Source organism: Delphinapterus leucas, chromosome 8 (genome assembly GCF_059928025.1).
Source record: "Delphinapterus leucas isolate spDelLeu-1000000601 "Yukka" chromosome 8, BTC_Dleu_Yukka2, whole genome shotgun sequence".
In the NCBI taxonomy this organism is placed as follows: Eukaryota; Metazoa; Chordata; class Mammalia; order Artiodactyla; family Monodontidae; genus Delphinapterus; species Delphinapterus leucas.
Window position 1 is genome coordinate 6,521,075 of NC_143136.1, and position 69,392 is coordinate 6,590,466.

The 69,392-nt window shown below is 43.1% G+C and overlaps 1 protein-coding gene across 1 annotated transcript; it reads right to left on the reverse strand.

Moving 5' to 3' along the window:
• Window positions 1-41,200: 41,200 nt before the first annotated feature.
• On the reverse strand, window positions 41,201-59,329 carry SPP2 (secreted phosphoprotein 2). Its single transcript, XM_089916188.1, has 6 exons — window positions 58,999-59,329; window positions 51,720-51,842; window positions 50,621-50,731; window positions 44,711-44,765; window positions 43,832-43,888; window positions 41,201-41,671 (listed from the first exon to the last, which is right to left on the reverse strand). The coding sequence occupies exons 1-6, from the start codon at window positions 59,293-59,295 to the stop codon at window positions 41,586-41,588; spliced, it is 729 nt and encodes a 242-aa protein (XP_089772314.1). The 5' UTR covers window positions 59,296-59,329; the 3' UTR covers window positions 41,201-41,585.
• Window positions 59,330-69,392: the final 10,063 nt, after the last annotated feature.

The window sequence follows — 69,392 nt, forward strand, 5'->3', positions numbered from 1 at the left end:
CTTAAAACATTTTAATGACTCTCATTGCCTAGAGTAAAATTCAAATTCTTTACCGTGGATTATAAGGTCATTCATAATGGAACAGGGATAAAATAAAATCTACTTGGTAAGTATTTACATTCCTTCTCCTCTGTGAGCCCGCCCACTGCCCTCCACACACACATACACCTTCTAATGAAGGAGGCTACCGTGATCTGGGCTTTAATTCACTGCTCAGGGTGACGAGTGAGCCACAGAACTAGAAGAAACCCAGGATGCCTAGATTGATTTGCTTCAAAATCAAACAGGAGCAAGTTGTTAAAGAATTCAAAGACATGCTCCTGGCACCCAGGGAAGCTGGGTTTGGACCTCCAGCTTTAGGCTGCCCAGGAAGGGCAGCCCATCTCGTTGCAGGGCCTTTGGTCCAGGGGCAATGCTGAAAGAGACAACGTCCCAATGGGAACACATTACCATACATATCAAAAACAAGCCAAAGCTGCTGCCTAGAGAGCTTGCATAATTATTTTAGATGTGAAGGGAAGCACATATGTAGGGCTTAAATGTTTAATAAACTATTTGCTTGAAAAGTGTGTCTATATTCTCAACTCTTCTTTTGGAAATAATAAAAATAGCTAAATATCTCAGGCACTTTCTCTATGATGTGCATTTTACACATCCTCTCTCTTTAATTCTCTTACCTGTATAATGTCCCTTTTACTCGTAGGGAAATTGAGACTTAGAGCGGTTATGTAAAAAGTACACAGCTAGTAAGTGGAAGAGCCCGAACAAACTCCAACCTGCCCGGTGCCAAAATCCAGGCAGGTAATGGGTGTGCTGGAGCACCTGACATCTCTTTTGAAGGAAGGCAGATGCCTTGTGTTGGATTCTCTAGGAGCAAAGCCTGAATCAGGGACTCGGGTGCAGGTGATATATTGAGAGGATGCTCTTTAAGAGACACTTGTAAGGAAGGAAGCAGCAGAGGAGGGAAGGTGAAGGAGCAAAGGAAGAACGTGTCCTCGGGTGAACTCTAGCCATGAGTTAATCCATGGAGTGAGGGGAAGGGTGTCTCTGGAACACAAAATGCTCCTTAAAATTGCGCCAGCTGGAAGCAAGGGAAGCTGGCTCTTATACTCTCTGTATTAGTCAGCCATTGAGGGATGGCTGTCCCAGAAGGTAAAGGGAATCTAGCAGATTCTACTACTCCAAAAATAATTAAGCAAACAAACAGCGGAATTTCTCAAGTCCTCTAAATCTAAGTTGGGGATAAAAATGCCATTCTTCCCTGCCCATCAAAATGAGTCTGTGAGCCCCTTAGGACTTCCTAAAGCATTACACCGGAATCACAAAGAAGTGGCCAGTGGTAGTCAGAATCCTAAGACGGTCCCCAGGATCCCTGTCCCAGCATCAACGCCCTGAGTAATCCCGCCCCTGAGTGCCAGCAGGAAGAAACAGGTAGCTGTGTTGTAAAATGGTGATGGGGAGGGCCATGGAGCAGAGGACTGCAGGAGGCATCTGGAAGCTGTTGAGAGTAGTCCCCTGCTGACAGCCCGGGAAAAGAGAAAACAGAAACCTCTATCCCACGGGCGTAAGATCAGTCCTACTAATAGCAGGAGGGGGCTTGGATGCAGACTCCTCCCCTGTCAAGCCCCCAGACGAGAACACAGCCTAATCAACACCTTGACTGCGACCTTGTGAGGCCCTGGGCAGCAGACTCACCTAGGCCATTTCCAAATTCCTGTCCCATGGAAACTGAGATGATAAATGTGTTGCTTTAAGCTGCTAAATTTGTGATGATTTTATAGGCAGCGATTGAAAATTAACATAGGGCAACATTAAGTAATGGACTAACTTTGTGATCCATGTGATAACTAGCATTTATACGTGTTTAAATATATTCCAGAAATACAAGGACTCTTATTATACCTGTAGGAAAAGGAATTAGAAAACTACTATCAAGTGTGGCACGATATGATCACCAAGCAACATGTAGTTAAATGTTGCAAAGTTCATTTTGGGACTCTTTACAAAGCTCTGCACAGATCACCTCAAGCACATCAGCACACAATATATCATAATTTAGCAAAGCCACAAAGATTTTGATTCTCTAATTTGTTAATAAAATCCCACAGTTCACATCTCAAATAATTGCTCTATATTACTTACAATATAATTTTAATAGCTTTATATTTGTTAACAGTAGAAAGTTTCCCATTTATTTAATTTTATTGTAAAGAAATAACACTTAAACATCAGGGTTAGAATACAAAGTTAAACTAGCTGTATTTTAAATGGCTTCATCCTACTTATTTAAAAAACCCATAAAGATAGTCAAATATAGAGAGAAAAAGCCAGAGATCAATTTCAAGGTGAAGTTTCTGCCACAGTATAGACTATGTAGATAGGCTGGAAATATACACTCCACCTTCTGAACTTAAAAAAAAATAGATTTTCTACAATTTCTCGCTCCTTTTTTTTTTTAACCAGAAAAACAAAACAAAACAAAAACTCTGGAAGCCAAAAAGCCAGATAGGCATCAGTCAGCTCTGCAGACGCTGTCTCCTGGAATAAGTAGGTCCAGAGCCCAGCATTCTCCCATCAAGCTCTCTCCCCATCACCTACTCTCTCCCACTCCAGTTCTAAGACTGGAACTCACAGCAGGCAGCAGGGAAGGCAAGAGAGGGGATGTGCTTCCTGGGATGCTCCAAACTGCAAGTAAGGGTAGCTTCAAGCCAGGACCCCTGTCTGCAGGGGAAGCCAGGCCTTACACCAACCTCACTAGTCAAAGAACTTCAACTCACCACCAATTTAGTTAAGAAGAATAAAATGACTGATGGAGCAGGACAGGAGTCAATGTTAGTCCTGCACTGGCAGGGATCGGAATTTACCTTTACTGAAGCTTATTCTAGACCTGGAGCTGTGCTCATCTGGCTGAGTCAGGGTCTGACTCCACAGCCTGGACATCTAACCATGGGGCTCCAAGAACTGGGAGTGCCTAAAAGGCTTCGCAAATTGGCCATGGGGATAGATATACAGATAGCTAGCTAGATAGATAGATAGATGATAGATAGATAGACAGACTGCCTTTATGTTTATATCTGAGAGCCAGCCTCCCAGAGGACAAGGAGAGGGGCAAATCCTGTTCCAGCCATCCTGTTTGTTGGCAAATGCTTAGCCAGGATGGAAGTCTTCTCATTCCTGAATGAATAAGAGGGAAAAAAAACCAAGAGCCTCAGCCCTCTGTAGCGTCTGCCTCATAAGAGTATGCAAATGATAATGCAAGTAATTAGCATCAGTAATTAGAAAATGTGTTGGAGGTACTGACGACCTCTCCCAGAGACGCAGTTCCCATCCAGAGCAGCAGAAAGATTTGTTCGCAAATTACTTCCCACCAACTCTATTAGAAATTCATTTCTGGGCCATTTATTTATTTATTTATGCTGCACAGGATATGCAAGAATCAATTTATTGCTCTCTGGAGACGACTTTCACTGATGAGGACAAAGACACTTCCCTGTCACTCTTCACACGTTCATTAGCATCCTCTCATTTTCCCCAGTGGCTCTCGGGAGCTGCCTTTCTTGACTCCCTGTTGTGTGATTTGCAAATGTAACCTTTGCATCTAAGATCTCATATCCTCTCCTTAGGAAGGCCTGGGTGTCTTGCCAGGAGACCCGCTGGTACCAGGGCACGTCTTCTCTTGGCATCTTCACCTGTGGCGTCAGGACATCTTGACCCCATCTTTGCAGCCACCATGCCCCTCCATTCCTGGGGGACCCGGAGAACAGCTCTGGGTATTGGGACAGTTTTCTTTTCGATTATCAATGTTCTGCCCCCTCCCCATTAATTCATGCCCTGGAGTCCTAGTTCTGGGGCCTTGCAGAACATGCCTGGGCAACCCCTGGAGTAGAGAAAAGGGAATACAACTTTGATTCAGAAGCCATGTTCTCCCTGAACTCATTTCTTTATCTGTGAAGACACTGTCTAGTCTATATCACAAACATTTTAGAAAATGCTGTCTCCCAATTTTACATAAATACTATCCCTTCTAAAAGAGTTGAATCACATTGCTTTTATTATAATATTTCTTTTGAATATGTAAGCAGAAAGGCCCCAGAGGGGAGGGTCAGTGAGCCTCAGAGCCAGGTGTTGGTGGGGGGAGGCTGAGGCTGACAGCTGGACTTGGTATGTTTAGTGCCTTTCTATCCTCTACAACAAAAACAAATTGACAAAATGATTAAGGGAGTGCCCGGGAAAGCTGGTCACACAGCTTGGTGTGGAGGCTGGAGGAGAGGGGCAGGGACAGCAGCAAGTGACCGGCCGGGTGAAGAGCCTTCCTGAGCTCAGGGACCCCAGCCAAAGACAGGGGGCACGGCAGGTGGTGGACACCCACCCAAGACTCTAAGCTCAGCAGCAGGATCATGGGAGAACCGTGCTGTCTTCCCACCATGGACTCCCACCATGGAGGAATCACTGAGCGAGAAAACACCAGGAAGAGACTGTTAAGCCAGCAGGTGGGTATTCAGAGCGTAGATATTGATGGCATTCCCATAAAGTGGTAATTTTGATGGGTGCAGTTGAAAATCCCATGGCCTCCCTTCTTACCAATTACTCTTACTTTCAAAAAGATATGCCTTCAAGTATGGAAAAGTTAGTTTTGATTCCTATGACCTTGGTTTTATAGAATGATCTAACATATACTATTTTTTGTTTGTTTTTTTTAATGTTTGCTGTGCTTCTTTTTTTCATTTTTATTGGAGTATAGCTGATTTACACTGTTGTGTTAGTTTCGGGTGTACACACTGCTATAGATTTGGTAGATAACCGACAAGGACCTGCTGTGCGGCACCGGGAACTCTACTCGATACTGTGTAATGGCCTACATGGGAAAAGGATCTAAAAAAGAGCGGAGATATGTATATGTGTAACTGATTCACTTTACCATACACCTAACGTATACTATTATTTAAAGAGAGAACTAACATATTGCGTGCCATATCTGTAAACAAAGGATGTTTGCAGCCATCAAGCTATCACATTATAGTCACTGCAGCCACCCCGGATGGTGCACCTGAGGAAACTCAGGATGAGAAAACACAGGATACTGGCCCCAGACAGCTGAGGTGCATATCAAAGGAACGATTTCAGTAAGCCCAGACTCTTGCATCTTCCCATACAGAGAAAAGCACTAAAATCCTTAAGATATCTGGTTTTCTTCTATTAACAGCCATCTTTTGATGTTCCGACTACCTGGCCTTTGTTGCAAAAACTCCTAAATATCCTGGCTTATATCCGCTCTCTGAGATTCCATCTCCCGAACTTGAAGTCCTACGAATGTCCCCGAATAAAACATAACTCTCAACCTTTAGGTTGTGAATTTTTTTCCGTCAACAAAAGTCTCTTAAATTTTATTATTAATTTTCCTTCCCCCTCCTAACCGAATCAAAAAAGGCTGTCTTCACTCCTTTCTACTTCTCACCCAGAGGAACACAGGTCCTTGGCAAATATGTTTTCAATGGATAAATGAGGTATTTAATAAAACTCCAGCATTGCAAATAAAAATATAAAATCCAGTTAGCTCAAATTACCTCTTCATAGACCTTTATATTAATCAGATTTGACTATAAAAGTCTGCATCCTCCAATCAGGAAACTAAAGAAATGAGACTGTGATAGGGCTCAGGGGGGTGCTTTAGATGTTTCATTTCTCCTCCTCTTTTCTGGTTCCAACTTTTCCCAGGCTCTTGCTGTTTATTGTTTGTTTGTTTTTTTAGCACTCTGATACAATCAACCAGATGGTACCAGGAGGAATTCCTTATGATGAAGGATGGACACTATATTTTCTGCCCAATGAGAGTTAGCCCTCCATCACAACACAAGATGAGGTTTCTCAGCTACAGCCTCATTCTTTTTCCCATTTTCAACTGCCTGGTTTTCTTTCTCTCCCTTTCTCCAAAAATTCCCTAACCATTTATACAATTCCAGGATAGCTCTGCAATATTCACATTACTGAACATCACAGGGAGGGGTGGTCTCTGAGGGAGGTCTGCCATCAGAACTGTGAAGTTTGATCTTTCTTTTCTTGACTTGTAAATCATGGAGATGTGCTCACTTGCATAAATCGATAAGAATGTATATCTGATCTTTTATTTCATGATATTGTGTACCTAGTTCATTAGAGAGTACCCATGCCTTCAGCATTTCATATAGATGTTACAGAAACTAATTCATATCTCCATCTTTTTAATATTCAAAACAAGCTTAACATGGGCACTTTTACACTTTGAGAGTTAAGCCAAAAGTTGGGATAAAAGCAGAGGAAGGCTAAAAGTGAGAAACAGTTATTAAACAATTCTTCAACAATGCACGTGGGCATTGTGACAAGTGGTTTGTAAATATTGGTATAAACTTAGATTGTCATGTTTTTCCAAACCCTGAGTGTTACAGACTTTGAAAATACAGTTCAAAGAGAAATGAGACATATTTTTATTGTTCTTGAAAGGAAAAGAAATACTGTATTTATGATGTGAGAGAAGTAATAAAAGTTTCCTTGGAGAGAAAAAAGGAGTTATGCCAAAATTAATTTCTGAAGGATTTTGAAGTCATAAAAGACTTCTCTTTAGATGGGAAGAAATATTGTAGAGGCAAGGAGAAGTGTGACTGAGGATTGTGGTATAACTGTGGTTAGTGGATTAAGAGAACAGGATGAAATCAGTACATATTACCAATGTTTGGATACTTACTACAAAAGTAAATTTTAATTTTTAAGGTAACTGTTACTGAAAAAAGAAATATATATATATATACATAATTATATTTAAACAAAAGGGACCATTAGATAAGGTATAAAAAATTACATGTGTGCAATAATTTTACAAATTCATTGCAAAACACAATGCCAGAAATTCAATATACCTAGAACTCTCAAATCACTTCTCTGTTGCTATCTATCTAAGTGATCTTGGCTGTTTGTAACACGGTCTTCAAAAGTAAGTTACTGTGCTGTCAGCACTATTAGATTTGGGGTTGACCTAGCCAATCATTACAGTGAGGGCAGAGGGCTCATTTTTAATTCTACTGCCTAAAAATAAACTTACACAACTCAAGGAGGAACAGAGGCTAGAAGCTCACTGAATTGACAGATTCCTATGGAGTGGAAATTGTAACCAAATTCATGGATCCTGAAGCATTCACTGCTGGTGTACAAAACTTGGCTGCTGAAACTGAGAAAAGGTGATGGTTTATTAGTTTAACTTCCCCATGAGAATTTTATACTTCAGTTACTGCGAGTAAAAGTTAGAAATGTAAACTAGAACTCCAGGGTTGCTCCTGTGGTTACAATTGTGTCTCTTTCCTTATTTCTATGAAGTAAATTTTTTTAAATTAAAAGTTTATTTAATGAAAATATTTTATACTATCCAGAACAAATACTAGATGTTTCTAGCCAAGATGGATTAACAGAGACACTCCTGCCTTAAACAACCAGAAGATGATCAAAATATATGACATAATGTATTTTAGAAAGTGGATAATTGGAAGCACAGGCTACCTGAGAGGAAAGAAACATAAAAAGCCCTAAGATTTCCCCAGCTTATGGACTAGAAACAGTTTCCAGTCTGCAGGACAGAAAAGGGAACCCAAACAGAGCCCAGTGGTCTCCCTGAGTTGAGGAAAAGGAGACTGAAGTTTGGAAAGGCAAAAGCGGCTAGAATTTTCCTGGTAAAATACTAAAAGGGAAAGAGCTACCAAGAAAGAGTGAGAATTCTGGAGACTGCCAAAGAGCCTTCAAATCTTGGGCTGAGTGTTGACCTGTGAATATGTGAGAGGAAGCTGAGTCCAGGAAAGAATCACAAAGAAGTGAAGGCAGAAGGAGTCCCTGAATTCAGGTAGGGCTGGGAATAGCTTGTGTTCCCACCGTCAGAATGGAAAGACCTTGAGACATGGGGCATTGGGTAAAATCCTCAAAGAGTATTGCTTTAGTAGTGGGGCTACTTGTCTGGGCATTAGCTCTAGACTAAAAGTTGCACTGGATGATCCCTAACAAAACTTAAAAGCAGGCTCGGAAATATCTAACCAATTCCAACTAATTTAACCAAGTGATAGAATAAAGTTCGACACTAGTAATGGAATATGAAAAATCTAGCATTCAAGAACAAAAAATCGACAATGGCCTGTGTTCATCAGAAGCTAATAGACAAACAAGGAAGCACACGAAAAATTAATCAATAGAAACTGAGCCAGAAATGAGAGGGATAATAAAACTAGTGAAAAAAAGGGCTTTCCTGGTGGCGCAGTGGTTGAGAGTCCGCCTGCCGATGCAGGGGACACGGGTTTGTGCCCCGGTCCGGGAAGATCCCCCATGCCGCGGAGCGGCTGGGCTGGTGGGTCACGGCTGCTGAGCCTGCGCGTCCGGAGCCTGTGCTCCACAACGGGCGAGACCACAACAGTGAGAGGCCCGCATACCACAAGAAAAAAAAAAAAAAAAAAACTAGTGAAAAAGGATGATGAAATGGCTATCATAAATAGTCTACATATGTTCAAGAAGGTATAAGAAAACAGAGCATAATGAGGCAAGAACTATAATATATTAAAAGACCCAAATAGAACACCTGGAGATAAAACATAAAATATCTGAAATGAAAAATGCACTAGATGCAATTAACATCAAATAGGTGCTACAGAAAAAAAGACAAATGTTAAATGAAAACAAAATGAAGCAGAAAGAAAAAGGACAAGAAAAAAAAATGCAGACTATCAATTACTATGGGACAAAGTCAGCTGGTCTGAGATACATACATGGAATCCCAAGAGGAAAGGGCAGAGGACAGAAAAATATTTGAAGAAAAAATGGCTAACTCTAAAGTTTTCCAGATTTGATGAAAACGATAAACCCCCAAATCAAAGAAGGTCAAGCAAAATTAACTTGAAGAAAACTGTAACAAGGTACATAATAATAAAATTTCCAAAACCTAGTGACAAAGAAAAAATATATGTTAAAATCTGCCTAAGAGGAAGGATACTTCATGATCAGAGAGAAACAGATAATAACGACAGCAGAATTCCCATCTGAAGTTATGCAAGCCAGACGACAGTGAGGCAATATTTTTTCTAAAACACTGAAAGAAAAAAACTATTAACCCAGAATTCTTCACTCAGTGAAAAGAAAAAAAAACCTATTTTTTAAATAAAGACTTTTTCAGAAAAACAAACGCTAAGTGAATATATTTCTATCAGAACTCCATTGCAAGAAATATTAAAGAAAGTTGTTTGTGCGGAAGGTACCAGATGAAAACTTGGTTTTATCAAAAGGAAGAAAGAGCACTGAAAATGATCATTACTTGAGTAAACATAAAAAACATTTTTCTATCTTTAAAATCTTTTAAAATATAATTACCTGTTTATTAAAAATTAATAAGATACTGTTGGCTTGATAACATATTTAAAAGTAAAATATATGAAAAGGACAACACAAAGTGTAAGAGAGAGAGAACAGAAATATACTGTTGAAAATTCTTACATTATATATAAAGTGATATAATATTATTTGAAAGTAGATTCTGATGCTGTGTAACATGAAATGACATAGTGCTGCAGGTCAATTACACTTCAAAAACAAACAAACAAACTCATAGAAAAAAAGACCAGAGGTGGGGAGGGGAGGGAGAGGGGGAATTTGATAAACCTGGTCACAAGGTACGAACTTCCAGTTACAAGTTAAATAAGCACTAGGGCTGTGACGTACAGCATGACAAACGTAATTAACACTGTTTTACATTATCTATGAAAGTTGATGAGAGAGTAAATCCTAAGAGTTCTCATCACAAAGAAAGAAATATTTTTTCTATTTCTTTAATGTATCTGTATGAGATGATGGATGTTCACTAAACTTATTTTAATAATTGTTTCATGATGTATGTAGGTCAAATCATTATGCTGTACACCTTAAATTTATACAGTGCTGTATGTCACTTACATTTCAATCGAACTGGAATGAATGAATAGAGTCCGTAATCAGCTAACTGTCAGTGAATGAGACTATCCTAGATGCAGAACTGAGGCTTCCTTGATGAAGGAGCAATTCTGCCTGTGGACAGCAGCTTCAGCTGGTGCTTGAGGGCTCCAGTCTCCCCTTCCAGACGGCCACCTCTGCAACTTCAGATTTTCCCACACTCACATAAGCCAGCTCCTTGCAGCAATCCTCTTAATATCTACCTCCTACTAACTCCCAGTCTCTAGTTGAACCCTGACTGATATACCTATCAGTTAAAGGGCAGAAACTTTCCAAGTAGATAAAACAGCAAAACTCAACTTTATGCTGTCGACAAGAAATCCACTTTAGGGCTTCCCTGGTGGCGCAGTGGTTGAGAGTCTGCCTGCTGATGCAGGGGACACGGGTTCGTGCCCCGGTCCAGGAAGATCCCACATGCCGCGGAGCGGCTGGGCCCGTGAGCCATGGCTGCTGAGCCTGCGCATCCGGAGCCTGTGCTCTGCAACGGGAGAGGCCACAACAGTGAGAGGCCCGCTTACTGCAAAAAAAAAAAAAAAAAAAAAAAAAAGAAATCCACTTTAAACATAAAGACACCGATAGGTTAAAAGTAGAAGGATGTAGAAAGGATATATCAAGCAAACACTGATCAAAAGAAAGCTAGAGTGTTTTTATTAATAGCAGACAAAGCAAATTTCAGAGCAAGAAATATTAAAAGGGATAAAGAGGAACATTTCATAGTTATAAAGTTCACCAAGAGAGCACAGCAATTTTAAATGTATGTGCATCTAATAACAGAGCTTCAAAATACAAAAACTGATAGAAAGGAAAAATGAAATTCACAGTTACAGTGTGAGATTTCACTTCTTTTGTACTCAATAAAAGATTTTTAAAAATAGAGCAAAAATCAGTAAGTATGTAGAAAACTTGAATAAGGGATCAAAATAGAAATTAAAATGTTGTTCAGACATAGCCTCAGAAGTCACACACTGTCACTTCTGCTATATTCTACTGGGCACACAGGGCCAGTACCGATTCAATGTGCAGGGTATAAACAGGGTATAAATACCAAGAGATGAGAATCATTTGTGGCCATCTTAGAGGCTGGCTATTACAGAATAATAAGATGTGAAATGTCGTGGGTGAGATCATCATTATCTAAGATTATAAAGTATGATATATACTAATATACTTGATAATACAGTGAAAGGACAATAGCCAGTCTCAGAGGTGATGTTTTATATGAGCATCTTAATCAAAGCAATGCTGTCGTTGCTTTTATATCATAAACAAAGAGATAACTGGAATCAATGCACATTGGTTATAAAAACATTTCTACAACAAGTCAAAATGGATTTTGATACAATGGTGGCACGGCCTGTGACGGCACTGCTAATAGGAGGTGGGGTGGTACAGTTGGGAAGGGATCTTAACAAACTTGCTGCAATCTATATTAAAGACTATATAGGTATAATTACTAGAAATATATGTATTTTTCACGCACATCATTTGAGATTTTTTGTTGAGAAGCCCAACAAGAATCAGTGAGGCAACCCAGAGATTAGCAACAGCCTGAAGCTGATGTCATTGCCAGGTGGAGAAACAAAGGGAAGAGGTGGTGCTACCAAAGCACAGGGATGGGGTCCTGCGTTAGAAGCTGGGTGTGTCTGGTCTGAGTTGGATCCAAGGAGGAGCCATGGCCCCTGCCATTGATGCCACCAAAGGCAGAGAGAGAGGAAAAGAAATCTTTGGCTTTTCCCTTCCTTCACCCTCTAATCTCTCAACAGTGCCTCCCTTTAGCCAATTCTTTCTGTAACAAATTAGCACAAACTTACAACTCACAATGACACAAATTTATGATTGTACAAGTCAGAAGGTCAGAAGTCCAGAATCTGTTTCTCTGGGCTAAAGTCACAGTGTTGGCAGGACTGGTTCCTTCTGGAGGCTTGAGGGGAGACAGTTTCCTTACCTTTTCCAGCTCTAGAACTACGTCTCTTGCATTCCTTGGCTCCTAGCCGTTTCTTCCCCCTTTAAAGCCAGCAGCGTAACATCCTCAAATTTCTCTCTATTTTTTTTTTTAAAGATGTTGGGGGTAGGAGTTTATTAATTAATTTCTTTATTTTTGCTGTGTTGTGTCTTCGTTTCTGTGCGAGGGCTTTCTCTAGTTGTGGCAAGCAGGGGCCACTCTTCATCGTGGTGCGCGGGCCTCTCACTATGGCGGCCTCTCTTGTTGCGGAGCACAGGCTCCAGACGCGCAGGCTCAGTAGTTGTGGCTCACGGGCCCAGTTGCTCCGCGGCATGTGGGATCCGCCCAGACCAGAGCTCGAACCCGTGTCCCCTGCATTAGCAGGCAGATTCTCAACCACTGCGCCACCAGGTAAGCCCCCTCTCTGACTTTTTGTTCCCACTTTCTGCTTCTGTTGTCACATCTCCTCTGACTCTGACCAATTACAGCAGACCCATCTGTATACTTCAGGGTAAACTTCCCATCTCAAGATCTCTTAACTTAATCACATCTTCAAAGTCCCTTTTGCCATGTAAAGAATTACATTCACAGGCCCTGGGAATTAGGACATGGACATATCTTTGGGGGGCCAGTAGTCTGTCTACCACAATAAGGGAGCCTGGGAAGTGTCACCTGCAGGGGTCAGGCCTCCTGGGTTATAGACAAGAAAGGGATTGGGAAAGGAATGGATCTTAGGGCAAACAGGCTCAAAACAGGCACTCATCTTTTTCTCCAAATTTTCACTGTTGAAATCTTACAAAAAAGATTTCATTTCTTTGTCTTAATCTCCCTGTGCACTATTTATGAATTTTTGTCTTAATCTCATCCCCTCCCCAAAACAGAGTAGACATTTGAGACAATGCCGCTGAACTGGACTTGATTCACTGGCAGACAATGATAACTGGTAAGTTTTTCCTCTGGGTTTGAGCGTACAGAAGCTGAGTGGTTTTTTAAATCATATTTTAATCTTTCACTCATTCCTTCCCTTCCAAATTGTACATGTTTGATTTCCTGTTTGGGGTTTGCCAAAGAACAAAAGGTGCAATCTCAAAATACTGTCATTTAAGACATTTAAAATCTTTGTAGTGTTGTTACAATAACAACACTTGGTCTTGTTAGTAAACGTGGATCCCAACTTGTGAGGTGTATGCAGTTCTCCAGTATCTCTCCATACATCACCCTCCTACCTCCCGCCCAGGGATCCACAGTCTAGCATCACACCCCCCACTACCCTCTACCCACCATCTCCCACAAAAGCACTGCCCAGATATGCAACATAGAGGCTGGTCCCTGAGGAAAAGAGACCTTGGCAACTCCAGTGGTTCCTTGACTTAGGTCAGTATCACTGTTTATGCACACATGGAGGACCATGACCCAAAATGGCCCCTGGTGTCCTATTCATTGATCAGACCAAGCACATGATAGGATTCAGCTGGTAAACAAGGAAGGTCAGTTAATGGCTACTCTTCAGAGAGCAGAGGAAATCTTCGATTAGTGACCACCATCTGCATTATTGATTGCCATTAGGCGTAGCCATGAGGGGCCAAAATGTAAAACTTGCTATTAATTGTAGATGTCTAAAAACGAAACAAAACACAAACAAAACAAACAAACAAACAGAACACTAGACTGTAAACTCCATGAGGGCAGGAGCTCTGGTAGAGTCTCGTTCACCACAGAATCTTCAGCGTCTAGGACAGCGCCCAGCACCTACTGGGCACTTCAACACATTAAATGAGTCTACGGCCTAATTTCCCTTAAAAAAAAATTATTTGCTGAGACGTTACTCCATAGTTCTTTGGACTGAGAATCTGGAAACTTTACTCATTACTAAGAGCCATTCTGTCTTTCCCCAAATCGTTTATATGGATAAGTTCAAAATACCAAAGAATTTGAAAGAATAGTAAAATAAACATTCATGTGCTCACTATCTAGGTTCAATAATGGTTAACAATTATTTAATGCATTTGATTTAATATATTTGATTTATTTCTCTCAGTATTACATGTATTTATATATGTATAAGTGTATATCCTATATATTTTTATATATGAGAGTAGGCATGTGTATCAGAGTTCATCAGAGAGGAAGAACCACTAGAAGTCTATATATCGGCATATCTGTATTTGTTTCCATGTATCTGGAAGGCTGCTATCTTTGTGTCTGATGCTGGAGGTTGAAGTCCACGGGCAGGGCAGGAGTCAGAAGGACAGATTGATGTAAAATGGGGGTGATCAAGGCTGGAACCCCACAAGGGTGGACAGATGGCGAGTCTTCAGAGAGCAGTGGAAGTCTGCAAGTCATAAACTCACGTCATTCTTACCACCACCAACCTTAGAAAAAGGAGTCCTGCAGAAGCCAGGGCCCTACCTCAAGAGCTGAACACACACCTGGCCCAGGAGTTGGAGAATCAGGGGGAGGATCTTGGGGAAGGTGGAGTGGTTGCAGGCCCAGCTGCCTTCTCATGCCGACAAAGCGAGAGGTGAGCCGGCTGCTCGGGGAGGACATGCAAGAACAACAGAATGGCTGCCGCATCCTTCTGCCTTCAAAGCCTCCCAAGAATGTCGTCTGTGGCCCACCCTAACAAGAAGCCTACCAGAAAGGGAATTCTGGGAAAGGTAGGTTGACCTAGCCAAGTTGAGACATTACAAAGCCACCGTTTCAAATTGTTTCCAAAATGTTGCCATTTCACCTCTTAAATACTTCAACTTTTACCCCAAATTCCATTCTTAAATGGCAGGAGAGAACAGTCATTTGAGGAACTTATAATGGCAAATGCTCAGCTTCCATGTGTCATATGGAGTGAAGTGTTTGAAACAAGCCCCATGCACCACTGCAGTTTGATTTTACTCTTATTTAATAAAATATCTGATTTTTTAAAAAGAGTTTGTTCAATTAACCTGGCCTGGTCTAACATCCAATTCTATTTTGCTCCATCAAGCACAGAATAAGATTACCTGAACCGTTGTGACAACTGCTAAACTTTTGTTTTCTTCAGGAAAAACAAGTTAACATGAAATTTCTGAGGGAGAGCCTGCTTCCCAGCTAACAGCTTGAGTTTTAAAATGAGCCCATTGACAAATGGCTTTTTCTTTCATTCTCAAGCTGTTACAACAAAATTTCCATCCCCTAAAAAGAAAATATTTCAAATCTCTCTTCTTGAAGATCTGTGTTGGCGGGCTTATGAAATATCCCTGTCTCCTGTTTTGTTTTCATTTCTTGGCACTCCTTGGCTAGGTCGTGCTAGAGTGAAGACTAAAGCTATTAAAAAATTTATGTATTGTCTCTCATTAGAGTCAGAATATCCCTTCAGCTGCGGAAACTTTAGCTGAATTAGGAGAAGCAGATGAAGAATTTGTAGCCAAGCAAAACTCCATAGCAACAAGTAATTAAAGTTGACTGTAACAATGACATTTGCTTGGTTTTTTTTTTTTTTAATTCTTAAGAAAGATACAGCATGAAAGAATGTCTCAGAATTTTGAGGCATATAAGCTGGCAACAAGTAAGAACCATTCATGTTACGTTCAGTCATTCAAAAAATGGGTGCATATTTTAAGCTTCATAAAAACTTTGCTTTGAGAATTGCAACAAAATCAGCTCCCCAGTTAAGCCCGGGTTGAATTCCATACGTACGTTTCTAACCTGCTTGCAACCCTGAGTGGATTCTCCCCCAGTGATTCTCTCTATCTCTGGTGGTTTGGTTTGCAGACTAGTTCACAGAAGCTTGTCTTACCCACATACACCCAAATTACAGGTCTAATCATACTCTTTCAACTACTTGTCACTGCATTGTGTTGAGGAAAGCGAATCCTGAATTCCAAGTTGTGATGCCAAGAACACATCTTCTCCAAACCCAACAGCCAAAACAGGCAACGGTAGTGGGTTTAAATTTTACTTAGTAAAATGTAACTCTAGGTTAGCACTTCCCAAAGCATCCCTTGGGAAGCTTCCCAAATGAGGGGGGAGGGGAAGACTGATCAAATAAATTTAGGAAATTGTAGGGGAGGAAAAACAATTTTCCCTCTACCCATCTGAGTAGAGACCCCTGTCATAAAAGACAGATTAACAAGAGAAAAACAAACTGAAGCTTATTAAAATGTATATCTCATATATATATATATATATATACACACACACACATACATATATGAGGTACACATGTTATATATACATACATGGGAGATTCCCAGGGAAGAATGAGTAACTCCTCAAAGTGGCCTAAACCACCAGCTTAAATGCCATCTGTAGCTAAAGGAAGGTGTGTGTGAGGTAGGGGAGGCCAGTTACAGAGAAGGTCCTAGGAAACCCATGGTAACAAAGGTAAGGTTGTTATGAAGATTCAACTCAACACCTTCTCCACTGATAAAAGTTTCCCGTGAAAGATTTAGAGCCATCGTTCTCTTCCTGGTACAGAGAGGGAGACATCCTTACAAACAGAGATTTCCTTTATATATGGAAATTTCCCTTTCAAAAGGGTAACTTCTATTCCATTTTCAGAACTTCTGCTGTGTCGGCCCTTTCTCCAAATACTCAACTGAAAACAATCCTTATGCCAGAGAGACATATTTTGGGGTGGCATATTTTGCAACCCTTCAAAATGCTGCATACCCTCTCTGTCTTAGAAATTTTCAGGTCGTATTGGTGTATGTTAAAAAGTGATTAAAGGGCTTCCCTGGTGGCGCAGTGGTTGGGAGTCCGCCTGCCGATGCGATGGACACGGGTCCGTGCCCCGGTCCGGGAAGATCCCACATGCCGCGGAGCGGCTGGGCCCGTGAGCCATGGCCGCTGAGTCTGCGCGTCTGGAGACCGTGCTCTGCAGCGGGAGAGGCCACAACAGTGAGAGGCCCGCATACCGCAAAAAAAAAAAAAACAAAAAACTAAAACATTTTGTTCAACACTAAAAGTTCTTTTTTTTTTCTTTCTTCTGATCTTTACAAGAAATGTAAACATCTTCCTGGGCTCCTAAAAGTGTCACGTACCTTATGCCTTCTACACCTAATGAAGAAGGCGGCCCCGATGTGACTTCATTAAAGGAATGTGGAACCACGTGTTAGGTTACCTGTGGTACATCGGTAACTTGTAATGGGGCGTGTAATAGCTTGTCATTGGGTTTGAGTGTACAGGACTCAAAGTCACTGTCAATCTGAATTGCAGATTTATCTATTTGCCCAAAGGAAGAGCAGAGACCCTGGAGCAATAAGAGCTGACATTTTAAATACTAAGGAGTAGGGGCCTTGTTTTGTTCTAGGTAGTAAAGCCATTTAGTGAGGTCTTGCTGTTGTAATTAAAGTGAAACGGTAGAGATCCCTGCCACTCAAAGTGTGGTCTTCATCCAAGGAGTGCCTGGTATCACCACTTGGAAACTTGTCAGAAGTACAGACGGATGGGGTGCAAGACATGCTACCCCCAAATATGGAACCTTGGCATATTGAGTATTTTTAGCTGAAGGAGCTTGAGAAAACAGCAGAAACAGCAAGGTCACTTTGACCTTGATCCTCACCCTCCTCCCCTGGACACAGAACCCTCATGTGAAAGGTGCCTTCCCTATGCCCTGAGCAAAGGAGCATCCTTCTCTCCGAAGAAACACTGAGAAGAATCTGAACAAAAGGGGTTGCTAATTTTCCCCTAGTTTGTACACTTACCTCGCACTTTTCGACTTATATTTATTTCTACACTACTGTTCACTCCTCATCAAACCCAGTACAAAAAGACTCGGGTTTAACTGTTTCTTCAGGTCTTCCTTTTCTTATGAAGGTTGCCATGTTATGTAAAACTTACAGTAAATATATGTGTGTGCTTTCCTACTGCTCATCTGTCTTTTTCAGACCCAGCCAGGAACTCTAAAAGGGTCAACGTTTTCCTCCCCCAAAAAGAATCTCAAGACCAAGCTCAGACCTAAACGAAACAGAATTTATATTTTAATGAGAACCCCGGATGATTTTCACACGCATCAAAGTTTGAGATGCACTATGTGAATGAAAAATATTGCTTGCCATATCAGTAAACAGAGGATGTTGTAGCCATCGAGTCATCACATTATGACCACCCCAACGGTGAGCCCTAAGGGAACTCAGGATAGAGGCAGGATGCCCCCCATCTAGAAAATGGCTGCTGCAGCCACCCCCAAAGTTGCACCTGAGGACACTCAGGACGAGAAAACACAGGATGCTGGCCCCAAATAGCTGAGGTGCGTATCAAAGGAATGATTTCAGTGAGCCCAGGCTCTTGCATCTTTCCATACATAGGAAAGCGCTAATTTCCTTAACTTGAGATGTCTGGTTTTCCTTAATTAACAGCAATCTTTTGATGTTCCGACTAGCTGGTCTTTGTTGCACAAACTGCTGTATATCCTGGTTTCTCCCCTGCCTCTTCGGAGCAGTGGCTTAGAGCATCTGAGAGGCTGTGTCCCAGGCCTAAGTCCTCAGTTTTGTCTGCCAAGTGAAACATAATTCTCAACTTCTAGGTTGTGCGTTTTCTTTCAGTCGACAACTCTATGTATAAACCATTTAATGAGGCATGAGAATTGGTGATTTATTGTTCCAACAGAAAGCAAGGAAAGAGGAGGAGGGATTTTAGAGTGAGGCAGAAAACCTACTTGTTCAAGCCAGAAGTTGTAAAGTTAACTTGGTTTATGGTGGAACTTGGGGTGGTCAAGGTATCGATAGTTTTCAAACAATACCAACACCACCAAAAAGAAACCTAACATAAAAATAGCACAAAAATTGTAAAAGAAAGTTGAGGTACCCCAGTGAGGGGACTTTGACCCAAAGAGGGGTGAGGCAGCATCTCTTCCTAAGGGACTGCAGAGTCTTGGCCTCCAGGCTGGGATTCCAGGAGGAGGCCATGTGCTCTTGGGGGAGGAGTTGGGAGGAGCCAGAGCAAAATAAACCAACACAGAAGCCCCAGCCAGGGAACTGAGGACACAGACGTCAGTGAGGCTGCAGCAGGGGAAATGGGACTCTGAGGATGGAGACAGCGTCCAGGGCTAAGTCACTGCAGGTCCTCCACTGAGGCTCAGATGCTGTCTGAAATACCCTAGAACCAGGATTAGGGCAGACAGAAAATGACGCAGATGTAGAGAATGGACTTGAGGACACAGGGAGGGGAAAGGGTAAGCTGGGACCAAATGAGAGAGAGGCATGGACATATATACACTACCAGATGTACAATAGGTAGTGGGAAGCAGCTGCATAGCACAGGGAGATCAGCGGGGTGCTTTGTGACCACCTAGAGGGGTGGGATAGGGAAGGTGGGAGGGAGACACAAGGGAGAGGAGATATGGGGATATATGTATATGTATAGCTGATTCACTTTGTTATAAAGCGGAAACTAACACACCATTGTAAAGCAATTATACTCCAATAAAGATGTTTAAAAAAAAAAAGAAAGAAAGAAAATGATGGGCGAGTCCAGTGTAGGAGAAAAAAAATTTTCCCTCTACCCTCCTAGGTTCTTGGCTAAGCCTGCCTCTCCACCCCGGAGTTAAAAGGCAAGTTAACAGGAGAAAGGCAAACGGAAGTCTAATAACATATATACCTCCCGTATACATGAGAGAGACCCAGGAAAACTGAGTAAAACTCTCTGAAATGGCCCAAGCCACCACACCATCGCCAGCTAAAGATAAAAGAAGGTGCTAGGGGTTAGGGAGCCGGTAAAGGGAGTTATCAGGAAAAGCACAGTAAACAAGGGTAAGGTGGTCTTGCAGTTGTACGTCCTTGTCTTCTCCAGTGATAAGAGTTTCATGACTTCTACTTGGTTTTCAGAGCTTTTTCTGTGTCTGCTGCTTCTTAAAAAATAACCAGCTCAAGATAGTCCTTATGCCAAAGATGCATATTTTGGGGCAGCAAATTCTGCTCCCCTTCCCCGGCCATGGGGATCCCAGGAGACTCACAGGGTAAAGACCACAAGCCCACAGTAGAAGTCACTTTGACCTGAAAAGGCTCCTCAAGCACCTCCTCCTCCACAAAACTGCACACCAATGTAATATGGTGTCCTTGTAAAAAGATCATTGGAATGTTTGCCACAAGAAAAATACCCAGTCGATCATAAAACCCCATACAGGATGCTACATTTCCTTGGCTTTTCCCTCTCAGCCTTTTTTCTGGTTTGTGAGAGGTTAGATGGCTTCTCTCCACACACATTGGTTGTCGTTGAGATGGCACAAAACTCTATTTCATCTTCTGGCTTCTAATTGATAGAATAGTAAAGTCTAAAATGTTGGCCCATCTTTTTCATGTTATTTTTTTAAATGCATTATTTATTTTTTAAATATGTAATCAATATACCTGGGATAAAATTTTTAAAAAAATAGAAAATGTTATGTAATGAAGAAAAGATCCCTCATTTACTTTCTCCAGCTACATATTTGCCTTCTTTGTCTCCTGGTTTTCACTGATTCTATCATTTCTAATGCCCATAACCAAGTGCTTTGGTCTTAACCCTACAACGAGCGTAATGAATTCAGTGCTCACGGGTGGTCTTTTCCCTGTATTTTTTTCCATTGACCTTTCAACTAGCTGAATGTCATCTAGCAGTTTCTTTAAAAGCAACTCATGGGGATGATATTCTCTAAGCTCTTGCAGGTTCAAAGATGCTTTGCTGCTGCCTTTATTTGTCACATAAGGCATAGGAGGCTATAAAATTCTTGTGCTAATGGGTTTTTCTTTAGGACTTTGTAGACTTTGCTCTGTCATTTCAAGGACTGATTGAGGCTGTGAGTGCTCTGAGCATGACTGGTTTTCCCCCCTAAGAGCTCATTTGATCTCTTGGTCTATGTGTCCAAAGGATTCTATCTTTCTTTCTGAAGTTCAGTAACTTTATAAGAGGAGTCTCCACATTGATGGTCCAATGTAAATATTTTCCTCTAGGACAAATGTTGTAATCTTTCAAACTGAAGAGTCACTTCTTCCTTTATTTCTGGAGATTGTGCTTGAATTACAACTTTAAATATTGTTCCTGTCCACTATGTTGTTACCTTCTTTAGAGACATCGATTATGTGTGTGTTGGATCTCCTTTGTCTGTCTTGCTTAGTTCTCACTTCTCTCCAATTCTTTTATAACTCTTGGCTCATATTAGTTTCATTTTTCCCATCTTTCTCCATCCTGTCACCCATAACCTTTGATCTGCTTTCAATGGCAGTGCTTTCTTTCTGCACTGCTTCTAGTTCACTTTTCTTTTCTATTATCAAGGTGGAAAAGTTTTCCCTTCCTTTCTTCTATGTTCTTTGGCTAGTCTAATAATTAAATTGACGTGAGACAGATTAACAGGAGAAAAACAAATTTAATTTCAAACATACAGGAGTCCCAAAGATATGAGACTAGAGTAATGTGCTATCCTGAGTTAATGAAATGGAGCAGAGCCCTATGGTCCTTTCCCCCCACCCCACCCCATGTCCTCAGCCTGCCTTTGTCTGTGGAAAAACTTTAACCAAGAATAAGTTTAATCAGGGAAGTGAGAAAATGCAGAAAAAAGGAACATAGTCGAGGGAGACCAAATAATAATAGCCTAGTCAGTAAGCAAAGTCAAGGACCTTTAGTTCCTCTTCATGGGCTACAGATACTATTCTGAGGCGTATCCTGTGAGCCGTCTTATAGATACTGAAAGTCCTGCCAGGTGGAAGAAGTTAACTACATGATGATCAGGTTGCACCATGACATAAGCTGCCACAATTCCGAGAACTAGCCTCAAAGAAATGGGAACAAACTGACCCTGGGACTGAAGACTAACCGCACGACTTAAAACAATCAGGATGATGCTGATCAGGCCACTGCATGGCTAATATCAAGATGATGGTCAGAGCTGACTGTGCTGTTTCTGCATCCGTCTATAAAAGCTCTTGCCCCCTGATTGTCAGTGCGGGGGAGTCACCCTTTGGACAGGAGTCTGCCTCCCACTCCCCCCTCCCCCCCGCACCCGGTTGCCGGCATCCAAGATAAAGCAAACTTTCCTTTCCACCAACCTGGCCTCTCTATTGGCTTTTGAGCGGCGAGCAGCCAGATCCCACTTTCGTTTACACTAAAGGATGGGATCGGGACCTGGGCCTTCAAAGGGGAGGAGGGCCATTCACAGGAGAGGAGCCGATGCTTGGTAATTAGATGTTGCCCTGCTATACAGAGAGGCCATTCAGATAAATGTCCCCGTAGATTAACCAAGCAGAAGGTCCTCTCCTCCAAAGTGCCCCACAGCTCTACTGAGGTATTAACCAGGAGCCAAATCTGAAACATCCACCCACCTTGGCCATACCCACCTCACCTGCTCCCTGGAGGGTATCAGGGAAAGGACTTCAAGCAACACTCCCTCTCTCTGTGTCTCTCTGTCTCTGTCTCTCTCTCCCTCTCCCACTTCCCTCCCTCTGCTGCACACAGACCACAGAGGTTCTCCTGTCTGCTGCTGCCCTGGGCAGAAATGTTCGCCAGGGCCTCCACTACAATTTGATGGACAAGTAGAAAGATAGTCTTTCCAATCTGTCAGTAACAAAACAGGAGTTTCAATTCCTAGTAGATACTTGTGTTTCTAAGTGAAACTATTCAGAACTCTGAGTACAGGAGATCAGATTATTTGTGCCATTTAAAGCCCAACCAAAAACTTGTCTCATTATCTACTGTATTCCCAGTGCCAAACACAGCACTTGGTATACAGTAGATGCTCAATAGGTATTTTAAAGTGTGTATAAATATATGCATTAATAGGCTTCCTCTGGGAAAGTAATTGAGTGGGTAACACAGGGTCAGTCATGTAATAAATTTGTGCTAAATGTCAGATATGTTGCTGTTTTCCTTTTCCCTACAATCCCCGTATTTGAGAGGACAGAGATCTCACCACTGATTTCCCCAAGGTATCACAAAAGGAAATGATAAGATCACTTAATTTCTCCAGTCTTTCCTTAAACCTGTTTTGGCATATTTCCAAAAATACATATGCTCCAAAAAAAGAAAACAAACATGTAGTCTTCATGGAGGTAACAGTCGGTATCAAGAAATATACTCTTTGTTCTTCTGTCTTTAAAGACTTAACTTGTTACGTCATGATGAGCTATCTCTCTTTCCTGAGTACCTGAGACAAGCATCACTGGTCTCCGGAGCTTACCTGAGAGCCCCCCTGCTGCCTTCACACACCTACAGTCGGGACCAATTACATCATCAGTTTATGATGGATTCTGCCCTAGGGAGCCTTCAGATGAGACCCCAGCCCTGGCCGACACCCTGAGTGCAGCCTGTGAGGGACAGTGGTGCAGAAAGCCCAGCTAAGCCACGCTTAGGTTCCTGATCCACAGAAGCTGTGAGATAATAAAGATGTATTATTTCAAGCTTAGGTAATTTGTTACACAGAAATAGGTAACGAATGCAGCATCATTTGGAAGATCTCCTTTTCCCAAATTTCTTATATACTGTATTAGTTTTCTAGGGCTGCCTTAACAAAGTTCCACAAACTGGATGGCTTAAAATGGCAGAAATATATTCTCTTACAGTTCTGGACGCTGGAAGTCTGAAATCAATGTGTCAGTAGGGCCATGATCTCTCTGAAAGCTGTAAGGACATCCTGCCTTACCTCCTCCAACCTTCGGACAATTGCTGCAAGCCTTGGTGTGCCCTGGCTTGAAGCCGCATTACTCATTCTGGGCCTCCATTGTCACATGACCTCCTCCCTGTGTGTCTGTCTTCACATGGGCATCTTCTTATAAGGGTACTAATCACATTGGACTAGGGCCTACTCTGCTCCTTTATGACCTTATCTCGACTTAACTAATCACACCTGCTATGACCCTATTGCCAAACAAGAATACATTCTGAGGTACTAGGGGTTCAGACCTCACATATCTTTTTTTTGTGGGGGGAAGGGGACTAAATTCAACCCCTAACATATGAAAGGATGCTTTTAACTAGCATGATGCCATTTCCTGAGTTACACAACTCAGAAACAGCGTAATCTCTTTTGACCACAGCCCTTACACGAAGGGTAAAGGTTTGCCTTATTCCTGATCCACGTGTGACTGATTAATAGAAAATGAAAAGTGAGAATTGTCAGGGGCATCAATCACTTGTAAATATTTAGCTGACACTCTAAAACCCCAGTGATGCAGGACTGCAGAATAAATGCTTCCTCCAGTGCCCTTTATACTGTTTCAAGTGGACATGGTTATTGCTCAGTGAGGAAGGTGTCAGGTATGAAAAGGATATCATTTTGTTCTTACCACTAATGTGAGTAATAGAAGAGCTGGGAAGTTTATGGATGTGGAAGATGACAGTAGTTGAAGAAGAAATAAAATGTTTGGTATAGTTTCCAGATGAGTGTTTTTACGACGGTAACAAGACCTAACATTTACATGACGCTCCACAATTTACATTTGTATATCACTCCGGGAGCCCCCCCACCTGACGATGTGCCTCTTACATAGTAGGTACCCAGCTAATCTAATTGATCCCCAAAACGAGCTGGGGTGCAGCTCAGGCAGGAAATGTGCTAGGCGGGGGTTATTATCTTCATTTTCAGATGAGTGAGCGGAGGCTTGGGGACACTAAGTTTTTCAGAGTGACATTGAAATGACATATGCTCAAGGTCACTTCCAGGTGTTAAAACTAGGTTGTCTGATTCATGACCTAATACCTTCGTCCTTTAATGTCATGCCCAGAACAACAACAACAGAAAGGTGTGTTATGGAGGAAGGAATCACAGGTTCCACGAAAACAAGACAGAGAAGAGTGCGTCCTTTGCTTCTGGACAAAGAAAAAGGTCCAGGCGCGGTGGGGACGGGCAGACTACAGCTTTCTCTCATCTCCTTCTTTTCTTCCCTGTAACACACAGGCAAGATATTCTTAGGATATCTTGGAAGCCCTTTCTGAGCATTACAACAGCAAGGGGCAGAAATATTCTAATCAAAAGACAAGACTGATTGGGGAACAGGAGTCTCAATGAGCTTTTGCCTGCCAATATCAAAGCTCTAAAATGTTAGCAGCCTGGCAAGCACCTTGGCTCCTGAGCAAAGATCAAGAAGGATCTCAGTAAGTTCGGTCATCAAGATATGGTCTCCCAAGCAAACACTGCTTCCTTGATTTTATCATTTTCTCTGAACGTTAAAGACCCCATCTCCCCTCCTGACCCCAGTCCAGGGAGGTCCACTGATCCACCAAAGCACAGTGTGCTCGGCAAAACGTGTGGAAGGTCAGCTCCAGTGCATACAGGTTATGGGATGGGAAGAGCCGTGGACTTGTCATCGGGAGACTGGGCCCCAGTTCCTGGTCTTTCTCTAAGTAGCTGATGGTGGCGGGCAAGCGCTTGAGGCATGGCCTAATGGACTGTGGTTTCTTGTCTGAGATGAGATGATCTGAACGTGATAGCCTATCACACAACCCTAACAGCCAGCCCCAAGTGACCTACGCAATGAAGCATGGGTCGGCTCTGGAAGTGCAGGTGTCGGACAGGTCTGGGGCTCAGCTGAACCCACTGGCTCTGGATCCACATCTCAGCTTCTGTCATCTCTGCCCTCTGCCGTGCATCAACTTCATTCTGAAGAAAGATATACCCGAAAAGCAAGAAAATGTGTCCAGCAGACTCTTGGTTGTTGTCCCTGGCCTGCATGGATTCACATGTCCATTTCTGAACCAGTCCCATGCTGGGCTCAGACCACACTGACCCAGTTTTCCAAGGAGACAAAAGACGTCCACGCTTCCGCTACAGATGCTCTCTGAAGTTCCACTTGACCCTAAAGACTCAACAACTTTTAGGAAATAACAAAAATATTTAAATCCCAAGTTAGAAAAATTAAGGAAATCCAAATGGTGACATAATATTAAGGAAATGTAAAATTAAATAATTTAAGTAAATTGTCCCTGGGTCTTCTTAGGGATACAGTGGGCAACTTGAGGATCAGTGTGTACTGGCTTTTCATTAACTTCAAAAGGTCGTTATGTGGGGACTTCCCTGGCGGCCCAGTGGTTACGTCTCTGTGCTCCTGATGCAGGGGGTGTGGGTTCGATCTCTGGTCAGGGCACTAAGATCCCACATGCCATGCGGCATGGACAGAAATTTTTTTTTAAATAAATAAATTTTTTAAAAAAAGAAAATATTTGAGGAATTTCTTTAAAAAGGGAGTGTTATGTGGAAATATCATCTTTCTTAATGATAATTTTACTACTACAGGCCTTTCCTCCTGATATACGGTGCTTGGCACAAAGGTGCCAAGAAGAAGCAGGCGGGAGAGCTACTCTGCATCTGTTTCATACTTTTTGGTGTGTGTGCTCATGCACTGTGTGTACACGTGTGTGTACGTGCATACGTGCTCATGTTTCTCTCTTAGAATCAAGGAGTATTATTCAGTGTGTGTGCTCATGCACTGTGTGTACACGTGTGTGTACGTGCACACGTGCTTACGTTTCTCTCTTAGAATCAAGGAGTATTGTTCAGTGTGTGTGCTCATGCACTGTGTGTACACGTGTGTATGCGTGCATACGTGCTCATGTTTCTCTCTTAGAATCAAGGAGTATTATTCAGTGTGTGTGCTCATGCACTGTGTGTACACGTGTGTGTACGTGCACACGTGCTCATGTTTCTCTCTTAGAATCAAGGAGTATTGTTCAGTGTGTGTGCTCATGCACTGTGTGTACACGTGTGTGTACGTGCACACGTGCTTACGTTTCTCTCTTAGAATCAAGGAGTATTGTTCAGTGTGTGTGCTCATGCACTGTGTGTACACGTGTGTGTACGTGCATACATGCTCATGTTTCTCTCTTAGAATCAAGGAGTATTGTTCAGTGTGTGTGCTCATGCACTGTGTGTACACGTGTGTATGCGTGCACACGTGCTCATGTTTCTCTCTTAGAATCAAGGAGTATTGTTCAGTGTGTGTGCTCATGCACTGTGTGTACACGTGTGTATGCGTGCACACGTGCTCATGTTTCTCTCTTAGAATCAAGGAGTATTATTCAGTGTGTGTGCTCATGCACTGTGTGTACACGTGTGTGTACGTGCACACGTGCTCATGTTTCTCTCTTAGAATCAAGGAGTATTGTTCAGTGTGTGTGCTCATGCACTGCGTGTACACGTGTGTGTACGTGCACACGTGCTTACGTTTCTCTCTTAGAATCAAGGAGTATTATTCAGTGTGTGTGCTCATGCACTGTGTGTACACGTGTGTATGCGTGCACACGTGCTCATGTTTCTCTCTTAGAATCAAGGAGTATTGTTCAGTGTGTGTGCTCATGCACTGTGTGTACACGTGTGTATGCGTGCACACGTGCTTACGTTTCTCTCTTAGAATCAAGGAGTATTGTTCAGTGTGTGTGCTCATGCACTGTGTGTACACGTGTGTATGCGTGCACACGTGCTCATGTTTCTCTCTTAGAATCAAGGAGTATTGTTCGGTAGTTAATAACAAACTGGTAACAAACTAATAACGACTCCCCTATTTGGTTGTGTTAATCAGCTTCTTACTAGCCTCAATGTTTTAAGTCATCTTCAGATTCCGAGTCAGAATTACGTAGATATTTTTCGTAAGCTTACGGCAGGCCACAATCTCTTATAAACTTACAAATGAGACACCATAACTAGTGGGGAAATGATTCCATGATTTATCTCATTGTCTCTAAATATAACCTTGTGTATCAAGATAGTAGTTTGTATAAAAATCAGATGTTTTATTCAGCCGAGCAAATAAGGTAAAAGCCGCTGGCACTGTTGCCTCAGGTTAATATGCTTGTGATCTTTGTGACTGTTATTCTGACTCCAGATACCATCTTTGAATGATGTACATAGGAAGGCTTCATGTGGTTCAGACACGTCTGCCTCAATACTTAAAAATGAATGTGCAAATGCCCTTCAAATGGGCCATTTAAACATTAGCAGGAGGATAGAATCTTGGAAATCTTAGAGCTTCTTTAGCCCACTACCCTCACGGTCCAGAATGTGTCACCAAGGTTAAGTGATACTCACAAACATTCCCAAGGTAAAAATAATTAGATGTCAGCAAAATACAAGTTGAATCCCAAATCCTTTGGGTCTAGATAAATACAGTTTTCAGTGATGTTTTTCTCTATGCTGACTTCCTCAGAACAAAGACACCCAGGGCTTCCCAGGTAGCACAGTGATTGAGAGTCCGCCTACCGATGCAGGGGACACGGGTTCGTGCCCCGGTCCGGGAAGATCCCACATGCCGCGGAGCGGCTGGGCCCGTGAGCCATGGCCGCTGAGCCTGCGCGTCCGGAGCCTGTGCTCCGCAACGGGAGAGGCCACAACAGTGAGAAGCCCGCGTACCGCAAAAAAAAAAAAAAAAAAAAGACACCCAAAGACTTCTTGGGATAACATTACTTCCAGCATCTATCATGTTTATGTTTTTAAGTATTAAAGACTGAGGAGGAAGCTGACCCGAGACACATTTGCTCTGGATGCTTAAGGATGATTTGCTATATTTCAGGGTTTGCTTTTAGAGTTGAGACCAATAAAAGAAAAGGCACAAAGAAACACATTTTAATATACAGTTGGTGTCAAAATTGAGGGATGTGAGCTAATTGTGACTAAAGTGTATCAGATGGGGACCCAGACAGGCTAAGTACTAGGTTGTGCCTGGTTTACAGAAGGCTGTGTTTCATGCTCACAAGGACAGCATTTGTGAGTATTGCTATATAAGTGAGTCACGGGGTTATTACACGTCTTGCACCAACTAGCATAAAATAACATTTACAGAAATGACAGGCCTTGAATGACAGGCTTCAAGCAAGACAGGCTCATGCAGAGTGAAGGGTGTATCCTTGGACCTGGTAGTTCCACCCCTAGGACACCTTCATATGCAAATTATCAGATACTCAAAATGAACATTCACGTGCATTTAATTCCTTATTATTCAGTTAGCTGAATTTTCAGATATTAAATATTTTACAATAGAGGATTGATTGGCTTCCTTATACTACAGAATAGTATGCTCTCATTAAAAACAATTACCACAATGTCTCATAGCATGGAAAAATGTTTATAATATAGTTAGTATTGGTTTTCTCGGGTTGTCAAAACAAATTACCCCAACTGGGTGGCTTAAAACCACAGAAATTTATCCTCTACACTTGTGGAGGCTGGGAGTCCTAAATCAGGGTGTCACCTGAAGTGTCAGCAGGACCGGCCCCCACCCAAGGCTCTAGGGGAGAATCCTTCCTGGCCTCTCCCAGCTGCTGGAGACTCAAGGCGTTCGCTGGACTGCATGACTCCAATCTCAGCCTCTCTTTTCACATCACCTTCTCCTCTGTGTGTTTCTGTCTCCCCCCTTCTTATAAGAACACCTGCCATTGGATTTAGGACCCACGCTAAATTCATGGCAATCTCATTTTGAGATCCTTAAATGAATAATGTCAGCAAAGACCCTTTTCCCGAATAAGATCACATTCACGGGTTCTGTGAGGGCATGTTTTTTTGCGGGGGGGGGGGTAGCACAATTCCACCTATTACAATTAGAAACGCAGTATATAAACTTTGTACAGTCCCACCTCAACAATGTAATAGCATATTTATATACATATATGTGTGTGTATATATATACACACCTGTAACAGGATGTTAGAAAGGGACTGGGAAACCAAAATGAGTGTGGAAAAACCCCCAAACCATCCCCAGATGCACAACTTCAAAGGGAATGAAGGAACCTGCGGCCCAGCACCTGGGCCTCTTAGCAAGACCTGATCTGTAAAGGATCAGAGAGAGGCTCTGGGGAGGATACAGGTGCAGAGATCTCTTTGGAGAGAATGCTGGTCTTGCTGTGGGCACGCCCCCTTGGGGGAGGGGAGAAAGGATGCTAGTTCCCAACCCATAGCCCAGGGGGAGCATCAAGATGAAGCTGAGTGATACTGAGGACAGGTGTCTAATCCACAGCAAGAAAGAGGACATGGACTGTGGACAGGGGTCCAACTGCCCCCAGGAGGTGGCGAGAACAAGAGAAGAGCTGACCAAAGGCTTTGAAGGCAGGACCAGGGGAGGGCTGCCATGGGGGTGGGAGGTCTTCCTGCTCTACAGGGTTGATGGGCGCACACAACTTGTGGTTGTTTCCTGGGACCAAATGTGGAGTAAGGGGGAAAGCCAGTACATTGGTTTCCCAGGGCTGCCATAACAAAGTACCACAAGCTGGGTGGCTTCACACACACAGATTTATTCTCTCACAGTTCTAGAGGCGGGGCTGCTTCTCTCCCGAGACTCTGAAGGAGAATCTGGTCCATCCTCTCTTCCAGCTCCTGGCGGCTTCTTGGCCAGCAGAGGCCACCACTCCAACCTCTTCCTGGGTCGTCACGTGGATGTCTTCCCTCCATCTCTGTGTTTTCTCTTCTTATGAGGATACCAGTCACAAGATTAGGGCCCATCCTGATCCAGTATGACTTCATCTTAACTACTTACATCTGCAGAGACCCTGTGTCCAAATAAAATCACATTCTGAGGCTCTGGGTAGACATGTATTTTGGGGAACACTATTTCAACCCAGGACAGCTGGCATGGGGTCACTTGGTTCAGCCCAGTGTGGCTGCACGGAGAGGCCAGAAGAACCCGGAGAAGGAGGTGACGGGTGCTGCAGGATGCCCCAAGGCTGAGCAAGGGGTCACAGGGACCATTTGAAATGGAGCTCAGGGCCAAGACCAAGGAACTCCAGGAGGGAGGGACCAGAGGGCATTACCAAAGAGCCCCAAGTAGAAGAACAAAACCAGCCTTACCCTATGCCAGGTCTCAGGGCACAAAGCCACCCAGCCCCCTAAGAATTGTCCAGTCCCCCCTCTCTGCTTGCAGGGCCAGGATGAGAATGGAATACCGTGTCCTGGCCCCATTGCCTACCACAGGCTCAGCCGGGAGAGAAAATGGGTTGCTTGGCTTAGAGTTTTGACTATACCATGGGATATAGGCCAATATGTGTACATCAGTATGTGGTTCCCATCCATGCCCTGTAACACGGCATTATCCTCATTAAAGACACAAGGCCGTTTTAGGACTAAAATTAACCACAGAGTTTTTTGTTTTTTGTTTTTTAACATCTTTATTGGAGTATAATTGCTTTACAATGTTGTGTTAGTTTCTGCTTTATAACAAAGTGAATCAGTTATACATATACATATGTTCCCATATCTCTTCCCTCTTGCGTCTCCCTCCCTCCCACCCTCCCTATCCCACCCCTCCAGGTGGTCACAGAGCACCGAGCTGATCTCCCTGTGCTATGCGGCTGCTTCCCACTAGCTATCTATTTTACGTTTGGTAGTGTATGTATGTCCATGCCACTCTCTCACTTCGTCCCAGCTTATCCTTCCTCCCCACCGTGTCCTCAAGTCCATTCTTTATGTCTGCGTCTTTATTCCTGTCCTGCCCCTAGGTTCTTCAGAACCATTTTTTTTTAAGATTCCATATATATGTGTTAGCATACTGTGTTTGTTTCTCTTTCTGACTTACTTCACTCTGTATGACAGACTCTAGGTCCATCCACATCTCTACAAAATGACCCAATTTCATTCCTTTTTATGGCTGAGTAATATTCCATTGTATGTATGTGCCACATCTTCTTTAGAGATTTTAAAGGGAGTTCAAGAGACAAATGTACATGGGTGGGATTTTCTGTGAATTGTATTTATTTATGTTTTAATGTGGAGCTTCCTTTTACCACGAACGACACTTCCTTGGGAATGTGAGTTTTGCTACCACAAAAGCTAACTATTAGAGTGGAGAATGAGTGGCCTTGGAATGGGAGGTAGTAACCACACCCACCCTCTGAGCCACCGGTGTTGAACTGGGTGATGTCCCAGCAGGTCCTGGCCCAGCCAGGGGACACAGGAGAGGGACCGGCTATGACAAGGCAGAGAAAAATAGAGGGGGAGGAGAGGGGGAGAAGTGGGTAGGCTGTAGCGGTTGCTGAGGCCTCGCAGAGCTCTGCCTCTGAAGCAGCATCTACAGCCCCTGTGCTTCTGCCTACAGGCTGACACACATTTCCCAGTTTCACCGTGACCTAGTTACCAGGCCCTGGCGACACCACCAAGCCGGCCCACAGAGTTGTGCTGAGCCAATCCTGCCACCTAGTGCCCGCAGCTCCGGGAGCCTAGGGAGGTCACCTGCTTTTCTCTCCCTTCTCCTCTTTATTCACCGAGCCATGACCTCCCCAATACCCTAGTTCAGAGGAAAATAAGGCTCGGATGCCTCACCTGTTCATGAATTTTGGTTTTTCTTTCGAGGTAGGCTTTGCTTGGCTTTGAGGGATGCCAATTTTCTGTTGAGTGATAGTAAAGAGAATGTTATTTGGACACCAAAGAAAGAATGCCAAGGTCCTGGGCAAGGAAAAGGAAAACTTGGAATAAACCCCAGCTGCTCATCTCACTTCATCAGCTGAGAAGTCCAGACCTTTGGTCTAGGGAAGAAGAAAATAGACGGGCAACAGTGTGAGTGTGTAACAGCATGCTTTGGGGTAAGACAATTCGTCACCCTCTCCCGCCTGGAGTCCCTGTGGCAGATTCAGAGAACCAAGCTCCCTACATCAGCTCATGGAGTCACTTAATGCACATTTATCAGAGGGGCAGGTGGGATGCAAGGGGCACTGGCAGTGGCTTTGTAAGAAGCATACGTGGCAGCCTCTGGCGGCCAGAGTGGTTCATCAAGAGAACAGTTTGGCGACGATGCCCTTTGCTTCACATCTACTGAGAGAACTTCAAATCCATTGATTAACTTTCCAAAGATGTCATTCTTTTTTTCATTTTTTTAGGGAAGGGAGGGCAGAATTCGGAAAGCTGGGATTTGAGCCCTAGGTTTGCCTCTTACTAACCATGAGAGAAGTTTTTTTCTAAGCCATCTTTTCCCCAGTCAGTCAAACTGGGGTAGTATCAGTAGCCACCCAATAGGGCAGTTTTAAGAATTAAGGGATGGGATACATGTAAAGTGACTGGTCTGCAGCGTTCAGTAGGCGACAGCTGTTTGGTAATTTGACCATGGTGGTAGGGTAGGCTAAATAATGTCCTCCCCAAACATGTCTATGTCCTGGTCCCTAAGTCTGTGAACATGGGAGTTTACATGGTAAAAGGGATTTTGCAGATGTGATTAAGTTAAAGATCTTGGGGTGGAGATACCCTGAAATATACATTTCACAGTGTGTGTAGAAGTGGCACAAGGGTATTTTTATGGAGAGGTTCCCTGCTGTTGTCTTGTCCAGGCTTCCCAAAGAGGTCAGAGCTAGAGGAGGGAAGGCTAGTGGTGACCACACACCTCCACCCACGGCTGAGGTCAGGGCTGCACCATTCAAAGGACAGCCACGAGGTCACTTTATTTGTTCTCAGGAACAACCCAGCTTCAGCGAGCATAGCGTGTGGGTCCCACACTCAGCCCCCATCCTTTGTGAATCTCAGCTGTGGCCAAGAGCCAGTGAGCCAACTTTCCCACTACGCAAAGCGAGCTTTCTGCCAAAGCAGGAATCGCCGAGAAAGTACCCAAGGGATTGAGGTCTTTGCCCCCTGAGCCGCTTACTTAGAAAAGGGCCCCAACTGGTGACCCAGTAGAGAGAGGACTGAAGGATCTGAGAACCCCTAAACCCAGACGTGGTCCCCCCCACCGCAGTGAGACTGAAACTGACATCGGTTACCATGGCTTCCGCGAAGTGTCAGGATAACACACTAAGTCGTTACGGGTCATTTGGACCTTGATTCCAATTTGCCTGTTTCTTCCTGCTCCTTCAGTGAATTGCTCTGCTTACTACAGCCTATAAATGCTGGCAAGGATAGGCCACACCTCACATCCGATCTTCTATACTTTCCAGACCTTTCCTGGCTAAACCCATCGACTTGTTTTATTTCGACTTTAAGATCAGCTTGTCAGGTTATGAAAACAAATTCTGTTGACATTTTAAATCAAATAGAATCACATCAACTTTGTAGATTAATTTAGAAAAAAACTGACATCTTTAGGCTTTCGAGTTTTGCTTCATAAGAATAAGATATATCTGGGGGAGGGATAAATTGGGAGTTTGGGATTAATAGATGCATACTACCAGGTGTAAAGTAGATAAACAACAAAGACTTGCTGTATAGCACAGGGAACTGTATTCAATACCTTGTGATAAACTGTAATGGAAAAGAAAAAAAAGAATAAGATATGTTTCCATTTACTGAATCTTCTTTTATGTCCTTTAATAGAGTTTAAGGGTTTTGTGTGTGTGTTCTGCATGTTTCTTTTAAAATTTATTTGTTGGTATTATTCTTTTTATTGTTACCATAACATCTTTTGTCTTATATCTTATAATATAAAATTGACTAGTATGTATGAGGTTTGGGGGTTGTCTTCCTACTCAACTGTCATACTGTTTTTAACAGGTTTTCAGTTGATATTCTAGAATATTCCATGCATTGAGCCATAGCTTTTGCAAATAGTATTAGTTTTGCCTCCTCCTCTTAGTGTAATCTATGGTTTCCTGCTCTGCTGTCTTTATCTGGTTTTGGTATCAATATTGTGAAACCCCTTCTATCTTTACAATCTCTACGTGGCGCCTCCCCTGCCCGGCAACCCCCAGCACCCTGGTCCTTATCTGAACATCCATGGAGGACAGGTGTGATGTCTTTAATGGTCAGAATAAGATATTAACCGCATATAAAGTAACCTACATTTCTGTAATTTGCCGGTCTCTGAATTCATCAGCCTTTCCCAAACATTTGGGCCAACACATTCCTGTCACTTTATTCTGGAGGCAGAAAATAGGATTAAACAAACACTAAGCCTGCAGTGTGCAGTCTTTGCCTCGTGATAGTCATGGGACCTGAAGCAGGAGTCTGTCAGCTCGTGTATCTGGCAACAGAACACTCTGATTTGTGATGTCAGCGTGTACATGGGGATCGTTCCAGCCAGTCCCCTCCCTGAGCACTGCTACCTTGCACTACCTCAGCCCGGCACTGCCTTTCCTTGGGGGTCAGCAGGCCCGCGGGCAGAGACACTGAGTGAACTCTCCTCATGGCATTAGCTTCTCATCTAAAAATGTGAGAGCTACTCCTACTAAAAAAAGAAAAGAAAAGATCAAGCGATGAAAAAAAGAGGAGAAGTAAGCCATTTATTATCGACTGGAACTGATCAAAAGAAAAATCACACAATTTGTAAAGTATCTTTCTTCATTGGAACTTCTATTCCTTCCAATACATTTTGCTGTTAAAAGAAAGAAGAAGGGGAGGATTAGACCCTGTGGCACACATTTCACACTCTTACTATGGAGGCCCAGGGCCCAGGGTTCCTGGGCGCTATTTGAAAAGGAATCCAAGAGGGCACCAGAGACTAGAGCAACTATGCAAAGCAGCCAGTTCCTTGAACAAGGAAAAGGGTGAGAGACACCTGCAGGGAGAAGAGGAGGTAATGGAGTCCAGGGAATGGAGACGAAGGCCCAGAAAGGAAGGTCAAGTCTCAAAAAGGGAAGGGCCAGAGGTTCCCCGAGGAAAGGCTACAGCCAGGTCCCGGGCTCAGTCTGGTCTAAGGAGGTGCTGGTGGTGGGAGGTTGTGAGGGAGGGAATCGATCAAGCCACTTAAGAAGAGCCTGGCTGTAGCTGTGGTCTTTTGAGGGCTGGGGTTGGAGGTAGGACTATTCATTCATTCACTCATTCATCCGTCTTATTCGTCCATTCAATAAACATGTGTGCATTGAGTATCCACTGGGGATTATGAAGATTAATAAGGCATGGCCCCAATCTCCAGAAGAAGAAGACAGAAATCACAGGCAAGTAGAGAAGACAGAGGCACTCAGAGAATGGTAAATGCAATTCCAGCTTCCCACGTGCAGGAGACCTCGAGGACAAAGGTTTCTGCAGAAGACGTGTGAGCTAGACTCCAAGCACAAGCTGGGAGGCAGGGTTACTGGGCCTGGGAGTGAAGGTCAGACCCAGACTGGGGACCATGGAACAGTCAGCCGTGTGAGTCTTCCATGTGAAGCAAAGGCCAAGAGAAACCAGGGACACAGACAGGGACCCTACCATTGCGGGGAGTGCCCGATTTCTCGTGTCCCAAATCACTAGTGAGTTTAGATTCCACCTCCCAGGTGATCAGGACTTTGACCTGTAAGGACTGATGTGAAGATAACTCTGGTGACAGTACAGAGGTGGCTTTTGAGACCATCAGGAACATGCTGACCACCCCAGGCTAGAGTGATGCGGCCAGGACATGGTGAGGAGGGTCAGAGCCAAGATACATGTCAGAGGAAGGACCGGCAGGCAGAGCAGTGGTAGCTGGATGGTGGTAGGGAGGGGGTCCAAGACAAATCCGTGTCCGGTCTGGGCAACTGGAAGCTGAGTTGGATACAGGAGGAAGAGTAAGTTCCAAAGGGAAGAACTCCATTCTGGGGATGTTGTGGAACACCCCGGTGCTGTTTAATCAAGCCTGGGGTTCAGGTGAGAGGGACAGTGTGTAAATAGTCCCCAGACAGGTGGGCCTCAAAGCCCTGGGGTGCCTGGGATGACCTGGGAGAGGGAGGACAGCGGGTGGAGGGAGAGCCAAGAACAGAGACATCTTGGCCAAGAGGAGGGCCAAGGAGGCCATGTCTCGGAGGCCATGTCTCAGAGGCCAGAGGATTTCAGGGAAGAAGGGAGTTCTCATCAGGATCAGATTCTGTCATGAGGTTCATCAGGCAAGGGATGGGCAGGGACCAGGCAGGAACGAAGGGAGGATACAGAGCCGGGCAGAGCCAGTGCCCTGCGAGAGGGGAGGGGGGGTCCTGGAGACAGCAGGTGCAGAGGCCTTTTCCTTAAAGACCAGATGGAAAGGAACAAGAGGGATTACAGAGAAACTAGGGATAAACCAAGGGTAGGGAGCCCATTGTACAGTAGATCTCATCATTCCCAGAGATTTGTCTACTTGCTAATATTTACTTGTAGCCTCCAAATCAATACTCCTGGTGCTTCTGAGTCATTCTAGGACGTTCACAGAGTGACAGAAACCTGCCCACGTTCCCAAGCGAGCTCATTCAAGGCCGTCTGCCCCCTGTTTCCGCTCCCATGTTGTAAACGAGTGTCCTTTTGCGGTCTATTTAGTGCCATGTTTTTTGCATGTCTGTACTTTTTCTTGCTGATTTTGCTGTTTAAAATGGCCCCCACGTGTAGTCCTGAAGTGCTCGCGTGTCCTGAGCGCGAGAAGGCTGTGATGTGCCTTGCGGAGAAAATACATCCGTGGGATAAGCTTCCCTCAGGCACGAGTGACAGTGCCATTGGCTGTGAGTTCAGTATTAATGAATCAACCATATGTATTACATAAGACGTCTTTCAACAGACACACACATAAAACAAGCATACTGATTACTGGACAAAATGTGACCACGGGCTGGTAGGAACCTAACCCTGTATTTCCCGCAGGAGCAATGGTTCAGGATTTGCCGATTCAGCGTCTGCAGCCACTTTATAGAACATCATTACTGTAACGAGAACGCAGTGTACTTGGTGGGGCAATTGGTAGGCATGTGCTGTGAAGGAGCATCAGAGCAGGGTGTGAGACGCCAGATTTCCACCTCCGGGCGCTGGCTGGGCTTGTCTATCTTATGTGTGGGGGGCAGGGAGGGTGTCTGGCTTCCCCAGTGGGTGGGCTGTCATGGAAAATCATGACAAGAGGTTGTGACTAATAGGCTTCATTTCTGAATACTGAAATCGCTCAACAGGTTCACCGAAGAGGCTCAGGTTCTAGGGTCACCTCCCTACATAGTCGCTGGTGGGTAGGTATGCTGTTAACATTGCCGGTCAGTTCAGGTTTTGACCTTCCAGGTGTGCTTTACTCCATAGGTGCTTCACCCAACACGTGACAAATGTTTCTTAAACAAATGATCCTTGAGGTTTTGCCCTCTTGTGCTATTTTCTAAATGTGTAGATATTGACATGAGGTCAAGTAATACAGGAAGAAAAACAGGTGCTTTGGGGACAGACGGACATGGGGAGTTAATCCTAATTCAGCGCCTGCTCTCAGAGGAGGGGCCTCCAAGGCCTTAGCTTCCTCATCTACAGAACAGAGATATAGTGATAAAACTTCACTTAGATGGTTGCAAGATTTATATAAGGCAACGTAGGTGGAAGGTCCAAACACAGACCCAGGCACCCTTAAGAGCTCTGATATTCATGGGTGCAGGGCCAGGCACGAAGTGGGGATTCGATGAATATTTTTTGGACAAATTGATCAAATCAGGAGACTGATTCTTTTCACCATGCAGTTATTGACAAAAGACCTCTCTAAGAACTGCTGCTGTGAGCCATATAGCATAGGAATTCCACACTAATAGTTCCACGCTAATTGATCATTGCAACAAAAAGGAAAGAGTATCATTCACGCTGCTGTGGTTTGGGTGGCGGCAGAGTGGTTTATGGTCTTCAGGCCACTACGTCATGCAAAAGTCAGAACTGGGCCAGTTCTAAAGATCAAGAAAGTGTGAAGCTCTCGGACAGATTTCTTGTGACATGAGAGCTGGGACCTGATTTTCCCCTGTTCCTATTTTAGGGTAGCAAATAAGAAAAAACATCTCAGACCTCTTTGTTTAAATACTCCCTTTCACTACCCACACCTACATATTAAATGATTTTCTAGCAATCTGAAAGAGTCCTAGAACAGTGGTTGTTAGATTACAAAAACACTTCCTCAGCTCCTAATTTGTTGCAGAAACTGCGCTAAGCTGTGAGGACTCTGTGATTCTCGATGAGCCGAAGTCTCTGCCTTCAGAAAGTTCCCCACAGGAAACACGTCATCCACAGTTTGAAAAGAGTTGTCCTGAACTTGTTCCCACATTGGTTCGTTCCTTCCTTTCAACCTGAGGGAACCCTTATTATAGTCTAGGCACTATTTTTAGCGTTAGGAACTAGACAATGGATATTGTTATTAATAACTTAGTATAGACATATTATTAACTGTATTTTTCATGTTATTAAACTAAAATAATAAAGATGACAAGGTAACACATCCTAAAAGAGCTCATTGTCTAGCAGGGACTAAAGCAAATAAAATAATAATCACAAATCTTTGAAGAACTGAGCCCGAGAGTTTAGGGACTACGTCACTCTCCCAGCTCCGAAGTAGCAGAGAAAGCTTGGAAAAGGATTCCAGACACAGTGGATTGGCCTCTTCACTGGACCCCCTGTGCTGGCCTTATCTTAGGATTCTAGGAAACTCAGAGCACAGTGTGGAAACCGGCCCCGCTGAGGTCATGGCAGGGCAGGGATATAACTGGGACATCAAGGTCAATGTCCAGGCCAGGGCGGCAGTGTTTGGCCTTTAGTCCGTGCTGCCTTTAAGGAGACATTTTTTTAAGTGATCAATTTCTTTACAGAAGTCAGATCATAAATTTATATTGGGATATATGTATGTGTATATATATACGTTTATATATATGTGTATATATATATATATATATATATCCAATATAGTCATTAATAAATAACATACAGCCAGTCCATTGAGAATTCTATTTTCTCCTGCTGAGGATGTTCTGTAAAGCAAAAAGAAATGATTTAAGTTTATAAAAAAAGAGTATGCTGAGTCTGTTTCTTTGTAATGAGTACTTTCTTGATTTCAGCCTGAAGCTGGTTTTTATTTTTAGGGTGTGTATAGATTCAAAAGAAAACCTACCATTTGCATCTTTTATCCAACACAGCCTCACTGGTAAATTTCCCTTCGATTTTAGTAAAATGTCAGTTGACCTCTTTCAAATTCCGGGGTTAAAACTTTATCATACTAGGCTTAGCTGAATTTTTTTGATAACAGAAGGTCACGAACCCAAAGTGAGAGTCTGTCATCCACTCAAAAATTACTTCCAGAATGCTTGCTGGGTGCCCGGCTCTGCGCGGGGCCATGGGAAATGCTGGCGACAGAAATTGTCTCTCTCCTCGCCTCGGATGAGGACTTTAGGGAAGCCATAAGGGGATGTATCTCTGACGTGCGGAGACCCCTTAGGGAAGAAACGCTGAGCTGAGATGTAAGTGAGGAGGAATTAGCCAGGTGGATGTTCCAGGTAGAGGTCTGATCAGGAGAAACTGCAGGTATTTCAGTTTTGCAGGAGCTTCAGGGCTGGTGGCCTTGGGAGAGATGAGGCTGGAGAAGTGGGCAGGGGCCGGATCACGAAGACCTTTGCAGGCCACGCTAGGGAGTTTGGACTTTATCCTGAAGGCATACAGGGTTATGTAAACTGTAAAACCCGTGAAAGCCCAAGCTTCATGGTTAACTTGTGTGTGTGTATGTAAGAATGAATGTACACTGAATCCATATCTATAATTACATCCAACGATTCCTTTTAGATGTGCCTTTCATCATGTTCCTTTAGTACTTGGGAGCCTTTAAAAAGACATAGCTGCCTTTGCTCCAGTCCCTAGTAGCTGCAGATTTATATATGCATGAGGCAGTGGTGCTCAGTGTGGGTTTGCAAAACCAGGACTCAGCCTCCAGCACTGGGGCAAATAGGCTCTTCTTCCTCCTGGCTCAGGGTCTGCCTCTGCTTTGCTATATAAATGAAGTGAGCCTTAGGGGGTTAAATGGAGAAGGATCAGAGTCTCCTCTGCATTTCCAGATAAACCTGAGGGCAGCGTGCAAGGTGGACAGTGTGGAATCAGGACCCGAGGTAAGATCTCAGGCAACAGGTCAGTGGTGACAGTGATGAAACGATGGGCTAAAGCCAGAGAAAATGTGTGGACCCCTGTGGATGTTGGGAGAATATGAAGGGTAAAGAAGGGCCAATGATTGTAATAACCTATAATGGGAAAGAATCTAAAAAAGAATATATGCATACATACATATATATATATATATATATATATATATAAACTGAATCACTTTGCTGTACACCTGAGGCTAACACAACATTGTAAATCAACTATACTTCAGCAAAAATTTTTAAAAAGACCCAATGATATTCTAAAATTTTGAGCTGGAGAAAATTCAGTGGATGCTGATGCCTTCTATTAAGACAGGGAGCTGAAGAGGAGGCTAGATGACCTTCAGGAGCCCAGGGATGCTCTCTGCAACTGCATCCAGTGGGCAGGTGATGTAAGAGCCTGGATCTCGGGATAGAGTAAGGTGAGCGATGTGTGTTTGGAAGCAACTGTACATCAGTGATCAAGTCAGGCAAGTGGAATAGACGGCAGTAATCTATAGAAGAAGGAAAGGACTGGGCAAAGGAGACCAGACAAATGGTCACCAGGATTGAAATGACTGATCAAGAAAAGGAAGGCAGGTTAGATGCTAGAGATCTGAAAGATCACTATCCAGTTTGCAAAAAGCAGAAAAGTGAATGGGAGGTGGGGAGGTAGGGGCGGCAGTCACAGACCACAATTTTGTCAAGATGCTTAGCAGAGAAGGGAGTAGGGAGGGAAGGCAGCTGTTGAGATGGGGAGACTGGGTCAGAGAAAGGGGGCTGTTCTGTTTGTGGTTTGTTTTTTGTTCTTAGAGAAATTTGATCACATCAACAACAGCACATATAAAAGCCATGGGAAAAAGATTGAGGGTGCAAGAATGAAGAGACAGTCGAGGATCGGTATTTGGGAGGAGAGAAGAAAAGGTGGGAGGCCAGACAGGAGCTGAAGAGCAGACTACAGACGTTGCAGGTGTGGAAACAGCAGCTTTAAGACATCCCCACCCTCCAACCCCCCGCTGGTAGCTTCCATCTCTAAATACACGTGTTTTTAGCTGTGTCCCCTTACCTCAAGGCTGTCACTCAAAGCCAGTGTTTATTCTTGCTCTGGGCCACAGGTTCAGGCCCCTTCTATTTCCAGGAGGAAAGCCCCTTCTCATGATCCCTGAAGATAGAAAGGGGATATACAGGCTCTGTCATTCACATCAAAATCTAAGACAACATGGATTTAGTGACTATAAATTAATGACAAAGCCTGTGACCAGCACCACCAGAGCCCCTCCTGCCAAGAGGCTACCCAAGAACACCATGACCTCATCTTGCTTATCAAGTTCTCCCTCACTCTCGGGTGTGGCAGCTGAACCCCCAGCCATACGCCTTCGAGGGCAGGGACTGTCACATTTATCTTTCACTCCTCTGAGGGATCTGCCCAGGGTTTGTCACACACATTTGTTGAATTAAATTGAATTGTCATGTTCAAAGCAGTCTCTGAGATGGCTGCACCTCTGCGTCAATGAAGGTCCCAATGCCCAAAATGTTTTTAGAATTCAGCTCTGGAATTACCTTCCAAGGAATATAAAAAGGATCAGTCGCATTAATTTATATCTATATAATATTTTTTTTGTCCCAAATGACATTTTCTCAGAGTGGCAGCCAGCCTCAGAGATGGCCCGCTGGTATTCGCACTCGGGTATTCCCCTCCCACGTCGGACCAGGGTTGGTCTGCGTGATTGATAAACTATGCAGAAGTGATGCTATATCCCTTTCAAAATTAGCTAATAAAAGACTGTGCCTTCTGTCTTGGGTGCTCTGTTGCTTGTTCATTCTCCTCTCTCTCTCTCTCTGTCTCTCTCTCTCTCATCATGTTCTCTGGCAGAAGCCAGCTGTCATGTTTTGAGGACATTCAGACAGCCCAGTGGAAGGGCCCATATGGTAGGAAACCAAAGCCCTCATTCCAATAGCCCCTGAAGAATTGAGGCCTGCCAACCACCATGTGAGTAACCTTGGAAGTGGATTCCTCAGTCCCAGCTAAGCCTTCAGATGAGATCACAGCCACAATCAACATCCTCTCTACATCATTTTAGAGACCCTGAGCCAGAAACACCCAGCTTGGCTACTTCCAGGTTCCTGACCCTCAGAAACTGTAAGATAATAAATGTTTGTTGTTTTAAGCTGCTAAGTTTTGTGGTAATTTGACACATAGCAATAGATGACTAATGCACCCAAGTTGGCTATTAATCTGATTAACTGAATTTATTTCTAAAATTAAATCCAAGAGCACATGTTTTCCATCACTACAGAGATTCAAAAGAATGAGCCCTAGACTTGGAAGATAATTCCTAAAAAAATTGTTCAAAAATGTTCTCAGCAGTGGTCACATTTTTAGAATAACTGTATTTCTCCCCAAGTGGCACATTGGAGGGGGTCTAAACTCAGGCCCTTTTTTAAGCAAGCCTCAGATTGTAAGCTTTAGTACTTCAAATAAATTCGGAAAAAGCCTAAGGATGGTCAGACACTGAGCTCAATGAAACATTAATATCTGTGTTATTCATTTTAATGGAGAATTCTGATCAGAGGGTAAATTTCACAACTCTTCTGTAAAGCAACATGAGAAAAACAGAGGCTTTAGAGCCTGACAGATCTGTCTCTAAGTCCTGTCTCTGCCCCTCTCTACCTGGATCAAAGTCCTACGTTGGCCGTGTAGCCTTGGACAAGTTACAGAAACTCATTAAACCTCAGTTTGCCCATCTACAAAATGGGAAGGAACATAGTGTTGCCTCTCAAGATGGTTGTGAAGCTGAAGGAGAAAACTGTCAAGCAATTAGTAGAGAGTTAGTATTTTGTGTCTACAACAAACAACATGAGTTGTTACTCATTTCTTCTGTGTCAGCAGATAAGACACCTGGTTTACAGTGCTCCCCTGAAGGTTAAATGAGAAAAGTGATCGTAAAAGGGAGAAACTAAATACCTGTTAGTTCTGTCTGCTTGCTGACAAGTACAGTTGAGGTTGGAGGGCAAAGGGAAGTTTAAAAGAGTTTGGATTTTTCAGAAAATGCTCCAGATTGGGACAGGAGGCAGGTGAGTGCTGATTTCCTCAGCTAGATTTGGTATTTTGATTCCTGACAAATTTTAAGTGAGTTTTGATGCCTCAAAGTTAACTTTTCAATGATTTGCAAAGCTGGTTTATGAAGGACTGTTCTTTTGTTTTCATTTTCCCTTAAAATATTTTGCATTTCAGGGGTTTATCTCTTATGACATGACTTCAGCAGAGTCTGGCTTGATCAGAAAAGGATGTGTTCGGTGTCCTACAGAAGAAAACAGGAACACTTAGCAAGTGACCGTTCATAAAATGGCTCACTTTTTGATCTGTCAGGAGTGAGACCTGTAACGCAGTAACAGTCATAAGGCAGGCCCCCTCTGCCCACTTCTGGAATGTTCTATGACTTTATTACTGATGCCACAAATACGCTTTTCCAGGAAGGAAGCAGTGAGAGATCACCAAAGAGTTTTGCTGCCATCAGCTCCAATAGAAAAAATCCTCCTATTTACCTATTTTACCAATAGGTAGAAATGTTTCCTAAGCCATAAAACACTAACTCAATCCCACTTCAAATGAGAGACCACTCTCTCTCTCTCTCTCTCTCTCTCTCAGGGGAAAAAAAGAAAGCCCTCCCTCCCCGAAGCAAGATTCTTAATGGGATGGTCACCTCTGGTCTTATGGCTGGAGGATTACAGAATTCAGCCCCAGCCAGTCAGATGAGGTTTAGTCCAGATCCTTCCACCTACACATTGTTTCATACCTGGCTCCTAAAACTGGTCGTGCACCCAGGAGGGAATAAGCGTGCTCAAGCTGGGGGACCCTCTTATGGTAAAAACCAACACCTGTCCTGCCTAATTGGCAGAGATGTTGGGACATGAAATGGAATCATATATGGAAAGGCTCTGCATAAATATAGAGCTGCCTAAATGAAGAGTTGTAACATTATTGCCTACTGTTAAGAAAGGAGCAAAAGCAAATGTTTATTTTCTGTGGTTTCTGTAATTGTTCAAAGCTTATGTACAGATATTTCTAGTTTTAAATGACTTCTTGATAGAGAGCTTCAATATGAAGTTGATTCACACACACACACACACACACACACACACACACAAATATATATATATATATATGTATGTATATTAAAAAGAACGGATCTCAACTTACCAAGCAGATAACTGTTTCTTGATGTAGAGGATCCCAAGATATCTCCCAAAACCATCTAAGTAAATGTAGGCATTAGTATGTATCCGCACATGAAAGAGAGGAAAAGGAAGGACACTGCAAAATATGTAAATATTGTCAGGAGGACTCAGATGTATTATATAATTTATTTTTAATGAAATAAGGCAATACATTACATTAAATAACTTTATATGGTATTGAACATGTAATGTCTAAAAAAGCATGTGGGGAAAAGCAACTTACATGAAGTTTAAATTGTCTAAAAACGTTTCCACTAGACTCAAAATGACCCCCAATTGTTGTGGACGAGAAAGACGGAACCTCGTTATATGGACTTGCAAATCAACTATGTTTAGCTCAGATTTGTGAGTTTTCTCTCTATGAAGTCCCCATATGTGTTCAATTAAAAAAAAAACAAAAAGTGTGCACGAGTAGTCTTCATGAAGCCACTGAAAGCCCATAGTCACAAAGTAAGGTGGCTGCTTGACTCACAACCTTTCTACCAGGCGTCTGGGCCACCTACCTGTTACCCTCTGCATCGTGAACAGTCAGTTTGCCCGCTGGCTTTTGTCAGAGTGATTGGTCTAGCAAGCAGCACAGTTTAGTGGGGGAAAGAATAATCTTTTCAATAAACGGTGCTGAGACAACTGGATATCCACATGCAAAAGACTGAGGCTGGACCCCTTCCTAATCAAAAAGGACCATGCATCTAAATGTAAGAATCACACAAACAACAAAAGGAAAAAATGGATCAATTGGACTTCATTAAACTTTAAAACTTTTGTTCTTCAAAGTGCACCATAAAGAAAGTAAAAAAAAAAAACTCACAGATGGGAGAAAGTGTCTGCAAATCGTGTATCCGATATGGAACTTATATACAAAATATATAAAGAAGTCTTACTACTCAACAAGGAAAGACAAATAACCCAACTTAAAATTTGGCAAAGGAACTTTTTTTCTTTTTTGGCCACTTTGCACAGCTTGCAGGATCTTAGTTCCCCAACCAGGGATCAAACCTGCACCCTCGGTGGCAGTGAAATCGCGGAGTCCCAACCACTAGACCGCCAGGGAATTCCGACAAAGGATTTGAGTAGGCGTTTTTCCAAAGAATATATACAAATAGTCAATCATTGCTCATTAGGAAAATGCAAATCAAAACAGTAATGATGCATCACTTCACACCCACTAGAATGGCTAAAATTAAAAAGACAGACAATGATAAGTGTTCATAAGGATGTGTAGAAACTGGAACCCTCATACATTGCTGGTGGGAACGTAACATGGTACAGCTATTACGGAAAACAGCGTGGCAGTTTCTCAAAAAGTTACACATAGAGTTACTTTACGCCCCAGAAATCCCACTCGTAGGTAAATACCCAAGATAAATAAAAATATATGCCCACACAAAAACTTGCACATGAATGCTCACAGCATCATTATTTACAATAGTCAAAAAGTAGAAATAGGGACTTCCCTGGTGGCGCAGTTAAGACTCCACGCTCCCAATGCAGGGGGCCTGGGTTCAGTCCCTGCTCAGGGAACTAGATGCCGCATGTCGCAACTAAGGAGCCCGGCAGACGCAACCAAGACTCAGTGCAACCAAATAAATAAATAAATATTTTTTAAAAAAGAGATATGTATAAAAAAAGAAGTAGAAACAACCCCGATTTTGATCAACTAATGAATGGATAAATTAAATGTGGTTGATCCATACAATGGATTATTATTTGACAATGAAAAGCACTGATACATGCTATAACATGTATGAACCTCCAAACATGCTAACTAATATAAACCATTCACAAAAGAACACATATTGTATGTTTCTATTTATATGAAATGGCTGGAAAAGGTAAATCTATAGACAAAGAAAGTAGATTAGCGGTTACTAAGGGCTGGAGAGAACGAGGAACAGGGTCAGGGGTCTTAGGGTTTCTCTTCTGGATGACGAAGTGTTCATGATTTAGATAGTGATAAAAGTTGTACAACCTTATGAATATACTCAAAACCACTGAACTGTACACATTAAAGGGGTGAATCGTATGGTCTGTGAATTATTGGGTTGGCTAAAAAGTTGGTTCGGCTTCTTCTGTAACATCGTATGGAAAAACCCGAACGAAATTTTTGGCCAACCCAATTTATTTCAATAATAGTGTTATTAAAAAAAAAAATGGGACACATGACCTAAGACAGGACAGTGGGAATAATACCAAGAGGTATCTCCAGCTGGAGCTAGAGAGAAGTGCTCTGTTTCCTCCTAAGTTTAGAGGATATGAACCTGGAGTGGCTTGTAGTCTTGCCTCCAGCTGCAAGGAGAGAACTCATCCGCAGTGAGGGGAGGAGGGACGGAGAAGGAAAGAAATGGATGTGGCCTAGAGAGTGCTGACAGTCACTAGATTGAGTTGTCCAAGAGGACAACGCCTTCCTCTCCTTTCTGGGAACGCGAGCCAGGGAGTTATCTCATTTTGGCTTAGGCCACTTCTAGTTGAATTTCTATCATTTGAAATGGGAGAGAGTAAATAAATGAAAGGCCTGTAACTCTCCTCCCCCGAGTTCAGAATTCTTGTTCACTCTTCCTCAGTTTCTCCTTTTGCACTGTTTTGGGTCTCATGGCTGAAACTCTAGCCAAACCTCATCCCATCCACTTGAAATCAGAAGGATTTGTCCAAAATCAAGTCCATTCACCATCCTACAGATGTTAGCATTTCATCGTGTGGTTGACTGAAGTACCACATAGAAATTATTTATCCTCTACGTACTTCTCTTCCAAAATTAAAAGAGTAAAAATAAAAACTGCCCGTAATTTAAATATTTATTTGGTTAAGAGAGAATATTAGCAGTTTTAGAAATTTATTTGCTCAAATATTTTTACAAAGCATTTATACTTATTAAAATTATGTAGTGGAAAACCTGAATGTTTTTATATTAGAGACGCTTTCTCTCATTGTATGCTTACCAGATATTTGAGCTAAGTCCTATTTCGTAATAACTAGGATGTTTGGTCTTACTCTCCATGGCTTCCATCCTTCTTCACATTATATTCCTTCCTCTGGAAATTCCTTTACTATCTACACATGTTTTTCAAGTGGCCTTTATGTTCATTACTCTGGGATATTTTTTTTCAGCTTTCTTTCTTTTATTCCCTACTTCCAACAATGATTTATTTGTTCTATGTCTAAATTCATTCCAGTCAATTGTCTTTCATGTTTGTAGTATCATCATGTATTTCACTGAAAATGGTTAACAGCTGTTGTCTAATTTTTTTTCTGTTTCATGTAAGAAATCTATTTTAGAGTTGCCAGGAATTACTTTAAATCTCCATCTGCTTTCTTCTCTTTCTTTCGAATTGCAGAATCCTTTAATTTAAGGAATTTTTTCTTTGCTCATCATCCTTTATGATCTCCTAGTCTTTGAGGCAAAGCAACCTGGGAGTTTATTTTAAAATCTTGTTTGTTTCCGGGACTAACTTAACTTAGTATCAGAGTCTTCTTACAAAACTTGGGACTGGAAGAAAAGTGAGTAGTCTTCAGTCTGCAGTTAGAAAGTTGCAATAGGTTTGTGGGTTGTGCAAACAATCAGAATCAACTTTCCAAATCAACTTTCCATCTCTTTCCAAAGAGATGGAAGAGGGGTTAAATTAGGCGGCCACTTATTAACTTCTAATGTGTTAAAGGTCATAGAACAGGCATCCATTTCTCTCGACATTCACCACTAACTCCTAGCTCTACTTGGCACTCTCTCTCACCTGCCCTGCCAGCCTCCCAGTGCCCCCATCCATTCTTACCTAGTTCCAGTCTGTTCTTCATCAATTCTGTCACTTCCCTACTTATAACCCTTGACTAGCCCCAAGCCAAGGATCCTTGACATGACCCATGAGGTCCACCTTGACCAGGCTGGTGTCCTCTCCAGCCCCACCCTTATGCCTCTCTTGTCATATTTTTCTCCCAGTCATGATGGATTTCTGTCCATTTGTACCCATAAGCTTAGCTTCCCTTACACATCAGGGAACTCCGTCAGGCTCTCCCCTGTGCTGGGAATCTCCTCATCCTTCCCCTCCACACCCTGTGCCCTTTGTCCTGAGGTCACCCACCCTCCAGCCCCCCGGGGAAAGCTCGCTCTGACCCCACACGCTATTGCATCCTCTTGCTACGTGCTCCCGAAAGCTTGCCTGGTAGTCAGGGTAACCCCTGCTTAATGGACACTCCCAGACTCATCCACAAACCCCACAAGAGCCAGAGCAGTGCTTCTCTTGCTCTCCACTGTCTCCTAGCTTCCCCCATACAAACCACAAAATCAATACGCACAAAATGCTTGGGACATGATGCTTGGTCCCTGTCACTTCTGGGTTAGCTTGGCCAGGCGTGCGCCACTGTGTCAGCTGTGAAGCATGCCTTACGTCCTGGATACTTTACTGGAGTCGAGGCCCTGGGTACCTGAACTAGCATCAAGGAGATAGGATCCAGAAATCTCCTGGGGATTGACCCTCAAAAGTTGCCAGTGAGAACGAGATTGATCAATAACCTTATGCTCAACTGAACATTTTTGCAGAATTCTCCTTCCAACAGTGAAAACACCCCTGCAACAGGAGTTTCTCACTCCTTCCTAATTCTAACATGGACTTCCATATAAAATATGGAAGTCCTGGGTATGTTCATAATAGAGGAACATTACTTTTATGTGTAATTCTTGAAGTTGAAATTGTATACTCTTTTCATATAATTTTCACTACAGATTTAAATCTTGAAAAAATTAATAAAAATATACGTAGAGAAAGATGTCATTGGACAGATTTGGCTGTATAATGGTAGAAACAATTCTTAAGTAGCAGTCAAAGATATTATCCATTATGAATAAACAAATAACGTAATAGTTATGTTTTTATCCCAAATTAGAGTCTAGAGGCTTCCTCCTCATATCATATTGTTGACAATTTCTTCCTCATTTTTCTTGTATTCATTCAAGTATTGACTGAACATCTACCCTGTATCAAACCTTGTCCTAGATGACAAAACACACATTCCCTACGCTCATTTGATGTATATTCCAGTAAGGAAAGCAGTCAGTACACAGACAAATACGTAATATAATTCCAAGTCAGAAATGTATATATTACTGATTTCACAGTATTATTGCAGATGAATATCAGTGCAATTGAAGGAAAAAAGATGTGTCCTGCCATTTACCAAGCATCTATTACGTACCAGATTCTGGACCAGATCTTTCACGTCCATCAACTTACTTGGTTTTCTCAACTTCCTATCGGGTGGTCTCTATACTGGCATTTAACAGATGAAGAAGCTTCAGATCATGGAGATTAAATCTCCTGACCTAGGTTGCAGAGCTGGTAAATGAACACTGATGTATCAAAAATGCCCCTCTTGGGCTTCCCTGGTGGTGCAGTGGTTGAGAGTCCGCCTGCCGATGCAGGGGACACGGGTTGGTGCCCCGGTCCGGGAAGATCCCACATGCCGCCGAGCGGCTGGGCCCGTGAACCATGGCCACTGAGCCTGCGTGTCCGGAGCCTGTGCTCCGCAACGGGAGAGGCCACAACAGTGAGAGGCCCGTGTACAGCAAAAAAAAAAAAAAATGCCCCTCTTCATTCCACTAAACCACAGAGGCAGTGAGATGCATACTTAGATCTAAAACTTTGAAGATTTGCTCATTGTTATTTTAAGCTCACATCCTAAATCTTAGGAAAAGAGAGAGAATTGGAAGAAGTAAGGGATATTGAACATGAGATTGCAGGTGTAAAAGGGAGATGCCAGCTGAGTCAGCAGAGCTATACCTGAGTGATGCTCCAGCTACTCTGTCACACCGGCCTGCCTGTCACAGACCCACACAGACCCTAAGAGGTCGGTGCTGTCCCAAAGGATGCCGAGCCCCTGCACCTACCTCTTCACTGCTGTTAGACTCGGAGGAGCTGGAGGACCAGTGGCAGCGAACCCACACATCCTGCACCTGCTCAGCAGACACCCACACGGTGCTTCTGCAAACAACTGCTGGCTGGAAAAGGGGAAGCAGTGAGTTCCACGCCCGGCAGCTGGTAGAAATGGTTAGGACCTATCTAAGAAATCAGGCAACACCATAGGGCTTGACTCAATGATGCAGACAGAAAGGAAAAATTCACAGAGACATTTCATTGTTCCAAAATTAAAATTTCTCAAGACCTAAGCAGAAACAAATGATGACTTAAATATCTCTTAGGCTTTTGCTACATTACAAGCCCTGAGGGAAAGCAGATGTTCCCTTCCTGAGCACTGAGTGGGCTCCCTCGAATGGCTTTCCTTTTGAACAACAAGAAGTGGGGAGATCTCCCAAGGACCCTGCTCTGCTCTCCCTTGGCCTCAGATTTCATTAGAAACAAATGCTAGTGACACTTGGGTTTGGGACCTTTGTGAAACAGAGCCACAGCAAAAAGTCTCACGAAACAGTGAATTTGGGGTGCCTCCATCCCTGGGGTTAACCAAGCATGGGGCCATGTGCTGGTCACTGGGGAGACGAAACTGACCACGCTGTGGTCCTGACCCCCATGGAGCCCAAGCTGGTGGAGGAGACAGATGTTATACAACAGTCAACTATAAAACAGTGCACCTCGCACCAGGAACACGGCTGGCATTTTAAATTCATTTAAAATAGAATTTGAAATGTCTCTGGGATTTTTCTTGGCTATTGGCCTCTTCGTATTCACTTTGCCTGGAACCATCATTATCCCTATTTTTAAACAGCAGAAAGCTGAGGCAGCAGGAGTTAAATAATTTGCCAGGATTACTCAGGACTGTGGACTCCAAGAGCTCGAGTCCTCGACCACTGAGTCACGCCGCCCCTGCCCAGGGGACAGCGTGGACACAGTTAGTGGTGCCTCCCAGGGTGTCCAGACGCCAGGCAGTGGCCAAGCCCTTGGTGTGGCTTTGAATCAGGTCCCGGCGATGTAGGAAGACAGGTGCTCCCTTGCGTTGTTTTCTGGGCTGGTGGCCTTTCCCCCGACTCTTACCACGTAGTAGCCCCTCTGGAAGTCACAGGTGGCGGGATCTTCCCCAGAGCCCCTCCTGCACGTCGTCTCTCGGATGCGGAGCTCTATGTCCATGGTCAAGCTGTCCTCATCCAGGATGTTGACCTTCATGAAAACAAAGCGTCAGTTTGCCATAGATGTGTTTCTGAAGGTCACACGCTAGGAATGTGTCTCCTTGCACAAGGAGAGAAAGTGACAGAATACCCCACCACTAAACCTTTCAATTGTCGTGGCAATCACCCAGTTCCACGCCCTCATTCTGAAGACCAGGGGAAGAAGTGCTTTACCAAAGGCTCACAAGACTTTACTGAGACAATAGGACCAGAACTTGGGTGTCCTGACTCCACGCTAAGCACTGCTGCTAATGACTTACATTTACGATGAATCCTCAGGATTTACAGATTCCGTATTTGCAAATTTGCCTACTTGCTAAAATGTACATCTAACCCCAATCAGTGCTGGGTGCCCTCACGGCCACTCATGAAGACACGCTGGGCGGCAAAGAACTTGAGTCACCAGATGCACACGCTCCCGACCGGGGTCAGATGAGGTGATAAAAGGCTCAGGCTCTTTGCCTCTGCAACCAGACCGTACACAAGTCAATTTCATGGTCTATTGTGTGTCACGGTTTTCTCATTTTGTGCTTTTCCTCGGTGATTTTGCTGTTTAAATTGGCCCCCAAGCCTAGCGCTGACAAGCTGTCTAGTTTCCTAAGCACAGGAAGGCTATGATGTGCCTGACAGAGAAAATACATGTGTTAGCTGAGCTTTGCTCAGGCCTGAGTGACAGCGCTGGTACAGTGAGCTCAATGGTAACGAATCACCATACATATTAAATAAGTCTTTAAGTGAAAACACACATAAAACAAGGGCACATATTGATCAGTTAACCGAAATATTGTGACCAGAGGCTCTCAGAAACCTCACCCTGCATTTTCCCAGGATAAACGGCTCAGGATTCACTAACCCAGTGTTCGCAGAATCTTTATGGAATGTAACTGCCGCGAATAACAAGAATCAACTTATTTTAAGTGTCAACGTGTGTATGAGATTCAGATTTAATATCTAATATGTAAAAATTATCAATAACCAGGGTCATAAATAATGGCAAGGCTGAGTTTTTAGTCCTACTTGTTTTTAGAAAACTCTGCTTGTATCAGCACTCCTCATCCTGCATCAGAAAGAGACACAAAGACGCCCCCATCCCGAGCTTGGAGCTGTGGCCACTTATTTCCAAAGCAAAAACAAAGTATTTTAAGTGTCATTTTCCCAAAAGAATGCTCCATACTTTCTTAATAATTCCCGAAATAAGTAAGTAGCAAGTACATCTCTGCTGTACAGTGTTATCCAGCCCCGCTTCCCGGTTGATCAGTTCGGATCTATGAACAAGATTACACAGTTTTCCACTCCTTTCCACCAAGGGTGGGATACTCGGGGTACCTTCCAAACTTCCTGATGAGGGTGCTGTTCCGATGACACGGACGTCTCCTGACTTAACTAAATGCCCACTGTGTGTGCTGCACCAGAAGCACAGCAGGGAAGACCCCACGGAGCTTAGATTCCACCTGGGGCAGGGTGGTGGGGCACCACACAGCAAACACACTAAAGAAAACTGAACAAGGACTTTCCAGATGGCTATAGGGTTAGGAGCAAAAAAGCATCGTGGCAGTGGGGATGGAGAGCTGATAGTTTAGACGAGGCGCCTGAGAAATCCTCCCAAGGAAGGCGTTTTTAAGCTGGGACTTAAAGGATGGGAAGGAGCCCATCGTGTGAGGAAAAAGCAGAGCCAATGTCCTGGGGCAGAACAAGCCCAGCGGTGGTGGTGAAGCAAAATGAACAAGAGGAAAACCAAACACCCTGAAGTTGGAAAGGAGTGCGCCAGACAGTTAATGGTCCCGTAGCCCGTGGGAACGAGTTTTGACTTCATTCTCATTGCAATGAGAAGTTCTCAGAGGCTTCGAAGAGGTAAGATCTGAGTCACCATGGCTGCTACAAGGAGAGCACACGGGGGCAGGGACAAGATGGCAGCAGGGAGGTGGGCTCCACTGCCCGACCCCACCCCAGGTTCCAAAAACTCCTTCCCTTTGAGCTCTTGAGCCCATCCTTTGGCAAATTTGAGTCAACCCACACAGTCACCTACTGCCCAGTGAGGAGAGAGGTGGTGACAGCACTGTGACAGTCGGTGTGACCACTTTCAGGCAGGGAGTAAGGAGATAGTTTGCTTTGGAAATAAGTGGCCACAGCTCCAAGCTCGGGATGGGGGCGTCTTTGTGTCTCTTTCTGATGCAGGATGAGGAGTGCTGATACAAGCAGAGTTTTCTAAAAACAAGTAGGATTAAAAACTCAATCTCAGGCTTCCCTGGTGGCGCAGTGGTTGAGAATCTGCCTGCCAATGCAGGGGACACAGGTTCGAGCCCTGGTCTGGGAGGATCCCACGTGCCGCGGAGCAACTGGGCCCGTGAGCCACAACTACTGAGCCTGCACGTCTGGAGCCTGTGCTCCGCAACAAGGGAGGCCGCGACAGTGAGGGGCCTGCACACCGCGATGAAGAGTGGCCCCCGCTCGCCGCAACTAGAAGAAAGCCCACGCACAGAAACGAAGACCCAACACAGCCAAAAATAAATTAATTAATTAATTTTTAAAAAAAAGAATTCTGAGATTAAAAAAAAAATCTCAGCCTTGCCATTGTTTATGACCCTGTTTACTGATCACTTTTACATATTAGATATTAAATCTGAATCTCTTAAAAAAATTAAAAACTCTTCAGCTGGAGCACATCAAGCAGGCTCTCCCTGCCAGCCCCGCCCCCCCCATCATGCTTCCACAATTCCTTAAAGCAACCTGATGAAAGCAAACTGGCAGGACAAAAGCTTAGTTTAAAAGATGAAAATGCAGGGGGTTTGAGTACTGATAATTTTAACTGTGAGATGATTTTGCAAACTTTTTGCATCTCTAAGCACTTTTAAGCACCCTTTCCAGAATATGGAGAAAAGTCAAATAACTGCTTTTTCATTTGAATTCACTTTCAGCCAGTGAATTTCTGCTCTGTGTTCTTTGAAAAATGTGGGACAACCCAAATACTCAACCCTAAGGAATCAACTGGAGAAAATCCCAAACCCAGCGTTACGGCTGAAATAAATCATGGTCCTTTACAATCGGTGTTACAGTGTGGTCCTGTGTTTTTAATATATATATATTTTATACCCACATATGAGGAGAAAAAAATCCAAAAAGACATCCTGCCACATGTTCATAGTGGGCGTCTCAGAGGGCTGGATAACGAATGTTACTTTTGGCTTTCTCTTTCTTGTTGTATCCTGTGACTCTTTATAATGAGTATATTTTGATTTTTTCATTTCAAAAAGAAATAAAAATATACAAGCCATAAAATACCCGTAACAGTTCCTTTTGGAGAGTACAATGTTTAATGTTATGTGTCAGTTTAGCTGGGCCACAGTGTCCAGAGCTCTGGTCAAACATTGATCTGGATGCTTCTGTGAAGAGGTTTTTGGATGAGGTTAAAGTGGTGGACTTTGAGGAAAGCAGATTACCCTCCTTCATGTGGGTGGGCCTCATCCAATCAGTTGAAGGTCAGACTAGAGCCGAGACTGACCTTTTTCTCAGCAGGAAGCAATTCTGCCAACAGACGGCCTTCAGACTTGAACTGCAACGTCAGTTTTTCCCTGGGTCTCCAGCCTGCTGGCCCACCCTGCAGATTTGGGCTTTACCAAGCCTCCACAGCAGTGTGGGCCAGTTCTTTAAAATCAATCTCTCCCTGTCTCTCCCTGTCTCTGACTCTATCCATCTCTCTTCTCTGCTTCTCTGGAGAAGCCTGACTAACACAGTGATCATTTAGGCTTTTCAAACTAAGGCCTTATGATTGGACAAAAAGTAAAGCTCAGGTATAGCTGCCTAGCAAAACGTAGAAAGCCAAAAAGCAAAACGTGCAAAGAGGAAAGGTAAAAATGGACAGAAATGGGCATAGACACATAAAGGATCCCAAAGCTTCCGTGGCTTTGCCCCAAATATCCCAGAATCCATCTACTCCTCACCTTCCCCACACTAAGAGGCTCAGTTGCCATAGGTCACCATCTGCTTCCCACAGTTGCTGTCTGGGCTTCCTCCTGGCACCCCACTCCACACAACAGCTGCAGAGATCTTAGAAGGGCTTCCTGCACTTTATTTAAAACCTCCTCCCAGCTACCCCCTGCAGGAGGTCCTCCCACGGCTGGAGGTTCTCGTTACTGAGTGAGTCTTAGCTCAAATATGGCACCTCTGTGGAGACTTCTCTCCCATCTGACAGCTACCCCAGCCCAGGCCCAGGCCCATCCATCACCCCGTTTTATTTTCTCCACAGGACTCCCCACTCTCTGAGACTACCTTCACTTATGGAATTTGCACCCCATTCTCCCTTCATCCCCTCCCCTCCTCTCTCTCCCCTCTCTCTCTGCAGTGGTATCTGAGCTGCGTGGGAGCACGGCCTGGTCCAGCCTCTCTGTTCCTCACCCCCAGCACAGGGCCTGTGTCCACCTTTCCTTTCTCTGCTTGTGTACATTGAGGGAGCAGTCTGTGTGTGCCTAGTGTCAATGTTGGAGCAAGGAAGTCATCGTGGCTGACTACATTTCCCCATGCTCTCCCGTCCTTTTTAAACTTGGAGCCCAAGAGTTAAGTTACTTACAATCAATCGCAAAAGCATTTGATCCAAGTCCCTGGTAAATCGCAGTGGTTCTTAACCCTGACTACACATTAGAATGACCAGGAAACATGTAAGAATATGAGCCCCACCCTCAGGGACTGGGATTTAATTAGTCACCCTCCCGCCTGGACATCAGGAGTATTTCAATCTCCCAGATGATGCTGATGTGCAGGGGTCGAGAACCCCTGGGCTTATGAAGCAAACTCAGGGATAAAGTAGCGGGGCCGGACCCCTCACCCTAAGCCCACTGAACTCTACCCCAAACCTCCTGCACATACACAAACATGACCAAACCACTTATTTCCTTCAGACATACTCCTAGAAATGAAACTATGAGATCAAATGTTATAAACATTTGCTATTTTTAAAGTTTAACGTGTTTATAAACATGCTTAACAAACTGCACGTTTGCAAAGATAATTTTACCAAATTACACTTTCTCTAGCAGTGTTTGAGATTTCCCTTTCACCTTTCCCCTGGTTATTTTCATTCTGATTTTGTCGGCTGTCGGAGAAGTGACATATTTTTCGCAATGTTTCGAGCTCATTTGTATTACTATTTTGTGAATTGTTTTGTACCCTCAGGGACAGTGATCTGATCTGTTCCCTCATCTCTTTCCTGAGGACTTTGCTTAGCTCTGAGTGGATCTCTCATGGCTACTGTTATGAAGGGAATTGGCCTATTTGGGGCCATCTTCAGGGTGTTTATAGAAGGCATGACTAACGCATACAATAAAGCAAAATGTGAACCACTTCTAAGAAGAAAGACGTATCACCAGGACAGATCAAAGCAGGAGAGTTCTTCCTCCATTGGGAGAAGAAAGGAAGTTTTCATGGAAGGGACATGGTGAATGTAACTTGGCCAATGAATTTGAATAGTGAGAAAAGGCTGGAAAGAAACAAGAATGTGCAGAATTCCAGGTAGCAGAGCAGCGCACAGGAGGCGGAGGGGCATCTCCCTCCTGTGTTCTCACTGAGGATCACACGCCCACATACATAGGTGTGTTTCTTTGCAGGTGCCTGTGTGTCTGGGCTCAGGTGTCTGATACCAAGATAGCCCACGCGCTGGAATGTTCTCTGGATGACTACGCCTCATGCTAGCTCGTCTCCACTGGCCAGATTTCCATGGTGTCAGTAACTGGTTCTCTCGGGACCTGTCCTCATGATCTTATTCACTTAATTAACTACTAACTTTCTTCTGTAGCAAGCACTAGCTAAATTACAAGCAAATCTAAACTCATTTGCAAGCTTGGCAAGGGGACACCGATTGCCCCACACCACACGTGGATTTCATTAAGTGCAAAAGATGGAAGCCCAAACAGCCAGTGTACGACGGAGGGGTTCTTCATTCTGCCCAGTCCTCCTCCAGAAGGAACTCGCCCTCTGGCTTGGCGGCTGACCACACGTATCTCGCCGTGCTCTCGCACCGCGACAGCCAGGCCAAGTGACCCCAGTCTGGCCACAACAGCCTGGTTCTGGACTAGCTAAAGCATCATCTTCGTGACCTATGACCCAATTAGAAAAGACAACTGGGACAATTCAATTAATTTCCTGGGAATCTGGAAATAAGAAACTGAGCTAGTTTATGAAGGAGCTGGGTCAAGATGAATGTATTGTATTTGGAGACTGGACCTACGGAGCCATGAGCTGTGTGCCCTTTACAGGAGGAGAGGGGACAAACCAGGTGTGTGCTAAGGTGGTGCCCGGCAGGGATGGGAGAGGTGAGCATGAAGGTGGAGAGGAAGTAATGCCATTCTGGCCTCTGCGAGGAGGCGGCCGCTGCCTGGACCCCTGGCCATGTCTCCACAGTTCACAGTTCCCAGGCGGCCCGTCTGCAACGAGTTCTCATTTGTAGGACCAGGAACTTTGTAGAAGCTCCTCACCCCCCATCTTAACCTAAACTCTCCTGCAGGTATTTCTGCTGCCTCCCCACCCCCCTTGCACAGGACGACGAGCAGGCGGTGAAATCACCTGGGGCCCAGCCAGGAGGGAGGCGATCTGCAGGCTAGTTTCTCATTTCCTTGGAAGGATAATTCTGTTTCTTTCTTTGCCAATCACGGCCTTAGTCACTGGAAGCCCATGAAAATTCATCTTTTCCCCATTTCCCCAAGCTAACAGGAAACAGACTATTACAAAATTGACAAAGCAAAGTGGATTTCTTTGGCTCAAAAGCCAGAATTTATTTCCTATAAGTATTAGGAGCAGAACTGCTGAACTTGAAAAAGCCTCATTTCTAATAAACAAGCAGTTTTTAATAAAACATCTCAAAAGGAACCATGGGGACTTTGGGTCCAGAAGCGGGATGTGCAGAGGGTAACATCTGGAAACAGGAAATGATGCCAGAGGGAAGAAAAATGCAAGAATCAGTCATCCGAAGCAGCTTTGAGAGCTTTACGACAATAATTATAATTAAATCCTTTCTCTATTAAAAAAAAAGAGTGTGAAAGAGATGAGTAGCTATTATCTTTTTAAACTGGAAAATTTTTAACGTGCAACCCAAAAAAGGACAAAAGAAAAAACCAGAAAGCAGTATAAAGAGGACTAGAGCAGACATACCAGGCACTTACTCTTCTAACTGAGCTTCTGAACGCCCGAAAGAGATAGGGGCTCAGCGACTGGGAATTCACTTTTGCCACGGAGGCGCTGACAGCTTCCCTCAAGGAAGACGGGTCATAGTCATACACGGGAAAACCTGGACTCATAAACACATGAGGACACAGTGAGACAGGATGCATGGACGAGGACAGCTCCGCGTCATCAAGGGCAGGTGGCCTGACCCTGGACTCCTTACCTGCACAATAGTGGAACCAGTAGTTCGTTCCAAGGACAGACATAATCAACACCTTCATCACCATCTTCTCCATTCTGGGAAGGATAATTTCAGTTCCGATCCCAGCAGATTGTGTCTATGTGTTTGGGGGTGACCAGTCGTCCTGAAAGCAGCTCTTTATCCAGTGTGACCTGGCTTGCTCACTCCGACTGAAGCAGACTGCGGCTTCAACAGAGACAATTGATCCTGCAGTCAATATTTACTGCTGCCTTTTCCTAGGGAAAGGGTACAGTTTGAGGCCACTTTTGAAGTTTGGACCTCAACATGGGACTTTAGCCCGCGGCAACAGCCATCAAGAGGCGGGGACTCCGCATGCACTGTTTGCTCTTCTCTATTTTAATTTCATCCACATGGACTGCCTATTTCTCTTTATTTTCCTTTCATTTTTGGAGGGAGGGGATGCAACCTTACTTTCAACAAAACAGTTAACTTTACATTTTTGTCCATTTCATTCCCTCTCATATTCCTAAAGATCCTGCAGTTGACTGTTTATAAAAATTGTGTGGTTATTTCATGATCATACTGGAAATTAAGACTGGAAAGGAGAGAATTTAATCTGCAGGGCTTAAATATGCCAAACAAGTTCACGTGCAATAAAAAACAGTGACATGCCTCCGTGTCCACCGACCCTCTCTGCTTACAGGCGTTTCCGCATCTCACTTGGATGATAAGGTATTTGCATACTGATGACTCTCATGCACTGTAAGATCCCTAGGTAGTTTGTGAATCATTAAAAAGAAGACACGCTTTACAGTAAATACAGGTTGTGTTACATGCAACTCATGGTGCTCTCATTCCTTGAATTCATGCATAAGAAGCTGTAGTGCCCTGAGGCTCAGAAATACCTGGATCAGAATCCTGGCTCCATACCTGTCAGGCGTGTACCCTTGGGCATGGTACTAAATGTCTCTGAACCTCAACTCCTTCACCTATAAAGTGGGCATAAATGGTTAGATGTAAAGGTGTATTATTAGTCAGGGAGGCACAGAGAGAGAGAGAGAGATTGATTTTAAGGAATTGGCTCATGCAATGGTGGAGACTTGGTGAGTCCAAAATCTGAAGCATGGACTGGCAGGCTGGAGACCCAGGGAAGAGTTACAGTTTGAGTCCAAAGGCCACCGACTGCCACAATTCCTTCCTGCCAAGGAGATCAGTCTGTGTTTATTCCGACCTTCAAGTGATTGGGTGAGGCCCACCCACAATACAGAGAGCAATCTGCTTTCCTCAGAGTCCACTGATTCAAGAGTTAATCTCATCGAAGAATTATCACAGAAACATCCACAATAATGCTTGGCCAAATATGTGGGCACCATGGCCAAGTTGACACGTAAAATTAAGCATCACATAAAAATTAAATAACAAACCCTTGGAAGAATGCTTAGCAAATTAATGGCTCAATAAACAGTAACTGCTGGTAAGAATTCAATTCAATAAATATTTTCTAGTATCTGCTGTGTAAAAGGCAAGAGGTCCAGAGAACATCAAAATGAACGAATCATCTAGGTCACTCTGCTTAAACAAGGCAAATATAAGTGCCAACAAGGGAAGCATAAATTGCTATGAGAATTCTGGGAGAGGGTGGAAACTTCAGCAGTTTGCTCATTCCTCCTGACTTTGGTGGCCTTGTGTCTCTTTGGTTAACAGATGCAGAAGTGCCCAACAGGAGAGAAGGAGACTCAGGCCAGGAAGAAAGAGCAGACAGGAAACCACTGGGAGAGAACTGCAGCCGTTTGCCAAGGATGTGGTGTGGGGCAGTGATGTTCACCAGAGGCAGGTCGGGCCTTGTTACCAACGTGGAGGAGGAGGAGGCGGGTGGGTGGGGGGACAGGGGAGAAGAGATACGGGGTAGATTTAACAAGAAAGATATGCCTTACAGGAAGAGCAGTGATACAAAATTTTAATTACTGCTACTATGTAAGGCAATTTTTAATCAAAATGTTCCCTCTGCTTTGCCTGCCCTCTGCACAAACGTTTAAAATCATGCTTCTGACTTGGCATATTGTCTGAATCATCAATATTTACTGCCCTCACCCAAAAGGTGTTCTTCCTACAAGTCTTATTCATCAGCACCTTGGCACAAAGGCGTATTTAAAATCCCCAGAGGGGCTTCCCTGGTGGCGCAGTGGTTGAGAGTCCGCCTGCCGATGCAGGGGACACGGGTTCGTGCCCCGGTCCGGGAAGATCCCACATGCCGCGGAGCGGCTGGGCCCATGAGCCGTGGCCGCTGAGCCTGCGCATCCGGAGCCTGTGCTCCGCAACGGCAGAGGCCACAACAGTGAGAGGCCTACGTATTGCAAAAAAATAATAATAATAAAAATAAATAAAATAAAATCCCCAGAAAATCTCAGTGTCTAAATGCCCATTGGCCCATGCAGCATCTCTGGGTCCAGCAGCTCCTGGCCTCATCTTGGGCCACCTTCCTTCTTGCACACAGGTGTCCTGGAGTTTCCTGACCACCCACGTGAACTTCACACATCCTCTCCCCCTTCTTCAGCTCCCTGCTTCTTCCCTCCTAGCACTTAACACAAGGGCTAGTAATCTTGCTTGTTTGTTTGTTACTTTCTTTCTCCTACAGTAGACTATAAGCTCCATAGGACAGGAAATGCACCTGTCTTGTTGATGCCATACTACGGTACCCAGATAGGAACACGATTAAATATTTGTTGAATGAATGAGTGAATGAATGAATGAGTGAGTGAGCACACTGGGCCTCTCTGAACCTCAATCCGAGCCATTCTGTTTGAGCCTGCACTGATTTCTGGTGCATAAAATGTACACAAAGCAATGCCTATGAGACGATGACCACTAAGATTTGTGATTCTGTTACTCTTAACCTGGTTTGAACTCAATTCCATTAAAGTCTTCCAGATTCAACTAACCACACCATCTGGTTCCAAACTTCAGGGTCTCATTAAATGAGCAGTAATAATGAAAGTAATTACAAAAGAGTATAGGAGATTAAGGAGACAACAGTAAAATAATGTTGCCAGCACAGGGCTATTGATTTTGCTTGTAGCTTGTTGATGCAAGGATAGACCATTTTATTTCTCAAATTCATTTGGTTGTAATAAACATTGACACTGGGCATGCAGAGCAGCCACCAGTTAGTGCTAAAAAGCGATTACTACTAAAAATGTCTCTGCAGAGCTCCGTCATGTCTGGTAAACCTAGAAGATTAAATAGAAGCCAACCATTGAAATTCAAACCATAATAATTTCTTTCATTATTCTTTTTCCGATCTGCAGAAATGTACATAGCAGTAATTCCAGCAGCTTTCTGCTGTTCTAACAAAAATTATTTAGCTAAGGTGTTAAAAATTCTGTGTTGCCCCACCTCCTTTAGTAGCTCTTTTGAACACTTCAGAGAAGGAGACTCCAGGAATCTGTCCGGTGAGAGGAAGAACTTTGCTCACTTTGATTTACTGGATTTAGCCAGCATTCTGCTCTAGAGATCAAAGAGAGCTTGGAGCCATGTGGCTGGGTCTTGGTGCTCCGGCCGGGTGTCAAGCCTGAGCCTTGGAGGTGCGAGAGCCAAGTTCAGGATATTGGACCACCAGAGACCTCCCAGTCCCACATAATAACAATCGGCCACAGCTCTCTCAGAGACCTTTGTCTCAAAGCTAAGACCGAGCTCCACTCAAGGACCAGCAAGCTCCAGTGCTGGACACCCCATGCCAAGCAACTAGCAAGACAGGAACACAGCCCCACCCATTAGCAGAGAGGTTGCCTAAAATTATAATAAGGTTACAGACACCCTAAAACACATCACTGGACTTGGTCCTGCCCACCAGAAAGACAAGATCCAGCCTCATCCACAAGAACACAGGCACAAGTCCCCTCCACCAGGAAGCCTACACAACCCACTGAACCAACCTTACCCACTGGGGACAGACACCAAAAACAACGGGAACTATGAACATGCAGCCTGCGAAAAGAAGACCCCAAACACAGTAAGATAAGCAAAATGAGAAGACAGAGAAACACACAGCAGATGAAGGAGCAAGGTAAAAGCCCACCAGACCTAACAAATGAAGAGGAAATAGGCAGTCTACCTGAAAAGAATTCAGAGTAATGATAGCAAAGATATCCAAATTCTTGGAAACAGAATGGAGAAAATACAAGAAATGTTTAACAAGGACCTAGAAGAACTAAAGAGAAAACAAACAATGGTGAACAACAAAAGAAATGAAATTAAAAATTCTCTAGGAAGAATCAATAGCAGAATAACTGAGGCAGAAGAACGGATAAGTGACCTGGAAGATAAAATAGTGGAAATAATTACCACAGAGCAGAATAAAGAGAAAAGAATGAAAAGAATTGAGGACTGTCTCAGAGATCTCTAAGACAATGTTAAATGCACCAACATTCAAATTATAGGGGTCCCAGAAGAAGAGAAAAAGAAAGGGACTGAGAAAATATTTGAAGAGATTATAGTTGAAAACTTCCCTGATATGGGAAAGGAAATAGTCAGTCAAGTCCAGGAAGTGCACAGAGTCCCATACAGGATAAATCCAAGGAGAAACATGCCAAGACACATATTAACCAAACTATCAAAAATTAAATACAAAGAAAACATATTAAAAGCAGCAAGGGAAAAGCAACAAATAACATACAAGGGAATTCCCACGACATTAACAGCTACTCTTTCAGCAGAAACTCTGCAAGCCAGAAGGGAGTGGCAGGACATATTTAAAGTGATGAAAGGGAAAAACCTACAACCACGATTACTCTACCCATCAAGGATCTCATTCAGATTCGACGGAGAAATTAAAACCTTTACAGACAATCAAAAGTTAAGAGAATTCAGCACAACCAAATCAGCTTTACAACAAAAGGAACTTCTCTAGGCAGGAAACACAAGAGAAGGAAAAGACCTACAATAACAAACCCAAAACAATTAAGAAAATGGTAATAGGAACATACATATCGATAATTACCTTCAATGTAAATGGATTAAATGCTACAACCAAAAGACATAGACTGGCTGAACAGATACAAAAACAAGATCCGTATATATACTGTCTATAAGAGACCCACTTCGGACCTAGGGACACATACAGACTGAAAGTGAGGGGATGGAAAAAGATATTCCATGCAAATGGAAATCAAAAGAAAGCTGGAGTAGCAATTCTCATATCAGACAAAATAGACTTTAAAATAAAGACTATTACAAGAGACAAAGAAGGACACTACATAATGATCAAGGGATCAATCCAAGAAGAAAATATAACAATTATAAATATTTATACACCCAACGTAGGAGCACCTCAATACATAAGGCAAATGCTAACAGCCATAAAAGGGGAAATCGACAGTAACACAATAATAGTAGGGGACTTTAACACCCTACTTTCACCAATGGACAGATCAATCAAAATGAAAATAAATAAGGAAACACAAGCTTTAAATGACACATTAAACAAGATGGACTTAATTGATATTTATAGGACATTCCATCCAAAAACAACAAAATACATTTTCTTCTCAAGTGCTCATGGAACATTCTCCAGGATAGATCATACGTTGGGTCACAAATCAAGCCTTGGTAAATTTAAGAAAATTGACATTTAAGAAACTTTCAATTTTAAGAAAATTGAAAATTGAAATCAAGTATCTTTTCCAACCACAATGCTATGAGACTAGATGTCAATTATAAGGGAAAGAAACTGTAAAAAATACAAACACATGGAGGCTAAACAATATGCTACTAAATAACCAAGAGATCACTGAATAAATCAAAGAGGAAATCAAAAAATACCTAGAAACAAATGACAATGAAAATATGATGACCCAAAGCCCATGGGATGCAGCAAAAGCAGTTCTAAGAAGGAAGCTTATAGCAATAGAGTCCTACCTCAAGAAACAAGAAAAATCTCAAATAAACAACCTAACCTTACACCTAAAGCAATTAGAGAAAGAAGAACAAAACAAACCCAAAGTTAGCAGATGGAAAGAAATCATAAGATCAGATCAGAAATAAATGAAAAAGAAATGAAGGAAACGATAGCAAAGATCAATAAAACTAAAAGCTGGTCCTTTGAGAAGATAAACAAAATTGATAAACCATTAGCCATATTCACCAAGAAAAAAAAGGAGAAGGCTCAAATCAACACAATTCAAAATGCAGAAGGAGAAGTAACAACTGACACTGCAGAAATACAAAGGATCAGAAGAGATTACTACAAGCAACTATATGCCAATAAAGTGGACAACCTGGAAGAAATGGACAAATTCTTAGAAAAGCACAACCTTCTGAGACTGAACCAGGAAGAAATAGAAAATATAATCAGACCAATCACAAGCACTGAAATTGAAACTGTGATTAAAAATCTTGCAACAAACAAAAGCCCAGGACCAGATGGATTCACAGGCGAATTCTATCAAACATTTAGAGAAGAGCAAACACTTATCCTTCTCAAACTCTTCCAAAATATAGCAGAGGGAGGAACACTCCCAAACTCATTCTACGAGGCCACCATCACCCTGATACCAAAACCAGACAAGGATGTCAGAAAGAAAGAAAACTACAGGCCAATATCACTGATGAACATAGATGCAAAAATCCTCAACAAAACACTAGCAAACAGAATCCAACAGCACATTAAAAGGATCATACACCATGATCAAGTGGGGTTTATCCCAGCAAAGCAAGGATACTTCAGTATACAGCAATCAATCAATGTGATACACCATATTAAAAAACTGAAGGGTAAAAACCATATGATCATCTCAATAGATGCAGAAAAAGCTTTTGACAAAATTCAACACCGTTTATCAGAAAAACTCTCCAGAAAGTAGGCACAGAGGGGACTTACCTCAACATAATAAAGGCCATATATGGCAAACCCATAGCCACCATTGAGAACAATGGTGAAAAACTGAAACCATTTCCACTAAGATCAGGAACAAGACAAGGTTGCCCACTCTCACCACTCTTATTCAACTTAGTTTTGGAAGTTTTAGCCACAGCAATCAGGGACGAATAAGAAATAAAAGGAATCCACGTCAGAAAATAAAAAGTAAAACTGTCACTGTTTGCAGATGACATAATACTATACACAGAGAATCCTAGAGATGCTACCAGAGAAGTACTAGAGCTAATCAATGAATTTGGCAGAGAAGCAGGATACAAAATTAATGCACAGAAATCTCTTGCATTCCTATATGCTAATGATGAACAATCTGAAAGAGAAATTAAGGAAACACTCCCATTTACCACTGCAACAAAAAGAATAAAATACCTGGGAATAAACCTACCTAGGGAGACAAAAGACCTGTATGCAGAAAACTATAAGACACTGATGAAAGAAATTAAAGATAATACAAACAGATGGAGAGATATACCATGGTCTTGGATTGGAAGAATCAGCACTGTGAAAACGACTCTACTACCCAAAGCAATCTACAGATTCAGTGCAATCCCTATCCAACTACCAATGGCATTTTTCACAGAACTAGAACAGAAAATTGCACAATTTGTATGGAAACAAAAAAGACACCGAATAGCCAAAGCAATCTTGAGAAAGAAAAACGGAGCTGGAGGAATCAGACTCCCTGACTTCAGACTATACTACAAAGCTACAGTAATCAAGACAGTATGGTACTGGCACAAAAACAGAAATATAGATCAATGGAACAGGATAGAAAGCCCAGAGATTAACCCACACACATATGGTCACCTTATCTTTGATAAAGGAGGCAAGAATATAAAATGGAGAAAAGACAGCCTCTTCAATAAGTGGTGCTGAGAAAACTGGACAGCTACGTGTAAAAGAATGAAATTAGAACACTCTCTAACACCATAAACAGAAATAAACTCAAAATGGATTAAAGACCTAAACGTAAGGCCAGACACTATAAAACTTTTAGAGGAAAACATAGGCAGAACACTCCATAACATAAATCACAGCAAGATCCTTTCTGGCCCACCTCCTAAAGAAATGGAAATAAAACCAAAAATAAACAAATGGCACCTAAAGAAACTTAAAACCTTTTGCACAGCAAAGGAAACCATAAACAAGACGAAAAGACAGCACTCAGAATGGGAGAAAATATTTGCAAATGAAGCAACTTAAAAAGGATTAATCTCCAAAATTTACAAGCAGTTCATGCAGCTCAATATCAAAAAAACAAAAACCCAATCCAAAAATGGGCAGAAGACCTAAATAGACATTTCTTCAATGAAGATATACAGATTGCCAACAAACACATGAAAGGATGCTCAATATCACTAATCATTAGAGAAATGCAAGTCAAAACTACAATGAGGTATCACCTCACACTGGTCAGAATGGCCACCATCGAAAAGGTCTACATACAATAAATGCTAGAGAGGGTGTGGAGAAAAGGGAACCCTGTTACACTGTTGGTGAGAATGTAAATTGATACAGCCACTATGGAGAACAGTATGGAGGTTCCTTAAAAAACTAAAAATAGAACTACCATATGACCCAGCAATCCCGCTACTGGGCATATACCTTGAAAAAACCATAATTCAAAAGGAGTCATGGCCCACAATGTTCACTGAAGCTCTATTTACAATAGCCAGGACATGGAAGCAACCTAAGTGTCCATTGACAGATGAATGGATAAAGAAGATGTGGCACATATATACAATGGAATATTACTCAGCCATAAAAAGAAACCAAATTGAGTTATTTGTAGTGAGGTGGATGGACCTAGAGTCTGTCATACAGAGTGAAGTAAGTCAGAAAGAGAAAAACAAACACCACATGCTAACACTTATATATGGAATCTAAAAAAAAAAAAGGTTCTGAAGAACCTAGGGGCAGGACAGGAATAAAGACACAGACGTAGAGAATGGACTTGAGGACATGGGGAGGGGGAAGGGTAAGCTGGGATGAAGTGAGAGAGTGGCATGGACATATATACACTACCAAATGTAAAATAGCTAGTGGGAAGCAGCCGCATAGCACAGGGAGATCAGCTCCATGCTTTGTGACCACCTGGAGGGGTGGGATAGAGAGGGTGGGAGGGAGATGCAAGAGGGAGGGGATATGGGGACATATGTATACGTGTAGCTGATTCACTTTGTTATACAGCAGAAACTAACACAGCAATGTAAAGCAATTATACTCCAATAAAGATGTTAAAAAATAAATTCTGTGTCACTAAGTGAAGAGTAGAGTATAGATTTTCTCATGCAGCCTCTGGAAATTTATATAAAATTTATCACAGGAAGCTCAATGAGCAATTAGAAAAAGGTTGAATAAAGATGGGTGGACACCCGTATCATAGACTAATACAGTTCATTGCTATCATCTTGATCATTTCTCTTAAGATAGTTTCTTTTCATCTTGCTCATCTCTACAGTAATATTAGTTGAGAAAAAAATCACTAAATTTAGAGCAAGTATAAACCAAATCTTCATCTGATTCATAAACCACAGATTTTGCAGCTATCTTCTAATTTCTTATAATAGCCTGGTGTCTAAACTCCTGAACTCCATTGTCAAGAGGATGGCCGATAGTCATCATTTTCCATGTTCTGGAAATGTGAATAGTATTGTTACTTTTATTTTATAGGGGACAGCATGTTTATTTGCAAGCAAAGTAGTAGAAATCAGAAGTTCTCAAAGTGTGATCCCCAGACCAGCAGCTTCAGTATCACCTGGGAACTTACTGAAAATGCAAATTCTCAAACCCCAACCCAGACCTACTATATCACAAACCCTAAGGAGAAGACCAAGCCATAGGTGTTTCACAAATCCTCCAGGGGATTCTGATGCACACTCAAATGTAAGAACCACTGGTGTAGAGCAATGGTCCTCAGCCGGGAGTGAGTTTGCCCTCTAGGACATTTGACAACGTCTGGAGACATTTTCAGTTGTCAACAGCTAGGGTAGAGGGTGTCACTGGGCATCTAGTGGGTAGAAGCAAAAGATGCTGCTGGCCACCCTACAAGGCACAGGCCAGACTCCCCCATAACAGAGAATCCAAGTCCAAAATGTCAGTAGCTCCAAGGTTGAGAAATCCTGGTGAAAGGAAAGAAACTTGATCAGCAATCCTGAGTTTTAATCACAGTTTCCTATTCATTTTCATCTATTATTTTATTTTGTTTTCAGGGGTTTATGTCTTACAAATGATTTTATTTTAAACCCACTCAACTTGGT

Coding starts and splice junctions, on each gene's coding strand:
- SPP2 (XM_089916188.1), bottom strand. CDS start 59,295: ATGGAGAAGATGGTGATGAAGGTGTTGATTATGTCTGTCCTTGGAACG. Junction 51,843..58,998: donor TCAGAAGCTCAGTTAGAAGA/GTAAGTGCCTGG, acceptor GTTTTCATGAAG/GTCAACATCCTGGATGAGGA. Junction 50,732..51,719: donor TCCAGAGGGGCTACTACGTG/GTAAGAGTCGGG, acceptor CCCCTTTTCCAG/CCAGCAGTTGTTTGCAGAAG.